Below are 54293 nucleotides of genomic sequence, written 5' to 3' on the forward strand. Positions count from 1 at the left end.
TAAATATTTGTAGACACGCAAAGATTATACACTCAATTACAAGACAGATTCTCATCGTTTTTAATATGAAAATGAGATATGCACTACAAACAGTGTTTATACTGCATGGTACAAAAACTTGAGCTATACGGCAATCGAACCATGCAAACTGATGTGACTGAAGAAGAGGAACAAAGATACGAATATTGGCTTAATTACATCAGCATCAACAAAATCATGATAATTAAAAATACTGATCTCTATTTAATTTGGTGGAATAAAAAAAGTTGACCTGATCGATTCTGGACCAAAGTATCCAACCAAAGAAAGACGGCCGTGACGGGCACGCAGTTGAATCCATGACCATTGATGCATATTGGGCTTCATTGTTTCGGTTGACAATCTACAACACTTCAACATGTGACTGATTACATTGGTATATTTTTACAATAGAATCTGTGTTACCGATGTACGTTTATATATGATTGAAAATCTAATGCGTGTCTATAGAGTGAGTATTCAGTATGATTGTCGTACTATGATTGAAAATATACTGCATGTTAATGAAGTGAGTATTCAATGTGATTGTTGCACTATGATAACAGACATAGAGTGACAGCTTACCGTGAATAACCATAACATTTATCTTTTTTGGAACAATGAAATATATGGATAATGATCATGAGATACATGATCAACGTTCTCAACCACTAAATCACATATTCCAAACACACAAAATTTTCTATCTTACATTCCTATCATGTTAATGAGTTGTATTTAACAAACACCGATTTAACCAAATTGGCTAGAATAGTGTGCTTCATCTTTTGTACTAAATTTCAAATTCTCTTCTTCGGCGTTTAGCCTTTAGATAAATTTAATGTAGTTATCTTATAATTTTTTTTTATTTAAATTTTACCCACAATGCCTTAAATTGAAAAAAATTGGGCCTAGAAGTCTCTAACTTTGTTTCCCACTTCATATTTTCCCAAATTGGGCCCTTTTTTGCAAATCACTTGATTGGTCAGGGTTTAAGCTCCTGGAAGCGACGAGCTTCGCTTCACTTCCAATCTTCCCGTTTAAACCCTAGATTGCTCAGGGTTTAAGCTCCCACAGAAAATCTGAGAATTTTCAGTTTATACGCGCCCATGAATTCTCGACCTTGAAGAAAAATCCGATCAAATCTCCAACCTTTAGCGATGGTTGCTGCCTCGAAGCTATCTTCGTGCATAGCAATGGCGGTTGCGGCGGTCTCCATGCCCGCGCTCTCCAACCGCGCCTACGCCGATTCTCCCTTCCGATTTAATCCGTTCTCGTACTCTTCTCCTTCTCCTCCTCCGCCTTCCGCTGCTCCTGCGGACCAGAGCCCCAATGCGAAATCGGAACCGCAACCTGAAGAGCCCAGAGGGTCGGGGTTCGATCCCGAGGCTCTCGAACGAGGTGCCAAAGCTCTCCGGGAAATCAATTCCTCTAAATTATCCAAGCAGGTCGTTTTTCTGTTCTTAATTTGATTTTTCTTTCTTTGTTAGTGGTTTTTTTCGTAGAAAAAGATTGGAAAATTGTAGAAAACTTCAAATTTTTGTTTCTTTTTAGTCTTAGAGATTTATTGCATCTTTAAGGTTGGAAATGAGGCACGAAAATCGGAGTTCTTTAGTCTCGATTATTCCTTTAATTTTGTTCCGATACTTTCATTTCGAATGTTTTGATGATGCGTTTGAATAGAAATTTAATAGGACTTTGATTTTTATTTCTATGTGCTTCTATATTACTATGCCTGCGGTTTTGCTGCCTGCCCCGGTTTAAGCTTAAGTACCGACCTTTGTTATTGTTGGAACCGAAGTGGCTTGAAGCATATTAATTGAAATGTGTTTTCTTCTTTTATTATGCTGAGGTTACAATGCAGCTGAATTAAAGGTGTTAATTCGGTCAACTGGTATTGTTTTCCAGGTTTTTAGTCTGATGAGGAGCCAGGAAAAAAGTCGCCTCACTGAGTTGGAAGCGGAGAAGGCTCATTTTGAAGCAATACAGGCTCAAAATGATCTTGTATGTTACAAATTTACAATCCATGTTAAAACTGCAGTCATTTGTAAAATGTGGTTTTCTACGGTCCACTTGTCAAACAAATGAAACGACTCATCTCAATCGTTTGGCACCTACAATTTTCTTTTCCAAACTGCCTTATCACAATTTTTTTCTTTCTAATAAGGTTTATTTGGTATTCTCACTGCGTAGAGTTTCACAGAAAATGCTTTGCATACATGAGGCATTTTCTTCGAATGTGCAATAATGACGTTTAATTTTGGTTCCTGGTCATTTACTTTTTTATGGCATGGGTTATGTTCTTTTTTTTTTGTCAGTGGCGAAACAGATAATGGTCTAGGTTTGTGGCATCTAGGTTTAGCAAATTGCAGATTTGTTTTGTTCTCTTTTATCTGCCTCAATACATTTTAACTTATACTGTGTAAATCTTTTGATGACAGGAAAGGAGTAAGAACATGGCTGAGGAACAACTAAATATACTGCAACAAGAAGCACAGGCAAAGGCTCAAATGCTTCGTATGGAAGATGAACACGCTAGGAATAGAATGAAGGTGCAAGCAGTAGAATAAATTATGTGTTCTTTTTCTAAAAAATTTATGGGCCTGTTTGATTTTCTTCTTGGATCCAATTTCTTGTTTTGAAAAACAAAAAGTTGGATCCAAGTACCAAACAACCTCTATGTTAAATAGGACTTAGAGTTTGTATGTGCCTCAAGTTTTAATGCACTCTAAATCCTGGATTATTGAAACCTTGGTCAAGTCTAACATTTTATTGTTTATTTGAGTGCAGATGGATCATGAAAAGCAGAGGCAGAATAATGCTGAAATGCTTAGGATGCAAGAGGAGTCAAATATCCGAAAAGAGAGAGCAAGACTTGCTACTGAGGCACAGAAGCAAGAGCAGCAGCGCCAAACTGAAAGAGAGAAACATGAATTAGAACTAAAAAACATAGAAGCAGAAGCCATTGCAAACGCTAAAGGTCGGGCCCATGAAGCGAAACTGAATGCGGAACTTAACAGGAATATGCTTCTAGATCAGATGAATGGTGAAAAAGAAAAATGGCTTGCTGCAATCAATACAACTTTTAGTCACATTGAAGGTATCCAGAACTGAGTAGATGCGTTTAAGTTATAAGAAGAAATATTGATACTCATAGTACATACATGAATAAGCAACTATTGTATAAGATAGATTTTCCTGGGTTCTTTCTGTCCAATCAGATTCCTTTTATTATTTCTTTTATGTTTTTTGCATAACTGTCCCTGACTGGTGCAATTGTCACCTGCCAAAGTTGTTCCCAATATCCCCTTTGCTGGGCTACTGCCCCTGGTCATGTAGGGTTAGGGTTACTGGATTTTAAAATGTGGGTGGTTAAGGGGTGAGTAAAATATTGTCTCTTTTAATTTCTCTGGTGGATGGCAATAGTGCCAATTTTAGCTTGAGGTCAATGGAACAGAATATTTGTTTGATCTCTTTATTTTGATTTTTGTGAAATGCTGATGATATAACTGTTTCTCATCTGCTATCTGCAGGGGGCATTAGAACTTTGCTGACTGATAGGAATAAGTTGGTTATGACCGTTGGAGGTGCTACAGCAGTGGCTGCAGGTGTTTATACAACTAGGTTTGTGTGCTCTTCTTTTCGTTGCAATTTCACCTATTTTGAGTTTCTTAGACAAGGATGCTTCAGGTTACGATTCCTTATGTACGCAATATTATTTTGTTGCCCTATTATTCTTGGCATATTTCAACTTTATTAGGATGCAAATGGGTTTAATATTGAAGGAAGGGAGAACAGAGTGTATAAGTCAGTACGCTACTTCCATAACCTCCCCCACTTGAACTGAAAATGTAAAAAAGTGGATAGCATGGAAAGTGCTACCCTTTTTATTTGGTGTATTGAAGACGTGTAGAAGTCAGTACGCTACTTCCATAACCTCCCCTCTTGTTGTACACTACCAAACTAAACAGTTGGCACCTTCCGAACATGCTACTGTATTTCTACTTATGTGATCTTCATTACATAGGTTGATTGATAATAAGTTTTAGTCTCTCTTAATTCTGATGTCAAGTTGGTCATAATGGCTTTTACTTTATTGATCTGATGAGCTTTTGGTGGAATTGTGATATTAAGTTCTTTCATCCATTTTAGTGATGATTGTATTGCTTAATGATGTGCCAACTAATTGCTTTTTAACTTAATTTTTTACAGAGAAGGTTCTAGAGTTATATGGGGATATGTCAACCGCCTGCTAGGGCAGCCATCTCTGATTCGAGAATCATCCATTGCAAGATTTCCAGGTTCAGAGATGCTTTCTCTAGCAAAGAATAAAGTTTTAAATTACAGTACTGGATCTTCACAAGGTAAGAATGGTCTTGCAAATATCATTCTCCATCCTTCGTTGCAGAGCAGAATAGAGCACCTTGCTCGAGCTACAGCAAACACTAAGGCTCACCAGGCCCCCTTTCGCAACATGATGTTTTATGGCCCCCCTGGCACTGGTAAAACCATGGTTGCAAGAGAAATAGCTCGAAAATCGGTATTACACTGATCCATAGACTTCTCTTTACCATCGTGCTCATTTCTGTCTTACTCAAACCTTTTATATGGTCTACCACCTAGCTGTACTCCACCTGTGTCTTAGTGACAACTTATCGGGACCATTAGTTTTTTGATGGGGAGATCTTTGTAGGTCAAATGAATGGAACTTGGTTCAGTTTATTATCTGTTAAAAAGGGATGTTTATTCTCATCAATTTTTTGTTTTTGTTTTAGAAGTTGAATTTCTTGATACTAGGATCCAAGTTCTTGCCAATTACAAATTACTATATGTTTGTACCCGTATATATATAGGGAAGTGTTATTGGCACTCCAAAAATCTCATTCTACACTCCTCACAAGTGTATTTTTCTTTCCAAATATAGAAAGTTTGGAGTGTAGAATGAGATTTTTGGAGTGCCAATCACAATTCCCTATATTATATATATATATATATATATAGGAGTTATTCTGAAAAAATTGTAAGTTCTCAAGATGACAGTTTTTGATCCTTTTGAATGCAGGGTTTGGATTATGCTATGATGACTGGAGGAGATGTTGCACCCTTGGGTGCACAGGCTGTTACTAAGATTCATCAGATATTTGATTGGGCTAAAAATTCAAAAAAAGGTCTACTGCTTTTTATTGACGAGGCAGATGCTTTCCTATGCGAGTAAGTTCAGTTTTTCCTTCGTTGGTTAACGGTTATATTTATGTTCTACATATTATTGTTACAGAGACAGTTTTCCCGTCTAAAACTTTTCTTTGACAAAACTTGGGAGTTAACTTCCATTAGTTTATATTTTTGGAGGTTACTGTCATCTTCACTCATATGTATATGTATATATATTATATATAAGCTCAGCCTCTTGTGAATTGTTTGATCCCATGCCAGGAGAAACAGTACACACATGAGCGAAGCTCAACGTAGTGCTCTGAATGCATTGCTCTTCCGAACTGGAGACCAGTCAAGAGACATCGTTCTAGTACTTGCCACAAACAGGCCAGGAGATCTTGACAGCGCTATCACTGACAGGATGGATGAAGTGATTGAGTTCCCACTTCCTGGAGAGGAGGAAAGATTCAAACTTTTGAAGCTATATTTGAACAAATATCTTGGCGATGAAGGCAAAAGCTCCAAGTCGGGCGTTTTCCTCAAGAAGAAACCTCAAAAGATTGTGATAAAGGATGTGTCTGATGATCTGATCCGAGAGGCTGCACGAAAGACAGAAGGGTTCTCTGGCCGTGAGATAGCTAAACTCATGGCCAGTGTCCAAGCAGCCGTGTATGGACGCGAAGACTGTGTACTGGATTCGCAATTGTTTGAGGAAATTGTAGAGTATAAAGTTACAGAGCACCACCAAAGAATGAAACTAGCAGCTGAAGGTGGTCATCCGGCTTAGCTATGGAATTTTATACCCCGGCTCAGTTGATAGAGAAGTAGGAATCCGGCATCTATCAAAGCCCCAGATGGTAGAAATTCGTAGTGTGAATTTATATTTTGCATTCGATGTATTGAAATAAGTTATTCTTTCAGTCTTTTGTTAAATTAGTTGATGAAGCATGTTTCCTAACATAGTTGGTGCTCGTTTAAAAGTGCTTTTAAAATTACTGAAAGCGGTTGAAAATGTTTTTGAAACTAATTTTTAATAAAAATCTATGTGCATTCACCAAAAGTGCTTTCAGTCATTTTAAAAAACACTCGTAAATGAGCCCTTAATTTCCGTAGTTCACTTTCTCATTTTTGTTCAAATCGATATGATTCATCCTTCAATAAGAAAAAAATAAGAAAAATGAGTATACTGTCATACTATGTCTCTTTCTCAATTTCTTATGATATGCCTGGTCTTAAGAAACTACTTTTGTATTGTTCGGACAATCAAAATGTCGAGGGGTTGTAGCTTAAGTAGTTAAAAGTTTATTGTAAATTATCATTCATACTTTATTGGCAATGCTATTTGCACAAGTAAAAGTGAAATAGTAGTTGACACTCTAATACAAATGGGTCACACATACAATAGTAGGATTGACTTCTATTAAAGAGTCTAAGAGTGTCAACATTACGTGTCATGCGAATTACTTTCCTTACAAACACGGGACTTGGCATCGTGACAACTTGTTATTGAATAATCACACAAACCTTACAACATGGTGCCCCTACAAAGGAAATTTTCTTATGTGGGCCCATGGTTGTAGTGTAATAGGGGTGAGATACAAAATGAGAAGTATGATCTCTTCGTTTCTATTCTCATTCATTTTCATCTCCTCATCTCACATTTTGCTTTTTGTCTTATTGTTTCTATAAAAAAATCAATATAAAATATTAACGTGGTTTAACTGTAATCGCTCAAGTAGGAGGGGAGGGAACGAGAGGAAAGGAAAGAGAATCCTCCTCCACAAAATGGGGCCGAATTGAAATATTTTTGTGTCTAAGTCCGCACGAACACGTAACCTTGAAGCAAAATCCAAATAATTTTTAACCCTTTCTAGCCTTTCGTCTTTGTATTCGCACGAGGACACCTTTCTCCTTCGCAGACTGCAAATAAGGACAATGCGAGGAGGATGCGGGGGGCCTCGGCGTATGACAAAAGCAACAGGTGGAGGGAAGGCAGCGAATTCCAATACCTTCGCGCCCTATTCTACCGGTATGAATAACTGCCACCGTGATCCGATACCTATATATATTCACGCGGAGTCGAAGACATTTCATCAAACACATCGTGTGCGCCACAAAAAAGCGAGTTTTCCAGACAGAAGGAGGGCAAAAGAGAAACTGAGAGATGGGGAAGGGAGCGGCGTTGCTTCTGGTACTATGGCTGGCTATGTCGGTGGGGACTTTCGGGGAAGAGAAACAGGAAGGGTAAGTTTCATACATTTTTTTCAAAAAAGTTCTTCCTTTTCTGAATCTCCTGCTCCTTTAATTTCCCGAAATATTAATCCGTCATGCACTTTCGTTTATGTGAAATATTGTTCGGTAAGGAAGAGTACTCAATCTACAGAATTTGATACATTGTCTATGTTTTGTTCAATGCTGTGATGATGGGTACATAAGTATCGTAGATTGGTACGTAAGGAATCACTTGTGTTTGTTTCTAGGAAATCTTAATCGAAAACCAATATACTGAATCCGGTGCAGTGTTGATGTTAAATATGTCAATTCTGTGCTTGCGTGGTAGCATCAACCAAACATCGACAATGTACTAGTATTGTAGATTGGTACGTACGGAATCACTTTTGTTTGTTTCTAGGAAATCTTAATTGAAAACAACGAAACCAATATACAGAATCTGGTGCAATGTTGATGTTAAATATGTCGATTCTGTGTTCGTGTGGTACCATCAACCAAATATGGACAATGTACTAGTATTGTAGATTGGTACACGTCTCTGCCTATAACTGTTGCGTATTTATCTGTGTATATTAGCGTCCTCTATGTGTTTGATTTCTTTCGTTGTTTATACGTACTTCTTACTATTGCACATCCCATGGCACTAATAGCATAATAGTTGAAGATATGCTATTTTTAACCACTTATCTTTGCTTTTCAATTCACTACATCTTAGAATTTACAGCTTACAAAAATATTGGTTGTTTCATTTTGTTCTTTTGTATTGTGTTTGTGTGTATTAGTGCATTTGCAAATGTGAATAATTATAGATCATTTACGTTGTGCATGTAGGGGACATGAACTCAAAGATGGGGATGCAGCCTCTAAGCCTACGGAGAGAGTGAAAAAAGTAGCCTTAGTTCAGAAGTTTATGGACGGGGCTTTATACTCTCTCGCAAAACATCAAACGGACAAAGCTGAAGAGCTGATGAAAGGAGCTATCGAGTACCTTTATCATGACAACACAATAAAAGACAAAGCAGCCAAACTTGAAGAGTTCATGAAGAAGCTATCAAGTTTCTTGAACAAGATATGATAGAAAAATCTGAAGAGATGATGAAAGGAGCTATTGTGTATCTTGAAAGCGACGACGAAGTCAAAGATGAACAGAGCGGCAAAAGAGTGAAGCATCTTGAAAATAATGAAGTGCAAGCAAGAGTAAATATAGTGCTCCTGGTCGATGACTTTCTTAACGAAGCTTTGACGTATCTTGGTGCAGAAGAAATAGCCAAAGCTAAGAATGTGATTGAAGGAATGAAACTGTTTGTTTCTCAATGTGACGAAATAAAAGATAAAGCAGCCACATTCGAGGAGATGATCCAACGAGCTTTGACATTGAACATGACAGTTTAGAGAACGCTAAGGAGGTGATCAATGAAGCAATGACGTATCTTGGCAACGATGATGATGTCAAAGAATTATGAAAAGCAGGAGCAGGTCATGCGGAAGGAGTGAAGTTATCTTGAGCAAGATAAAGCGGAAAGAGGAATACAAAAAGCAATTTTTGTTACTGAGGTTTTGAAAGTAGCTCTAACTTTTATTGACAAGAAACAACTAGAGCAAGCAAAAGAGGTTGTTGAAGGAGTGGTAATGTACGTTGCTCTAGATGACACAGTGAAAGACAAAGTGGGCTCAACTAAGGTGATTCTGGATGGAATTTGACGCTTTTTCAACTAGACCGTGTGGAGAAAGCTAAAGAGGCGATCCAAGGCACTATGACGTACCTTTTAGGGGATGAAGATGTCCAAGAAGCAGATAAGCTACTCAAAAGCATGGGTGTCGAAGAACAAAATAAGCTAGTCAAAGACGTGGAAGATAAGACTGCAACGAAATTGAAAAGAATGAAATTTCTTGAAAATAATAAAGTGCAAGCAAGAGTAAATATAGTGCTCCTGGTTGATGACTTTCTTAACGAAGCTTTGACGTATCTTGGTGGAGAAGAAATAGCCAAAGCTAAGAATGTGATTGAAGGAATGAAACTGTTTGTTTCTCAATGTGACGAAATAAAAGATAAAGCAGCCGCATTCGAGGAGATGATCCAACGAGCTTTGACATTTATTGAACAAGACAGTTTAGAGAAAGCTAAAGAGGTGATCAATGAAGCAATGACGTATCTTGGCAACGATGATGATGTCAAAGAATTACGGAAAGCAGGAGCGGGTCATGCGAAAGAAGTGAAGTATCTTGAGCAAGATAAAGCAGAAAGAGGAATACAAAAGGCAATTTTTGTTGCTGAGGTTTTGAAAGTAGCTCTGACTTTTATTGAAAAGAAACAAGTAGAGCAAATAAAAGAGGTTGTTGAAGGAGTGGTAATGTACGTTGCTCTAGATTCTGGATGGAATTATGACGCTTTTTCAACTAGACCGTATGGAGAAAGCTAAAGAGGCAATCCAAGGCACTATGACGTATCTTTTAGGGGATGAAGATGTCCAAGAAGCAGATAAGCTACTCAAAAGCATGGGTGTCGAAGAACAAAATAAGCTAGTCAAAGACGTGAAAGATAAGACTGCAGTGAAACTGAAAAGAATGAAATTTCTTGAAAATGGTGGCGATGGAGTTGGCAAACTAGAGTTAGTCGACGATTTTGTTCAAGGAGCTCTCATTTTTCTTGAGAAATCTAAAACAGAAAAGGCTAAAGAGATGATTGATGGAGCTGTAATGTGTTTTCACCAAGATGACACGGGTAAAGATAAAGAAGCAAAATTTGAAGAGTTCATGAAAGAAGCTTTGACGTATCTTGAACAAGAAAACAAAGCACAAGCTGAAGATACGTTGAAAAGAGCCCGTGACTATCTGGTAACTGAGGATGCAGCTAATGACAAGGGTTCAGAGCTCTAAGTTATTTACAGCTTGTGGATTATACGTTCCATCTGCTATCAACTTTTGTTTACTTTTTGTTTTCTCACTTATACCATATGCTTTAAGGCATTACTTTCCACAATTTTGGATCCTGTATTTCTTGGATGACAAGTTTTTGTGCTTCGTTATGTATTCTTTTATTCACAGCTTGAATAAAGTGATTTGCTTTCTTTGTATTCAACTTCTGTTGGACATCAATGAAGCCTAGGGCTCATTTTTCGTTTTATTTTTTGTCTTAACTTGCAAGTGTTGTAGATCGAAACTCATTTATTCTTGATGCATAAGTAGCGTTTTATTTGTATGCTAGTTTTTTATTTACCTGTCTTGTTGCGAGACTTTTTGTTTTATTATCTCTAAACAAAATTAATATAAAATATTAATGTAATTTAATAGTGACCGCACAAAATAAAAGAAGGGGATAAAAAAAGTACCGACCTAATCGGATAAATGGTCCTCGTGGTCATAAGGTATTCGGATGATAGCCCCTGTGGTAAAAAAATTCGAATTTAAACCCCTGTGGTCTAAATCTGTTAGGATTTATGCCCTTCTGTTAAATAATACTGACGTGGCTGCCACATATATGCCACGTGGCTGGCAAATGTCTGCCACGTGGTAAAAATAATAAATTTTAATTTTTTTTAAAAAAAACCTGAATTTTTACCAAAAAAAAAAAAAAAAAACCAGATCTGCAAGAAGAAGAAGAAGAAGAAGGAAAAGAGAGAGGGAGGAGGGTCGCGCGAGGAGAGGGCTCCGGCGAGGGGGGAGCTGGTCTCCGGCGGGAAGAAGAAGAAGAAGAAGAAGAAGAAGAAGAAGAAGAAGAAGAAGAAGAAGGAAGAGGGAGAGGGAGGAGTCGTGCGGGGAGACCGGCGGGAAGAAGAAGAAGAAGGAAGAAGGAGAGGGAGGAGGGTCACGTGGGGAGAGGGCTCCGACGGGAAGAAGAAGTCCGGCCGGGGGGGGGGGGGAACGGGCGGAGGGCGGGGGGAGCTTCTGGGTTTTTTTTTTTTTTTTTTTTTTTGTAAAAATTCAGGTTTAAAAAAAAAATATTATTTTTGCCACGTGGCAGACATTTGGCAGTCACGTGGCATATATGTGGCAGCCACGTCAACATTATTTAACAGAAGGGCATAAATCCTAACAGACTTAGACCACATGTGTTTAAATCCTAACAGACTTAGACCACAGGGGTTTAAATCCGAATTTTTTTACCACAGGGACTATCATCCGAATACCTTATGACCACGGGGACCATTTATCCGATTAGGCCCCAATAAAAAGTCCCTCACAAATTATTATTTGAAAACACTTAGAATCCTTTTCCTGGGGATCCTAAGGATCCCGTGATAAAGATCGTCTATCATACATCGTGCGATTAGAAATCATTTTAAAATTTAAAATTAAATGTAAATAGTACATAACGAAAACTGATCACATGATTTACGATTGACGGTCCCGATCACGGAATCTCTAGGATTCCCAGGAAAAGGATCTGACAACTTAACAAAAAAAGTCGCACTTCATGACGATTTTGAATTAAACAAAATGTCCTTAATAATAATAAAAAGGTACCCTTAATAATAAACAAAGTTGTTTAAATAAAAAGTTTTCTGATTATCAAGAGCGGAGTTAGGAAAATATTAACATAGTGGCAGAAAAATTAAATTCACATGTGGAGGGTGTGCATTGTGGATCTAGATATGAAATGAAAATACTTTAGAATTGGGGAAACAAGATTGTACATTACCAAGCTTACTGGTCTGTAAATGATTTGATTGAGAAGGAATTTTATTAGAGACGAAACATTATTCAAATTCTCGTTAAAGTTGTTTACTAAAAAGTATTTAGAATAGAAGGAAGAATGACATCGATTCATTTAAGCTGTTTACAATTCATCTAATCAAAACTGAAACGTGTTTTATTGCCATATATTGTTCTAAATAAATTGTTTGGGCTAATTAGATATTACTCCATCCATATTTAGTGTACACTAGAAAGTTCTACCCACGCGTTGCTACGAGATTAAAAATTGTGTAAAAAAAAATTATGTTTCCGAGGTATAAACCTGTCAACTTGTATCACATCTAATTAAACGACAACAACATATTGACGCACTTAATATGAAAATTCATAAACTATTTGACAATATGAAATCAAGCAATCATTGAAAATCAGAAATAGAGCTTAGAAAGTAAAAAATCCTACCTCATTATATTAAAACAATTATCAAATTCTCAGGGAATGATCACAAAAAAGTATAGAAAAGTAATTCAATTTCTTAAATTCAAAAAACGGTAAAGATAAAAAAAAAATAAAAAAAAACAAAAAAGAAAGGTTCTCAGTTCTCACCATAAGAAAATTATGACATTGTTTTAACATGAACTCGGGTTCATTTCAGTCACCAGCATTAATAAAACCAGTGACTTCAACATGTGCAAGGAAACAACTGAATTAGACGCAAGCCAACCAACTTCGAATCTAACCAAATAAAAAGAGCAATCACAATCGAACTAACCTCTTCTTCCCAATGAAGTAGAAGATGTCCCCTGTTTTGCCTTTGTGAACAGTGTACTCTACCTCTCAACACACAAAAAGAACACACTCAAAATGCTGAGCAATATTATAAAAACTACACATATACATCATTGTATATATATTTGGACATAAAGTATAAAGATCTGCTGACAATATCAAGCTTAAATTTAACAAAAGAAGTAATTACGAATTGAAATCAAACGATATTATAATTGTTAAAAAAAATTAACTAAATTTTACAAATAGCATCATAAATGTTAAAAAAAAAAAAAAAACCACCATTGAAAAAACTCATTACTCAAATTTGTAATTCTATAAAAACACATCACTAAAAACTTCAATTTTATCAAAAGATGTCAACTTATATCACATCCAAAACCCATTAATAATCCCTTCTTGTGTATAGCTCATCCTCAGAATTTGCAGCTGGAAATGAAATGTAAGTTCAAAGTATGATGAAAAAGAAGAAATGAAAGCGTTGTGTCAATGAAAAAAAATGAGAGAGCAGGTATCAGAACAATCTACAAAGAATAAGAAATTGAGATGAATAAGTGGATAAATTGCTTACAGGAAGAGCTGATTTCAAATCGATGATCCATTTCTCACCCTAATAATATTTAATAATTGCAATTCGTAAAATTTTCTTGATAAGAGGAAATCTAGGAGGATAAGTAATAAGCATTAGAAATAGAAAAGCCTTAAACAGTGATTAAGGCCCTTGAATTAACTTGCGAAGCTTGAAAACTCATTCTCTTCACGTGATTAATTTGGAAGTTATCCAATGTATGTAAAAACATGAATTAGAAGAAAATTGATGAAATCGAAGGGAAAAAATGTTGCTTAGTAATTGTATATGTTATGAAAGCATTGAATAAAGTCCTGATAAAATACCTGCATCTTTATATTAACCACTTTACATATAAATTATAAATGATTATCAAACAACCTTAAACAAATTTTGTTGATGCATAAAATCCGAAAGATCTTGGACCAACGTAAATCCGACCGTGAATCACACAAACGCACAAGAACACAAAGATATATCATGGTTTACCTCAAGTTGGGCTACGTCCACACTGATGTCGATTAATGTTGATGAAGGTTACAGTATGCATGGAGGCTATAGAGACTTAGTATTTGCTCTCTGTATTATTCTCTGCCTCTCTGTATGTTTTTCTCTATTTTCTTCCCTCCTCCAAGTGAAGGTGAGGATGATCCCTTTTATAGAGTAAGGGTTCCTTCCCCTCTTACATAGATCATGGGCTTAGTGATGAAGCCCAAATATCGAGGCCCAATATATGGTATAACAAGAGTCCCCCAAGTTTTAAGTCAAGATAGTCTTTTGGCTGGGGACTTTTAAATTCAATCTATGTGTGAGCCGAAATGACTAGATGTCGTTCAGAACTAGTACTCGGAATGAGACAATGCTTAACGTGAAGCAATACTCAGCTAGAGGTAGCACACGTTGCGAGGCTGCTCGGCTAGAGGCGATGCTCTCGGCGAGACGGTTGCTCGGCTGAAGGCTGTGCTCGTTGCGAGGCGACTCGGCTTATATCGTTCTTCTCTGTGAGTATGCATTCGACGTTAACGTGTGTTCATATTGAGTTGATTCTTGACATGACTCGGGTCCGCTCGTCGGGTTCGCATATTGGGTCTATGTGTTGGGTCCACAAGTTCGATATTTGAGTCGGGGCCATACGTAGGGTCATCGAGTCGGGACCATCTGTAGGGTCATCGAGTTGGGTCCATGAGTCGAGGTTCAAACTCAAGGGTGTCCAATTTTGTAGGTGCCCAAAAGAGTGGGTATCCAAGCTTGCGGGTGTCTAGGCACATAGGTGTCCAAATAAGCGAATGTCCGAGCAAGTGGGTGTCTGGTCAGACAAGAGATCACCGTTCGAACTAAATCTTTGTCACCATAAGCATGTGGCTCAGTGATCCATAGGCTGATCCATAGTGTTGACCACCATAATTTTGGACCCTGGTTAATCAATAAATTGTATGAGTATCGTATACAAGCAATCAATCATTAAAGTGTGCATATTACGGGTAATGTCACATATAGATCATATAAACATACAATAATGTAATATGCCTTGTGAAATGTGTATGTGACAATATAATTTAATGAAATTTAATAATGTAACATAGAATGCGTGTGGTGTGGTTGCCATGGATTAATCTCCTTAGTGGGTTTTCCCAAACCGATAGTGAGACAGTGGGTAATCAAATAAAGGCTAGCCCAAAGTTTTATTCTAATATTTAAATAATGGATATAGTGGTACTGTCACTCAAATAATTGGTTAGGAATTATTAAGGATAGCATTTAGTTAGACAAGTTGTCATGTGCCAAACATTAAATAATAATAAAATAAATGGTGTACAGACTTTACCGTATTTTTAGGGTAGTGATCATGTGATATCACATATAAAGGAATAATCATATTATTTAAATAATATGCCATCATGTTAGTAGGACATAAATGATAATAATGAAATAACTAAAGATAAACATCATATCTCCTTTTTCTTCCGAGGGGTTGTCAGTGGGATAGTGGGTTGTATTCGTCCCCTTCATGATGAAAATTTCATCATAACATTTAAATAATAAAGGTAATGGTCAAGAATGATTAAAGATACAATAATAAAATATTAAATAATAATATAAAATATTAATAGGAATTAGATTTAGATGATGTCTTATCTTTCTCCTATGTTGGTGGTCGACACCCTCCTGCTAGCGCCATGCTATCATGCTCATGTTGCACACTGCCTGTTGTACCATATATTGGGCCTCGATATTTGACCTTATATTTGGGCTTCATCACTAAGCCCATGATCTATGTAAGAGGGGAATGAACCTTTACTCTATAAAAGGGATCCTCCCCACCTTCACTTGAAGGAAGGAAGAACAGAGAGAAAAACATACAAAGAGGCAGAGAATAATACAGAGAGCGAATACTAAGCCTCTATAACCTCCATGCATACTGTAACCTTCATCAACATTTACCGACATCAGTGTGGACGTAGCCCAACTTGAGGTGAACCACAATATATCTTTGTGTTCTTGTGCGTTTGTGTGATTCAAGGTCAGATTTATGTTGGTCCAATATCTGCCGGATTTTGTGCATCAACATTTGGCGCCGTGGGAAATCGACACGAAAAGCTATGTTGGTTCTCTTTCATTTTTTCATCTCACCACTGTGAAACCCTCACAATTGTCCACAATGAATCTGCAGAAACCCAAGAACCAAAAAAACCTCACTCTTTGGCTTTTCCAGAAAACCTTCGCAGGTTCTCTCTCCCTCTCCCTTTCTCTTTCCTAACTGCATGTTCCAATGGTTCACCTTCTTAACACCTCATTCATCCCCAGCTCCCAATCCCTCCGTCGGAACGCCACTTCCTCTGCGCCACCCCTTATTTCCGGGTGTCGAAACATGGCACAAGTCTAGGCCAAGATCCGGGAGATCTTCATGCCGGCTCTCAGCTCCACCATGACTGAGGGCAAGATCGTCTCTTGGGTCAAGTCTGAGGGCGACAAGCTTTCCAAAAACGAGAGCGTCGTCGACGTTGAGTCCGATAAGGCCGACTTGGATGTCGAGACTTTCTCCGACGGTTACTTGGCTTCGATTATGGTGGAAGAGGGCGGCGTCGCCGCTGTCGGTTCAGCTATTGCTATATTGGCCAAGACCGATGACGAGATTGCCAAAGCCAGTTCTTCATCAACAGCTCCAATGGCACCAGCACCGGCTGCAGCTGCTCCGGAGCCACTACCGGAGAAAATTCCAAATAATATGGGTCTTGCGGTGGTCCTTAAGGCGGCGGCTACTGTGGCAGCGGTGGCTTCCACCCACCCGGCATCAGAGGGAGGGAAGAGAATCGTGGCATTGTCGTATGCAAAGAAGCTTGCAAAGGATTTGAAGGTGGATTTGGCAGTGGTGGGAAATGGACCATTAGGGAGGATTGTGGCCAAGGATGTTGAAGCTTTTGCTGCTCAGCCGATGGTGGCGGCTGTTGCTGAACTAAGTGTTTGGAAGTCAGATGCTGCGGTGGCGGAGGAGTCGGGAATTCAGTTGGGATCGATGGTGCCTTTTACGACAATGCATGGGGCTGTGAGTAGAAACATGCTTGGCAGTCTCTCAGTGCCAACCTTCAGAGTAGGATACACTATCACCACTGATGCGCTGGATGCTCTGTACAAAAAGATCTCGACTGAACTAGAGACAGCTGTTCTCCGGCGAAAAAGAGCATGAGAGGACCGAGGTCACGGAGCTCTGAGTACAGAGGAGTCACATTCTATAGGAGAACATGCAAAAGATAAGAACTTTATCTTTTTTATTTAATATGTTATGATCATCCACTATCCCACTGAAAAACCCACGGGAGAACATGCAAAAAGGTGTCGGCCACTTCCTTTCGGATTGTGTGCGTACTATGGTGCAGTGTGCAACATGAGCATGACAGCATGACGCTAGCAGAAGGGTGTCGACCACCAACATAGGAGAAAGATAAGACATCATCTAAATCTAATTCCTATTAATATTTTATATTATTATTTAATATTTGATTATTGTATCTTTAATCATTCTTGACCACTACCTATATTATTTAAATATTATGATGAAATTTTCATCATGAAGGGGACGAATACAACCCACTATCCCACTGACAACCCCTTGGAGGAAAAATGAGATAGGATGTTTATCTTTTGTTATTTCATTATTATCATTTATGTTGACATATTATTTAAATAATATGATTATTCTTGTATATGTGATATCACATGATCACTAACTACCCTAAAAACACGATAAAGTCTATACACCATTTATTTTATTATTATTTAATGTTTGGCACATGACAACTTTACTGACTAAATGCTATCTTTAATAATTCCTAACCAATTATTTGAGTGACAGTACCACTATATCCATTATTTAAATATTAGAATAAAACTTTGGGCTAGCCTTTATTTGATTACCCACTGTCGGTTTGGGAAAACCCACTAAGAAGATTAATCCATGGCAACCACACCACACACATTCTATGTTACATTATTAAGTTTCATTAAATTATATTGTCACATACACATTTCACAAGGCATACTGCATTATTGTATGTTTATATGATCTATGTGTGACATTACCGGCAATATGCACACTTTAATGATTGATTGCTTGTATACGATACTCATACAATTTATTGATTAACCAGGGACCAAAATTATGGTGGTCAACACTATGGATCAACCTATGGATCACTGAGCCACATGCTTATAGTGACAAAGATTTAGTTCGAACGGTGAGCTCTTGTCTGACCAGACACCCACTTGCTTGGACACTAGCTTATTTGGACACTTATGTGCCTGGACACCCGCGAGCTTGGATACCTATTCTTTTGGGCACCTACGAAATTGGACACCCTTGAGTTCGAACCTCAACTCACGGACCCAACTCGATGACCCTACAGATGGCCCCGACTCGATGACCCTACGTATGGCCCCGACTCAAAGACCTAACTTGTGGACCCAATCCGCGGACCTGACACATAGACCCAATATGCGAACCCAACGAGCAGACCCGAGTCATGTCAAGAATCAACTCATAATGAGCACACGCTGACGTCGAATGCATGCTTGCAAAAAAGAACGCCACAAGACGAGCCGCCTCGCAATGAGCACAGCCTCCAGCCGAGCAACCGTCTCACCACGAGCATCGTCTCTAGTTGAGCAGCCTCGCAACGTGTGCTACCTCCAGCTGAGTATTGCTTCACGTTAAGCACCGTCTCATGCCGAGTATTAGTTCTGAACGACATCTAGTTATTTCGGCCCACACATAGATTGAATTTGAAGTATCCAGCCAAAAGACTCTCTTGACTGAAAACTTGGGGGACTCTTATTGTACCATATATTGGGCCTCAATATTTGGCCTTATGTTTGGGCTTCATCACTAAGCCCATGATCTATGTAAGAGGGGAGGGAACCCTTAATCTATAAAAGGGATCCTCCTCACCTTCAGTTTGAGGAGGGAAGAGACAAAGAAAACAACATACAGAGAGGTAGAGAATAACACAGAGAGCAAATACTAAGTCTCTATAGCCTCCATGCATACTGTAACCTTCATCAACATTTAACGACATCAGTGTGGACGTAGCCCAACTTAAGATGAACCACGATATATCTTTGTGTTCTTGTGCGTTTGTGCGATTCACGGTCGGATTTACGTTGGTCCAAGATCCACCGGATTTTGTGCATCAACAAATTTCATTTAGGGAATGGGGATATACGACTCACAAACAACTGTGACCGTCCTTCTTTTTTTTTCATATCAACAAACACAAATTCTTTTATTTTCGAAAGCACCTGCATCCCAATATAAAAACTTAAACAATACATGAATCATCTATGTTTTGCTTTGCAAACAGCCAAGGGGATAGGAACTAAAATAAATTTCGTGACCAAGAACCTCTTAAAAACCAAGCTTGAAAGCATAAAAACAAAGCTTTCAATCTTTCTGTGCAAATAAATATCACAATCAATTCAACCCCATTTCTGCAATCCAAAGCATCAAACTTCATACAAAAATACAATAATTTTTAGAATTTCACCCAAACATAAAGAGAATAATATTGTTAGGGGCAGAGAAGAAAAAACCAGGGAAAAATGGAATATGGGTTTTACCTGAGGACTCTAGATGGGTTTGTGATTTCTCAAGAAGATCATGTGGTTTCTGATAGAGAATTGACTAAATAAAAACCCTGAATGAAATATATATTGAGAACAATGAATTATTTTTTTTATTATAAGAAAAAATTGAACTGAGAAAGGGTGAAAGCGAACATTCCCAATTGCAATCCGATGATTTTAGCCAGGAAAAACATTTCACAGCAACAAAAAAAGTGAAATCAAAAGCACAGTTGATGTATAACTTGACTGATAAAGTGGAAACTTGAGGCTTCAAACTCTCCAACTGGAGAAGAAATAACAGTGAAAACGCATAAAATAAAAAGCCTAATTTCCAAATCATTTAAAGAGAAATTAAAATATTTAATTTGGGTAAGGGATTTGAACAAAATACTCTTTTGTTAACCTTCCATTCCCACTTCCTTAAGATTCATCCTTATTTCCTCCTTTTTTTCCACCCACTCCTTTGGACGACAATTCTCTACTCTTCTTTTATTTGAATCAAAACATGGAATTACATTTTCTCAGCTACCAAACAAAAACTTACAAACTAAAATCACAGAAACACCAAAACTAAAACATGAGATCACATTTTCTCAGTCAATAAACAAAAATTACAAATCCAAAACTAAAAAGAATCAGAAACAAACTAAAACATGGGATTGGTGGAGGCCATACCTCCGAAAGCATATGCACATACAGCTCTTCGAGAGCGGGCCCAACTCCGGGGTCAGAGACGGAAACAGAGGCCAATATCCTCAAGATTTTGCATTGACGATTGTGAGAGCGGGATAAACCGGTCGAAACGAAATTTGCACGTTTTGGAAAAAATACGTTAAGGAATCGGTATTTTGTGAGAGAAAAAAAGCAAGATTCGAGAGCGAGTTCAACAGCGACAGAAGCGCAGATTTGTGAGAGAGAAGAAACCGAAGAAAAAATGGAGAAGATGCAAGAGCGGCTTGGGCGATGATCGACCGTGGCAAGCATGGACAAATAGGTAATCACGTTTTTCCACCAGGTGGAAGGCAAGGGCCTATCCTGACCTTGAAAAAAAAATATATATATATATATATGTGTGTGTGTGTGTGTGTGTCTATTATACCTATATCCTTGCTCTAAAACCCTCATATTGTTTCTCTTAAAAAAAAAATCCCTTCTGGTATGATCAACTCTAACCCTGGGCTATTTGCCGAATTTCCTCCCAAAATTCCCCCCCAAACACCACCCAACCCAAGCTAAAACATTGGGCTAAAAGCCAAATGCTAAAGCTGGGCCAAATTCCCCCCCCCAACAAATCCCCCCCCCCCCAAATTCCCCCCAAACATGCGTGGACTCGTATGATTTTGGGCCAGTCTCTCCCCGGTCACTCACGGACGGGCCCCACGCGGGCTGCTTGCCATCACGTCCCGACAACATAGGACCCCAGCGTCAGGGCCATGTCGGCCACTTGCCCGAGCCCAATGGCTCTTTTCTGCATCTGACGGCCATCGTTTAAGGACTGTTGGTTGATCCAACGGTTTAGATTCAAATTTCATTTTTAAATCTAACAGTAAAAAAAAGATCTAACGGCTCAAATTAAAATTCAATGGCTAAAATAATTAAATAAATTTATTTAATACAAAATTTACCCAAAAACTCTATAAATACCTATGTATTTGTTTAAACATCCACACAAAACTCAATTTTCTTCTACAATTCTTCCAATTTATCTTTCTACCATTTCTTTCCATTTCCAAATTGTTCAACATGGCAAGAGAGCATGTTGGAGGTCGTAATTGGACCTATGAGGAAGATGTTTCTTTATGCTTGGCATGGGTTTCTGTTAGCGAAGATGGTGCACTTGGCACAAATCAAAATAAAAAGGTTTTGTGGGATAAAATCATTGTAAAGTTTCAAGAAAACTGTAACGGCGGCGGGCGGGACGGTGGTGGTGTTTATGATCGGTGGAAGACTATCAACAAAGCATGCACTTTATGGAAGGGAAGCTTGGAGGGAGCCATGGTTGGCATGCCTAGTGGAAGGAGCGCCATAGAAACTGTGAGTTTTTTTCTTGATATTTTATTTGTCATGTACATAATATTATTTTGCAACTAATTATTTTTATGTATTTTTTGCATAGGGTGACAAAGCAATGGAAATTTACAAGACAAGAGTAACACACAAAAATCAAGTTTTTAAGTTGCAACATGCTTGGGACGTCCTCAAGGATTGTTCAAGGTGGGCAACCAATGTAGACCAACAATGGGGAAAATTATTTCAACGTGAAGCCGCACCGAGAAATGAAGGTGTCAATGAAATGACCCCATCTCCTTCTTTAGCAAGGCCCCCAGGAAGAGATAAGCAAAATGAAGCAAAGAGAAAAGGGAAGTCCCAAGATTCGACGAGTGGAGACTTTGCTACCGGAATTGCAAAAATGCACGAAACTCATAGCGCTCGCCAAGAAGAAGCGGCCCGAATGCGTTTTACAAATGAAGGAAATCTCGGATAGGGAGGAAAATAGGTTTGAAATTGAATTCATGATGAAGGACCTCAACAAATACACTCCAGAGAGGAAGAAGTTCTTACGTGATAAGTAAAAGGAAATTATGCGAAAGTCTGCCTCAAGGAGTATGTTTCAAGATGATGAATCCTCTGAACCTTATATCCCAACATTTCAACGAAGTCCATCACCAAGTGAAGATGGTGGATATGATTGTTAAGTTTATGTAGTGTATGAATTATGTGCTTTATTAATTGTCGTTTGTATTAAGTTTATGTGGTTTATGTACTTTATTAAATTTATGTCTTATTAATTATTGTTTCTATTTAATCTAGATGTCTTCAATAATTATTGTACTTATTATTCCACACTTTGATGTAGAATATATGGCTTCAATAATTCAACCTCCATTCAATAAATTATCCAATGTAGTAGACAAATAACAACATAGTACACTTAAAATTATTACATAAATGCTCAACCAACATCATCAACGTTCACCTTCTCGGCGCTATACATGCTCAACCAAATCCTTGCGAAGTGTGTCATGAATTTGAGGAGCATGAATTCTATTTAAACGTCTTATATACTCACCCAAGGTGACCCTATCATGTTGCGTCTCGTATGTGGTTGGAGCGAAATATTCAACACCTCTTGCAATAGCTCTCACATGTGTTGGTTGGTCATCATCCACATCTTCGTCTGAATCTTCTTCAACTTTGATGTACTCATCTTTCACAATCATATTGTGCAAAATTATGCACGTCATCATGATTGAATAGAGGTCTTCGGGTTGCCAAAATCATACAGGCCCTCTAACAATGGCTCATCGAGTTTGTAAGATCCCGAACGCTCTCTCCACATCCTTCCTGTAAAACTCTTGCCTCTGCAAAAATAATATCTTCTTTGCACTATCGGGATGAGAAAAACTTTTGACAAAGGTAGACCAACTAGAATAAATACCATCAATTAGGTAGTAACCTAGCTCATACCTATTACCATTTACCTTGTATCGAAATTCTGGTGCCCATCCATTCACAACTTCATTGAACAGAGGAGAAGACCAAAGAACGTTGATATCGTTGTTTGATCCGGAAGAGCCGAAGAGTGCATGCCAAATCCATGTGTCGTAAGATGCCACAGCCTCCAGCACGATGGTTGGCTTGTTATGACGGCCCTTGAATTGGCCAGCCCAACCAGTAGGACAATTTTTCCACTCCCAATGCATACAATCGAAACTTCCTATCATGCCAGGGAAGCCTCTTTTGTCTGCCTTACGTAGAAGCCTTTTCAAGTCTTCACGAGTTGGCTTGAAGAGGTATATGGCTCCATAGATAGCTTAAATTGCTTGACATAAGCGCTTCAGGTTCTCAATAGCAGTACTCCGCAAGTTGGCAATATTCGTCAGTTGAGTCAGCAGAGCACCCATTAGCTAGCATTCGAAATGCAGATGTGAGCTTCTGATGAAGTGATAGACTTTGTCGGCCTACAACATCTATCTTCCTTGCAAAGTAGTGGTCATGATTGACAACTGCGTTCAAGATGCCTTCAAAAAGCTCTCTCCTCATCCGAAACCGCCTCCGAAAATCATGAGCAGGAAATCTCGGCCGCTCAATGAAATAATCTTTCATCATTTGGTCATGACACTCTTCTCTATCACACTGCACAAATGAACGCCTTGTGACAAAACCACGATGGCTAGATTCGCCATGGTGCTCATATTGCATAAATGAGTTTACAAGTTCAGCTTCGGCGTTGATCAGTTCTAAATCCTCAATGTCAAGCCTTGCTTGGTATTGTGTCATCTCTATTGCCCTACTACGCCTTCTTCTATCACTCATTGATGAGATATTGAGAATTTTTAGGAAACAAAAACTCTTTGAAAGTTGAAAGATTGGTGAATATAGAGGATGATTGAAGGTTGAAAGATTGTGTGATCAACTAATATTGGACATGTGTTTATATAGAGGATGATTGATGAACGGTTGGTGAAAGTTGAAAGTTTGGTGTTGAACGGTTGGTGAAAGTTGAAAGCTTGCGTTGTGAAAAATTTAATGATTTTTCAATATTTATCGGAATTTAAATTTTTTTAGATTAAAATGTTCATAAAATTAATTTACAATAGTCTACATATTTATTTTGTTTAAAATTGATTTAAGAAAAAAATTAGCCTAAGTTCATTCTTTAATAATTACAGGCTAAAATTTTAGGTCAGAAGGGTTGGAGCAGAAAAGATGTTTCTGGGCTAAAAGCCAAAATTTTTGGGCTAAAAAATTTGGCTTTTAGCCCAAGGGTTGGAGATTGTCTAAACACTTCAAATAAATTCAATCATTATCCCAAAACACTTCAAATAAATTCAATCATTATCTCTTGTTACGGTCCTTTATCACAAATCAAACCTTTAAAACTAATGACACGCTCCAACCTCGATATCCCACATACTAGGGTAGGCACGTGCTCACAAACACTTGAGGGTGACGAAGCCATTTTTGACATGTATGCAATTAAAAGATATGTAATTTGAACAATTATACCAAAGATGGAACGTGTTGAGAGCATACAACTAACTAAGAATCATATGAAAGAATTACTAGGTAAAGATATGATTAAAGGAATGATACCTACACTGAGAAGACTTGAGGATACTTAAGCCAAAGTGCCCTGATACAGGGATCATGTGCCTCGATCCTAACTCAGATTTTTCATTGCCCGGGAGCCGCTCAAACTAGCAAGGATGGAGTCGCTTCCCACCGATGCACTTATCTCATGGCCTGACATGGCCGGAATTTGTCGAAAAACGGTCGGCAGGTCTCGGGTTCTCTCGCTGGAATTTGGGCACGACATCTCCGCATTATAACTTCGCCGGAGACGGCGAGAACTCGCCAAGAAACTCAGTGTACCATGTAATATCATCGTGCAATGGGAGAGATGGAGGAGGAGGAGCCTCAATCGATATGGGGTCAAGATGGTGGTGGGGTCGTGAGAGGGTGAGCTACGGTGGTGAGGTCATTATTGTTATATATGTGTGCATGCCAGTATATGTGTGTGATGCAAGGGTATGTGTGTGAGGGCTTGGGAAGGAGAAGAGAGAGGTGGCTGAGAGATAAGAGATGGGAGCTGAGGGAGGATGGTGTGTCCCCGGAGAAAAAAGAGAGGAAGAGGGTTTTAGAAAGAGAAATGGAGAGAAAATTATAGAGAGAGAATGAGAACTTGGGGAAAAAAGGGCTCCCCAGAAATGGGGAGGAAACCTGCCACGTGTTAGCACCAAAGTGGTTCATGATGGAGAAATATCTCCAATTGTAAAATTACCAAAATTCCCTTATTGTTTCGAGTCCCGTAAAATCTTCGTTTTAACTCCAATTTCAATTCCGCTCGTGCCCACGTGTTTGTAACAACGAGTACTACAAAGATATGCCAAGGAAACAAGTCTTACATGTCACGACACAACGATCAACAAAAGTCAACACTTTGCCTCAAGGGGTATTTTCGTAAATTCACTCATTAAAATTATAAAAACCGTAAAATTGGGAATGGATAGTTACAACTAAACCCATCATTCATCTTTTATTTATAAAAATAAAAAATCTTGCCCCACACTCTAATCTAATCTCTCTCATGGTATAACCTAGAGATTTGAGAGCTATTACTTATCTCATTCTCGAAATTTCATATTTTTTGTCATTCCAAATTCTAAATCCATTCAACTTATCAACAAAAAATTACAAATTCATTCAATGAGTAACAATAAGATTTGTAAATCTTCATTATTGTCTATAATTTTTATTTGTTTCTACTCTATTCTACCTCTTACATTATTTTATCAACAACGAAATTTATTAAAGATGAAAACCACTAGTACACAATCAAATCTGAAAGCCTCCATAGCCGAACTAGGGAGGCAACAGTCCCAGATGCAATGATTAACTAAAGAAAGCCCCACATGGGCTAAAGTATCAGCAACAAAATTCGCCTATCTGAAAATGTGGTTCCAATTTAACTTGAAAATATGAGGCCAATCGTTTGATATCATTGATAATCTAGCTAAGGTGCCAAGGAGGAGTCCACTTACCTCGAGCCATCTGGATAACTAACTTTAAGTCCTTTTCAAGCATCAATTTTTGGATAACCTTCATCCTTGCAAGCAGCAATCCTTCCTTCAAGGCAGTAGCTTCCACAATAGTGATAGTGGCACAGTAAGGCCTAAAATGCCACCTCCCCGGAGTGATAGCAATATACATCCACTCCACAGGGTTAGACCCAGAGTGAATATAAGGCCAAGCTCTCCCCCACGAGGGAAGGATCTAATCAGGTGGTTCTCGGATCGATCGCATTAACTAATCCTGTATCCGTAGTCAAAGCACTCCAAGTGGAGTCGGTTCACTCCTGGAGTACGGATTGGGCCATGTATCCTTGCTCAAGTGCTAGCCTATCTTGCCTAGATTGCGCGGTACCTCCTCGCCTATGTGAAATGTCAGACTGCGCCTACTAACGCGGCTGCGCATGCGCCTTCAAGCCACGATGTGGAAGAGATAAATGGTCTTTCCCTGATGTGGCGTACGTACGTCAGAATGGTCCCCTTGATGCCCACATCTCTGATGACTCTGGGGAATGTCGGATGACATGGACCGACTTTGCAACGCTTATAAATACGACTGATGGCTCCTAAAAAAGGTTAGACATTCAAAACCCCTAAAAAGGTACCACACCAGCATCCTCCCCTACCTTGCTGACTTAACCATCGGAGCCTCCATGCCAAAACCACCCCCCAACGCTTGGACTCAGAATATGTGCTTGTTTTTTACCTATGCAGGTTCCTTACTTAGCAGTCACAAAAAAATGACTACAACAGACACCATCCAAATTTAACGCCCCTGCACCAATAGGTCTCCCCTACTGATCCTACCTCTTACTTGACTGTTAAGGTTTGTAATTATTCATTGGTTCTCCCTATTGAGTCTAATAATTCTTTCAGTAGTATAGATGAAGAGGTTATTGTGCTATTGTTTCAAAATATGACAACTCGTTGAGGATAAATATTATTATTTTGGATACGTATTATGATTTTTTTGGTTAGTGATTTTATATATACTACTCTTTTTTTCTTTTACATTGTGAGAGGCTCCTTCTCACAAGAAATCCTGGCTCCACCACTGTCCAGTATGCTACTATACTCCTTAAAATGAGTACTCAAATATCAAAAGCTTATTAGGTGTCATTTGTACACTTTTTTTTTGTGGAGTTTTTTTTTGCATTTATGGTCAAATGATCGTCACCTGAAATTATTTCTCATTTTGACAAATGAGCACACTAAGGCCTCGTTTGGCAGTTCGAACTGTATTGACTATTTCAGTCAGATAGGATAATTTGTCATTGGATAGTATTGACTATTTAATTGGGGGTTTGGTGCAGTACCGGATTAAAAACTCAATTCATCAAAGATTATTATGTTCATTTACTTCCTCAAAATGAGGTTGAAGAACATTTATAGCACTGAGTTTCACAATTTAAAACTAGCAAGAGAAATGGAAAAAGAGTCAGCTTGATTTTGTTTTCAGCGACCCGACTAATTATATAAGTTATCTGGTGTACGTCGTATAAAATAGGTCGGACCGCATAAAAAATCTGGTGCTAATTTAATACGGAATGACACCAAACACCGGATAGTATTAAATAGTACTATCCAGTGTGTTATCCGGCATGCCAAACATGCCCTAAATATGCTACTAAATCTCTAAATTAAAATGAGTACTCAAAAGATTAAATGCTTATTAGGTGTTATTTATACACCTTTTTTTTTTGGAGTGTTTTTGCATTTATGGAGTCAAAAGATCGTCACCCAAACATATCCAATATGGCAACTAGACCCTTAAAAATGAGTACTGAAATTCTTATTGGTGTAGAAAGTTGCTTAAAGTAAATTTATCCACATTGCTTGCAAATTTTCATTAAGAACAAATTATTTTACAAAGTTTCAATATTACATCGATGCATTATTTGTAGAAATTTCAAAACTAAGCACTTAGCCTGATATCGATAATTCTCTAATTTGGTCCACAAATATACCTACCGAAATACAATATATACCAAGAAAAGAAGGAAAATCAAACGAACTCAAATAAAGTAACGCAAGAAAAAAAAATTCAATGAAAAAAAAAAGAAGATAAAAGTAAAAAACAAAATTGGATTAGGGGACTATAAATACAAAGATATCGATATTTCTCTATTTATTTTAGATATTTTTGTTTTATATTAAAATATATTTTGAAAAATAATGAATTCACTAACCAGCTTACATGTTTTTGTAATCTTTTTTTTTTTTTTTTTTTTTTTTGAAATTCTAATGAGAGAAGGGCAATTTGGATATTATGAAAGCTTCACCCTTTTTTATTTCTCCTTTTACATACTAGCATATGGGCACACACAAAGTGTATATGAAATTTTTTTAATTTTGTTTTTGAAGTAGAAGGAGAGAGGAAGAGAGCGATAGGGAATGTGGGGATGGGGAAAGGCTTTATTTTTTATTTTTTTATTTATATTTATGTTTTTAGTTTTTAATTAGAGATATGTTAAAATTACATGTAGGTGAGACTTTGAAGAAAAAAAAAGAAAAATTTGGTTGTGTGAAATTACATTTCTGCCCATATTTCTTATTCATGTTCAGTTTTAATTAGATGGTTAAACTGATAATTTCATAGGATTTTGGTTGACAATGAATGTTTTATTAATATGTAGTTTAGATATAGATAAATTATATATATATCTGTACATTAGACTCAATCTGAGAATTTTGGTAAAGTTTTGATGTAATATGTGATCAACTTGAAAGATTTTAGATATATTTCGATTAAAATTTTGGTGCAATTACGATCATAAAATTCCTTATGGTTGCTAGTCAATATATCAATAGTATAATTTGAAATTGAAAGGCAATAAAACAAAAATTGTCTTAACATCTAAAGTGCCTATTAATAGAACTTTGTTTGTCAATCAAAATTCTATAAAATTACCATTTTAACCCCCTCATCAAAACTGACAAAAATAATAAACATTGGCAATTTAGAATTGCATGCAACATAAATTTTATGAGTAAACAGTCGATTTACTCTCTGAACTTTCACTTAACTTTCGATTTCCCTCATGAACTTTTTTATTGGAAAATTAAGGACTCAAACTAATTTTTTTAGCCGATTTGCCTCCTACCGTTAGTTTTTCATATATTTCATCCATATTTCTGTTAAGTGAGACCATGTGCACAACATGTGAGGGTAGTTAAGTCATTTCACTCATAAAAATGATTAAAAAAATTAAAAATAAATAAAAAACAAAACTTTCCCTTTATTTTTTCCTTCTAATTCCTATCCTCAATTTAATTTTTCCCTCTCATTCATTTGCATGAGAAATGGCATATGGTGTTATTGTCTTTATAAGTAGCTAAGTTAGTCTTTTTCTTGAAGCATGTACTACCATTTTTATTTTCTCTAACAAATTAATAATTTGACAAATGCTCATGGTGTTATTGTCTCTAAAGCAGTGCATTAATATAAGAAACATGTTCATAATACTCATAAAAAATGCTCAAGATAATTACATACTTTTCATAATGTCATAATAATCCCAATACAATTCCACAAAATGATCCTTAAGAAGTTGGAAAACATAAGAGATTTTACCATCCATAAGGTATATAACCCATAGAATCTCGATTACAAAATATGGTCATTCCACTTAACCAAACACAAGCAAAATAAGGTTTTAGTTATCAAAACAAGAGCACAAACATTCTGCTCGAAACGCACATGACACATGGAGATCAACTACACTTTTCATGGCCTTCCTCGTTTGGTTGGAATTTTGTACCTAAACCTATTTTCATTTCTGATGGTTGAGTAAGGTTAAGGGTGTTATGTTTTCCAACTTATGGTATTGGGATATATATCTGTACATTAGACTCAATCTGAGAATTTTGGTAAAGTTTTGATGTAATATGTGATCAATTTGAGAGATTTTAGATATATTTCAATTAAAATTTTGGTGCAATTGCGATCATAAAATTCCTTATAGTTGCTAGTCAATATATCAATAGTATAATTTGAAATTGAAAGGCAATAAAAAAAAATTGTCTTAACATCTAAAGTGCCTATTAATAGAAATTTGTTTGTCAATCAAAATTCTATAAAAGTACCATTTTAACCCCCTCATCAAAATTGACAAAAATAAAAAACATTGGCAATTTAGAATTGCATGCAACATAAATTTTTTGCTTTTTACACCAACCTCACACCCATGTAAACATAACATATCCTATTGAAAAATAAAAAATAAAAAATAAGTCAATGTTAAAAAAAACTGCTCCATCATTGTCCCATTTTTCCTACTGATTTTTTTAACTTTAAAAACTAATCACGCTTCTCAATTAAAAAAATGAAATGAAATAAAATTATTCACACACATACTAGGTATCTGCTATTATCAATAGTATAATTTGAAATTGAATATTTTTGTATAGATAAAATTAAACAAATAAATGAATAACTCGATTAAAATGTAGGAATTGGTCATAGTACCCTTTTCCTAAATTGAGATTTAAGGAGCGTGAAATGCGGCCGACACAGGCTTGACAAAGCAACACGTGTAGGGAAGGCAGCGGCACGACCTCCTTCTACCTTCCATAACGGTCTGAATAACTGCCACGTTGATCCGAAACGCGTCACGTTGAAAACCTGTCTGATCGATGGACGCCCAAACTTCTCTCTCCGACTTAATTTCTCCAACAGTCGAAGAAGAAGCAGCAATTCTCAGACGCATATTTACATACAAATGCAATGAGCTCGCTCTTCAAAACTCTCATGCTTCCAGTAGCATTTCGAAATATTCTTACCAACCCGACATATATCCAGTGCTCAGGAGTGAAAATCCGATAAAAAAGAAAGAAAAAAGATTGATCATGGGGAGGAAGACAGTGTTTTTAATGGCGGCGGTGCTGTGGCTGAGTATGGCGGCCGGAAGTTGGAGCGAGGATTCTGCTGTGGACAATGCCAGGGACAACTTGAACTTGGCAGCTGGAAATGCTAAGGAAACCACCGAATCGTGGTTTGATCGGGCCTTCAACAAAATCGCAGAGTAATCATTTTCTATTTTTGTTTTCAACTTTTAATTCCCTTCCTCGTGCCATTTATTTAGCCAGACATACACAATTGAAAATGGTCACAAACTATTAAGAAGAAATGAAACTCGAAGGATATTAACACGTGAAGAAGACTCTTCAAAGAAATCATTACTCTCTGTCACGATGTTGCATCATTTTAACGTTCAAAAGATATGATCATAACTGTTTATGCTCTTTAATATTATCAAAATATTAGCAATTTATTTGATTTACAGACCGTTTAGTCATAATTCCTATGAATGCAACAAATTGAGAACGTTAATTGTTGGTATAATTCGTTCCATCCCTACCAATGAGAGTAAACAGTCTTCAAATCAAGATGATTTTTAGATGATAAGGAGAATGAATCATTTTTGTTACTACGTTTGTGCGGTAAAATGTAGTTATTATTTTATGAGGAATTACTCAACTCACAAGTGTTATCCTTAAAGGAATACCAAAGTGATGTATGTTCAGTGTTGTTCTACTTTTTTTATTGAAAGTTTGCAAAGATTTGCATTGGGTATAACCCTTTTATTTATGCACCATTCCCTTTGTGTTTGCACGTTTTACTTTTGAACACCCTTTTACATCAATTAATCTGCTTATTTTTCTATGCTAATACAGTCTTACTAATTACAAAAAATTGGATTATAATCCTTAAATAAGGCCAATTTTTCATTAAAGTTGGGTGTGAGATTAGATATTGACTTTGGTCCTTGACTTTATATCCATCTCATCATTTTTCTACATTCCACTTAAATCTAGCTAATAGTTATTGACTTTTGTTTTGTTTTGTTTTGTTTTTGAGTATTTTTAGGGTATTGGGTTTCCACCCATGCGTCCCACGTTCGAAACGTCGCCCTTCCCTTTAATGATAATAAAATTTTAAGAAAAACTTTAATACCTGTAAACATTTACAATGTGCTATTAGATATCATGCTTCTATAAAAACAAACCTCAAACAAAGTTGAGAGAGACCCTTCAAACAGAAGTAGGAGAAACAATCTTATACATATGAATCTATACATGAACATATATATTTTATGTACCGATACAAATGCACCTATGTATAGGGGCATTTAGACTTACCTAAGTAAGATATATAGGTGCATACATATAGGTTCATATGTATAGGTACACAAATATACAGATATAGGTGCATGTATACACACTTCGACAATGTTAAGTTTTATACAAAACTACCTCAAGGGCTCAATTGATTTGTGAAATTCTTATGTTGCCTTTCCCCCATACAAAACCGGTTTTTATCTTTTTGTTCTTTCCCTGTGGTGTTGATCAGTTTGAAGGGTTTTCAAAATGTGATGTTTCAAAAGCCCTTGTTTTTATATTGCTGTTCAGATATGGTGACATATGTATACGAGAATTTACTTCCCCAAATGCATGAGGTTGGTCTATCAGTCCGTTTTGATGGTTCTTAGGATAAGTGTTTAGTATATATGTAAGACTAAAAAGGGCGACCCCAAGCCAACAAGGCTCCCCGCTTTGTGAGGGTCCCGGGGGAGGGGAGGGGGGTTGGGGAACGTTTGTCTTATGCAGCCTGACTCTTGCTTTGTAAAGAGATTGTTTTCACGATTTGAACCCGTAACCTTTCAGTCACAAAAAATCAACATTTTCATTGCCCTAGACTGTATGTCTTAAATTTATGCCAAGTGTGTATAATATAACAGGTATATTGATCCATTAGGCCTCTTTGCTAACAGCTCAAGCTCTGAGATTTTGGGTTCGATGCTCTATAGTATGCTGCATAAACGTGTTAATGGTTGTTGATCATTGATAAGTTGTGTGGTATGGTGCTGTCCAGGGGTCTTGGATTTAGCCAGGATAATGCAAAAGATGCTGCTAACAATGCGATGGAGAAAGCTGGAGATGCAGCGTCTACGGCCACAGATAGATTAAAAACAAGCACATTTGGAACACGTAATTATCAATTTACCTTAATTCTTTTTCAGATGAAGTGCTTAATAAGTAAATAATTAGGTCTTCAAAAAAGTATAATTGATTTCATGCTTCTGGGTTTATTTTCTGTTCTCCCTAAATGGATCATCATACTGTTCTGTTCCTGATTCCCAAATGGCAGCGGATGCAGGCAAGTTTGGTCATGACAGCTTTGATTCGTCTATAAGAATGCCTACCGATAAGGTTGACAATGCCAAAGAGATGGTGAGAGGGACAATGGATTGTGGAATGGAGAGAGCAGCAAATGCCTATGGTGAAGCAAAGGATACAGTGAATAATGTTGTGGGTGCGGCTTCTGATAAGGCTCGTGATGCAGTGGAGTATGGAAAAGAAACAGCTGCCAATGCATATAATACCGATAAAGTTCACAATGCGAAAGAGACGGTAAAAGGGGCAGTGGGTTCCGGAATAGACAGAGCAGAGAATGCCTATGGTGATGCAAAAAATAAAATGAATAGCGCTATGGGTGCGGTTTCTGATAAGGTTAATGATGCAATGGAGTATGGAAAAGTAAGTGCCTCCGATGCTTATAACACCGATAGAGTTGAGAAAGCCAAAGAGACAGTGAGAGGGTTTGTAGGTTCGGGAATGGACAAAGCCACGGATGCCTATGGCGAAGCAAAGAATACAATGAATAGGGCTAGGGACGCGGCTTCTGATAAGGCTAATGATGCCGTGGAGTATGGAAAAGAAACAGCTTCCAATGCATATAATAGCGACAGACTTGACAATGCCAAAGAGACTGTGAAAGGGGCAATGGGTTCCGGAGTGGAAAAAGCAGCGAATGCCTATGGTGAAGCAAAGAATACAGTGAATCGGGCAGTGGATATGACGTCTGACAAGGCTAATGATGCAGTGGAATATGGTAAACAAAAAACTGCCAATGCATATGATGGAGCCAAAGAGACAATGAACATGGCCTCGGATAAGGCCTACGATGCCAAAGAAAAGGTGGCGGGAGGAGTTGATTATGGAAGGGAAAGAGCAACGAATTCATATGATGAAGCGAAACAAAAGGTTGGGGAGTCGTACGCGTCTGCTAAGGCCTACGATGCCAAAGAAAAGGTGGCAGGAGGAATTGGTTACGGAAGGGAAAGAGCAGCGAATTCATATGATGAAGCTAAACAAAAGGTTGGGGAGTCGTACGCGTCTGTTAAGGATAGTATGACTTCGCATGCCAAAGATAACTATGAGGCTGCCAAGGGAGGAATCGATTACGGAAGGGAAAGAGCAGCGGATGCATATGGTGAAGCCAAACAAAAGGTTGGGGATTCATACGCGTCGGCTAAGGATAGTATGACTTCAAGTGCAAGGCATAACTATGAGGCCGCCAAGGAGTCCGCCTCACAAGCTGCTGGTGATCTCGGGGCTACAATGAGCAATGCAGGTTCGGGCCAGTAAGGAATTAATTAATTTTCCGCTGGCTGAGTGCATGTTAGGTCCATAATCTGTGATCAATATATATGTTTTTTCTCAGTAGCTAGGAAAATGCTGGGAGTTTTGTGGTGTATTATGTATATGTTTCTTGTTTTCTCATACTCTGCCTTGTAGAGTACGTGTAAACTTCTAAAATCAATTTTTAATCCTGTACGTATACAAGGAACTTGAGTTTTGTGTTTTTATATATCATGTATCCTTGTAAACATGCAATGCCCTCTCTCTCTTGAATGTAGGAATATTCATACTCTCAACATAGATTCTTCTAAGTCACGGATGTGACGCAATTGGTTAGATCGGTGTGTGTTTCCATCTGTTCACTCAAGTTTAAGTTTGAATATTGCTCCCCGTAGTTACTGACTTGGAATGAATATAGTTTATAGTAAACATGCATGTACATATTTTTGCGTAACAGCAATATCGAATAAGGTTCTTTTTCTTTATACAAATGATGCGGAGGGAAGTTTCGAGCGCATGATTACAGATGTTAAAATAAATACTCTAATCAGATGAGCGATAAGTCTTTTATACTCTGAGGATGGTTTGAGTCTTTCTAGGGAAGGTTTTGTGAGTATATAAATTTTGTATTACCAAGTGATGTATTGTAATTCTAATGGACAACGGGTTAGCTTATATCTTTGGTTGCAAACTTGCGGTCGAAGTATAAGAAAGATACTAGGAGATGTGTGACGATATGATAAGAAAAACACTAGGGAGATCAAAATTTTTGTACCATGTACAATGCTAAATCACCTGATGTGGCAGCCCATGTGGACATGTCACCTAGTTTAATATAAATTTAAGTTTCTGAAAAAACTTAATCTAAAATAAAGTTTGCTATATAAATACAATTTATGTTGAATAATAATCTTTGCCTAGCAGTAGATGTAATCGTTCCAAGAAAAACCCTTCCTCCTCGCCATGTCACTTAATCTTCACCATGTTTGATAAAAACATAAGAGATTTAAGAGCTTGTTTGATAATCCTTTCGTTTATAATTTTTAGCTTTTTTTTTTTTTTTTTTTTTTTAGTACGTGTTATAGATGGAGATACATTGAAAAAAAGTGAGTGATACACAGAAGTTCATGAAAAGAAAAAGATTATTGAAACATAGAAGTAGATGACGGATGTCCGGATAGATGTAGAAGAAACTTGTAGGGAAAAACAAACAAAAATGAAAGCTACGACAAAAATAACTATTTGAAATTGTTTTCACTTTAGAGATTTTGTTTTGATTCGTTCTTTGGCATCATCCTTTTTTTCCTTATATCTCTGGCACAAAAGTGAAAACTAAAAACATAAAACGAAATAATTATCAAATAGGTACGAGAATATTAGCACCACGACAAAAAACTGGTTTCTCATTCCCCATTTCCTCTCTTTTTTTTCTTCCTTTTACAGCTTACCCTAGTGAAAAGCTCAAGCTATTGATGAAAATAAAAAAGAAAAGTTGCATGCGAGAGCATTTCTGAGCACAAGAAAATTTGTTGGTATTATTTACGATGTTTCTGAAAGCGACCAAACAGCACATCCAACAAGATAAATGAAGAAATAAAAAATAGCTAGATGGAAGTGAGATTATTATCTACCTCCTCCATATCTCTAGTATATATATATGCAAATATTCCTGATCTAATTAGTCACTAAAATTATCTATTAATTCCCAGTTACAAACCAATTAATTATATCTCAAGGACTTCTTTCCAATTAAACATCAATTATTGTGAAGTTTTAATTGACTTACATTTGCTTCTTCTTCATGGCTTTTTTGTTATTGTGCATCCATACCTTGAACACCTGCCTCTTTATACCCACTTCAGAACACAACTTCTGCACTTCTTGCTCATCATGCTTCTGGATCCTCCACCCCAACTTCTCCGCCACCTCCGTCATCTTCTCCTTCTGCTCTTGACTGAACTTCGTCCTAAACCGCTTCTTCGAACCTTGTGCCTCCTCCGCATAATTTGCACCGCGAAACAATTTATTGTTCATGTTGAGATCCTCACTCGATGACTCCGCAACCACCCCACCACCGCCGCCAAAGGTCATCATCATCGGTGGACTGGGCCCTCCAGCCATAGAATGATAAACAGGAAGCCCCCGTGGTGAGGAGGCTAGCACCGGCAATCTTGTAAGCGCCGAGTCTCTTCGGCTGTTGTGTTGTTGGTGGTTTATGACATAGTAATTATTTGACACATATTCGCCATCGATCTCTTTTCTGTGAAAATTTCTATGACACTCGCAAGCTGCGCATTTTAGTGCTCCCGGAGTGTCTTCATCTCCGCTCGGCATGAACTCTCCGCACCCATCGAGCACGTGGCCGCCGCTGTTGGCAGCGTAGTTTTTCAAACACTCCCTATACCTAATTCTTGATGCTGCTGCACTTGGCGGCGGTGGCGGTGGAGCTGCTGGTGCTTTGAAATTTGTTCCACTAGCAATTGTTGTTGTTGCACTTGGGGTGACAACAAGTGGAGATGGAACTAGATCTGGGTTTGGGTCAGGATCTCTTCTTGATCTATCTAGGGTTTGATGAGGTGGGTGGGTGAAGAGTATGGTGTTATTACCATGATGTCCCGCTGAGGAGAAAGCCGGAGAAGAAGAAAGCTTGGAGGAAGAAGAATCCCTATGGGGAGGAGGAGGAGTATAGGTCAGGGTGCTTGGCATCCTCCCTATGACCTTATTATCTCGCCCTCTCTGTTCCATTAAAATCTGATATCTTATAGCTATTATATACTTGGCCGTGATCTGAGCCTCCGTTTTTTAAAGGGTACTGTAAATTTTCCCAAAACATAAATGAGAAGTGCGTTTACATTACCTATCTTCATGTTCTAATTTATAGTTGTCCCTAATTATATGGATCTTTTTGTAATTTTCTCAGCCCTAATTCACTGTACAGTACCTAGCTAATCCAAGAGCAAAACTTAATAAAAATATAATCACTAACTTAATATTAATATTCTTTATTTTTTTATATTTTTTGTATGATTTTGATATTTTTGGGTGCTTAACACACCAACCCATCTCACAAAATTCAACCAAAGAGGTAAGAAGGTGAGTGATGAGAGAAGAAGGTCCAAAAAAAAAATGAAAAAAACAATATCTTGGAACTCAAACAGGAAAAGAAAAAAGAGGGGGCCCTACTAAATTAGAGCTTAAATTAACCTTACATCTTACAAATTAGACTGTAAAAAGTGGAGAAAGATTGTTGAACTTGCACCAACATCGAAAGCAAGTATTAAGAAGCTGGTTCTGGAATTTGGTTAAATAGAATATAAACCTCGCTAAGCTAAAGCTAATTAGTCTAAGATTAATATCAGAAAGTATAGAGAGATAGAGGGGGGACTCTTTCTCTTTGGAAGTGAGAAAGTGGTTTGTGTTTCCTACCACCCATCCAAACCCCTGAAATCCATTTGAGAAACAGGAACAGGTGGTTTGGTTTGTACTCAAAATATGAGTGATGAATACACTCAGAGAGAGAGAGAGAGAGAGAGAGTACTCCTTTTGCAGAAGAGCCGACAGGCACACGTTAGTCCTCTCCCACGGCCTGCACACCCTGGTCCAGTTCCTAATTATTGCTCTCTGAAACCCTAAACCACCACCAAATTAATGTGTTTTATGTGTAAGACAGAGAGAGGGAGAGAGAAAAGGAGGGAGAAAAGAAATGTTAGACTTGACGGTGCACTGTCTGCCTGGAATCTTCCTGCAACCTCAAGTTCTCAGCTTAAATCCCCAAAAACAGTTCGAGATTTGATTAGCCGACTCAAAGACCCGATTAGACAGGCTCTAAAACAAGGGTTTAGCTAAAGGGTAATCAGAGTTTAAAAGGGTTTTGCTAAAGATAATTAAAAGAAAGAAAAGATAAAAAGAGCTTGTATGTCAAGTGGTTAAGATTTTGTGTTGGTTGTACCATGTTTGATTTTCTTCTCTTTTGATTCTATAAAAACAAAACGAGAAGAAACAAAAATATGAATATTTTGAAACAAGGTTGGTTGAGAACATTTACTCATTCACTTTTACACCGGGGTTCTAAGATTTATTCCCTTCCTTCAATATAATAGTTGTGTTTATAATTTCAACGGGTAAATAGCCGTTTGACCCTTTAAACTACTTTTTTGCTAAATTAACTCTTTAAACTATTTGAAATTAGTTAATTAACCTTTCATCGTCAAATTCGATGAAATTTATCCACTTTGCTATCAATTGATGGCACGACTTTACCCTCAAGAGTACATCACGTATGGGTCACATGCCAGTGTTTGACGTCAAATTAAGTAGATGAATTTTATTGTATCTAACTGTGAAGAGTTAATTGGTTAATTTCAAATAATTTAAAAAGTTAATTAACCTAAAAATAATTTGTAGAATCAATTTCAACTAGAGTAATAGTTCTGAGAGTCAAACAACAGTTTACTCTTACTCAAATATGTGTTAATAGTTTTCACCGAATACTTTCTACAATACATAATATATAACTTGAATTACATAAGAGGCTATACATAATATATTTTCCGTTTCTTTTGTTCTTCTGCTTTCTTGTGGGTGGGTGTGTGTGAGCCACGAGAACTAAAGTGAGAGAGAATGGTATGCTGGTCCACTTAACAGCATTTATTTTGTTTTGTTAGTGAGTGTGTGTGTCAGAGGTTGTAGTGTTGGTGCGCCTGATACAGTCTCTCGTTCTTTCCCTTTGTAATTTGATGCTGTATCTGCTGCCATTGCATGTGTTTGCGCTATTCCTGCTTGTTTTGTGCTACTGTTCGTGTCTACAACAATGTCGGGGGTTAAATACTGTTTGCTAGTCGACTTCCTTAGTTATGACCTGCTCAGTACATGAGAAAAACTTGGGATAGGATACCGATCACGTCATTTTAACGAAAGAATGATACCCTCTTGTATTTTGATTGTACCGAGTCATTATATAAGATATCTATTTAGTGAGTGAGTTACTCTAATTATGTAATCCTACAGAATCTTTTCTCTTAGTCGATGCGATAATTCACTAGTTATTCTAGACTAACCTTTAGAAACGAGGTGAAAAGGATCATAACATTTTCTAACCACATTAGCCTATTACATGGCATTATTATCTATGTATATTATCCCATGTTTGATATATATTGCTTCGTACATTTGTTGATGATGTAAATTTTGAGGTTGATAGTTGTCTAATATGGTTTCGTCATAACTTTCGCTTTCGGTTGCATGGAGGAAAAGGCCAATTAACTAAGCAACATTTATCCCGTAAAACTGAAAGAATATCAGGAGGAAAGTTGAAAACTAAAACAGCTTCCTAATTAACATAATGTTGTTAGAAGATATGACCCCCTTAACATTTTTTTTTTTAACATCTTATGCTTGCTAATGAAATGTGATCAAATGTGATGAAGGAACTCACCTTCGTACCACCAACCAAGTGATGAAAGCAACTCACCATTCATTCCACCTACCAGAAGACGAGTGGTACAACTTGTACATGTGAACTCCTAGCATTCACAAACAATCAAAAACCCTCAAGCTTGACAACTCAACTAGGGGAGCACTTATGCCTAACAAGAGTTATAGTCACCAACAAAGTCTTATTGCAAGCCAACAACAACTTTAGTGCATGGCATATGAAGATCAAGCTATTCAGCCCTCTTGCATCTGCTTCAAACATTTCCCCTCTGTAACAATGCAAACACTAAAACTTGTAGAAAGCTTCACACACTCTTGATCAAGACAGTGGGAAGCAAAACCAATTTATGGTGTCAACAAGAGCTTCATCAAAGGAGTTCAACCACAATTCTCAAAAGCTTCACACACTCTTGATCAAAACAGTGTGAAGCAAAACCAATTTATGGTGCCAACAAAAGCTTCATCAATGATGGGCAACTACAATTCTCAAACATTCGAAGCAAATTCAATTTATATGGTTCATCCAAACCTTCGACTACTACAAAGTGTGGCTTGCATCACAATCTCTTACTCAACAGTATGGAAGCAAAATTTTTATATGTTGTCTCTCCCACATTTTCAAATTTCTAGTTTCCCAAGAAAAAAAAAGGGAAATTCAACAAAACTTCATCAATGGAGAACAACTACAAATTCTCAAAAGCTTAACACTATCTTGATCAAGATAGTGTGAAGCAAAATCAATTCGTGGTACCTAACAATGCTTCATCAATGGAAGACAACTACAAATTCTCAAAAGTTTCACACTATCTTGATCAAGATAGTGTGAATCAAAATCAATTCATGGTAGCCAACAAAAGCTTCACCCATAAAAGCTTCACCAACAAAAGCTTCAACTCCAAAGCTTCACCAACAAAAGCTTCATCAATGGAGGACAACTACAAATTCTCAAAAGCTTCACACTATCTTGATCAAGATAGTGTGAAGCAAAATCAGTTCATGGTACCCAACAAAAGCTTCAACTCCAAAGCTTCAACTCCAAAGCTTCACCTACAAAGTTTCAACTCCAAAACTTCACCTACAAAAGCTTTATCCACAATAGCTTTACCTACAAAAGCTTCACCCATAAAAGCTTCACCAACAACAGCTTCACCCACCACAAAAGCTTCACCCACCACAAAAGCTTCCCCCACCACAAAAGCTTCACCCTCAAAAGTTTCACCAACAAAAGCTTCCCCCACCACAAAAGCTTCACCCATAAAAGTTTCACCTACAAAAGCTTCACACTATCTTGATTAAGATAGTGTGAAGCAAAATTAATTCATGGTACCCAACAAAGCTTCAACCTCAAAGCTTCACCTACAAAGTTTCAACACCAAATCTTTAAAAAAAAAAAATATATATATATATATATATATATATTTGGAAATTTGAAAATTCAAAATTTTGGAAATTCGAAAAAAAAAAAAAAAAAAAAAAAACCTAGGTCTCCTCTTCTTTGGACCTAACAACTTTCATAACAAATATATATAAATAAGGAGTTTTGGGCTACCACTTAGAAAGGAAATGCCTCATTCGTCAACTCTCTCGACCGGAGACTTGGGGGACTCCTACCATATGCTACTGCACCTTGATACTCGGAAGTCTCACGACCACTTAGTGACTTGGATTTTTCAAGTTTCCAAACAAGAAGTTTTCTTCAGTCGGGAAATTAAGGGAGTACTACCTTAACCTACATGCTTCACTCACAAAGCTTCAACATACAAGCTTCAACAAAAGGAAAAATTCAAGGAACTTAGTGAAGAAAGCATTGGTGTATTTAACACAATATGTTGAAATGAAGCAAATCTTGTTTATTGACATCTCCGATAAGTTACAAATATGTACATATACATGAATCAAAATAAACAAACAAGAGGGAGCATTCACAAAGGTTGCTCAAGAGAAGTCTCAGCAGTCGGCAGAACCTCAGAAAGAGGTGGCACCAGATGGTGATTATTCATAGCCTCAGTATTAGGCAGAACCCCAGAAGGAGGAGGCACCGAAGGTTGATCATTTGGAGCTTCATTACGCGGTACAGCCCCAGAAGACGAAGGCAATAAATGTCTTTGGAACAAACTCACAAACCTCTGATGATTAAGTAAAATCTGACCATCAGATTCCTACAACTGGTTGAGCTTCCTCTTCATGTTTGTAGCATAGTCATGTGCGAGCTTGTGCAACTGTTATTCTCATGCTTGAGCCCTCTGATCTCCTGTTTAAGACTTATCACTTCAGCCGCCAATGATTCAACTTGGCGGGTTCGAGCAAATAGGTGTTTGGCCATATTAGACACAGAACTTGCACACTGAACATTGAGAGCCAGAGAATCCTTAACAGCCAACTCATCAGACCGTTTGGAAAGTAGTCTGTTATCTTTGGGAGTGAGAAGGTTCTTTGCCACCACCGCAGCGGTCATATCATTCTTCATCACAGAATCCCCAACGGTAAGAGGACCAATAGGGGATTAGAATGATGGGTGCCATATGTTGTCTTGAGAAGGCATGGCTGCCTCTTCACCAAAGTTCAAGTCAAAACGACGGTCGGATGGGCCAGACATTCTCAGAAATGATGAATGAGAAATGAGGTGCAATAAATCTCTAAAGTAAAGGGAAAATTCCTACAAGCAATAATTTTCTAAATGTACTTCTTGCACACAATTGGTGCCCTTATAAAAGAAAGGGCAACAGGGCCATTGGTTCAAAAATCTAAGAGGCACCACTCTCCGGATTCCAAAGAGGCACCACTTTCCACACGCAACATCAGCTCCTCGGGTACCACAGATAACTTTGTCAAAAATCTCTAACAAAGTTTAGACATATAAATTTTGAAGGTCCAGCTACCCTACTATTACCCACAAGGGTAAAGGAACAGCACCACTGCTTGATAACTAGAAAGTCTCAATGTGTGTCAACCTCATTGCTCCGTGGCAAGGCAAACTGGCAAAAATGCCTAACCTTTACTCACATTCGAGAAAACACTACCAACAAGATTGCTTAATCAAAAATCGAAGAGGCATCGTCCTCCGAATCTCAAGAGCCAGACTCCCAACATGATTACTTTCTCAAAAATCGAAGAGACATTGCTTTTCGAATCTCAAGAGTCAGACTCTCAACAGGATTGCTTTCTCAAAAATCGAAGAGGCACCGCTCCTCGAATCTCGAAAGCCAGACTCCCAACAGGCTTACGTGCTCAAAAATCGAAGAGGCACCGCCCTCCGAATCTCGAAAGCCAGACTTCCAACAGGATTACTTTCTAAAAAATTGAAGAGACACTGTTCTCCGAATCTCAAGAGTTAGACTCCCAACAGGATTGCTTTCTCAAAAATCGAAGAGGCACCATTCTCTGAATCTCGAGAGCCAGATCTCCGACAGGATTACTTGTTTCGAAAACCGAAGAGGCACCGCTCTCCGAACTTCGAGAGCCAGATTTTCTCGGATAAAGCTTGTCTGCAATCTTCACATGCAACATTAGCTTTCCAGATACCACATACCATTTTTTCAAAGTGCTCTGACAAAGTTAAAACACGTGAAGCTTGCAGTTCCCACTACATTGCTATGACCAAAAAGGGTACAGGAATAGCACTACTACTTGTTGTTAGGGAGACACATATATATGTCAACTTCCATCCTCCGCAACCAGGCAGACCTGCAAATAAAAAAAATGCTCAACTGTTCTTCACATTCGAGAAGGCACTCTCAGCAGAGTCTCTCGAAATACTCAGCTTCTTTTCCTCCCAATAATACCTCTGCAAACAAGCCACACCAGAGCAAGAGTATCTCATATCATCAGGGTTAAAAGTAAGAATATCCCATATCATGTTTTTTCCCTGTCTTTTCCTTTGGAATTGTTCATACGTGCAAGACAAGGAAAAAAAGAGCAATCAGTCAACACTTGGAATCAAGCTTCCAGTCAGGAACTGACTGCCTGGAACCCATTGCCTGATTACTTACCTGGCATTGCTCTCAAGTACTCATCTTCAACATCTTATACTTCAAGAGAAGATACCACATCTGTTTAAGGAATAGATAGAGCAAGTGAGAATGATACAAGGAAGCATGTGGAGACAAGCGTAACAGAACACGTGTCGATACATCCACTACTTTGTCAACAGCAAAAATATATCATATCATCAATGTCGAACGTACTCTAGATTTGATGGACTTGTTTTGACCCTCAAATTCTTGAGTCGGCCTTATACTCTGGAGCAAACCAAAAAACCCTCAAGCCCAGTTCAAGAATAAGCATGTGGAAAGTTACTTCTTCAAAAGCAAAAGTATCTCATATCATCTCTTCTCCATTTGCTTCTCCTTAGCCTTGTTGCTGTTTACGACACAAGAAGAAAGAGAACAATCAACCGGAAGCCGAAGTCGAACCTCCGATCCAGGTTGCTTGCTTGGAAGTCTGATTGCTTACCTTATTTGTTACCTCATTCGACAAATCTCCTAGCTCGGTGACTTGGGAGACTCCTACTATAGGGGTTGTATCGCACTTGACCAAGCTTGAAACTACAAGTAAGCTTCAAGTGAAATTAATACATTACCTTGTGCATCTTCATCAGTTAAAGATACCACCCCTAAATGGAGGAAAAGTACTTCCAGAGAAGATGCCACATCTACATATGAGACAGATAAGGCAAGTGAAAATGATACCACACTTCGGTACTTAGAAGTTTCGTGATTACTCAATGGCTTGGATCTTACAAGTCCCCAACCGATGAGCTTCCCTCATTCGGGAACTTAGGGGAGCACTGTTTGTACCATACTTGACCAATCCCGAAACTACTGAGCATCGGTCAACGTTATACCGTCAAAGACCCAGAAGAGTTTCCCTCAAACTAGGAGGCCAATCACAGTGCGACACGTGTCGACATCAGAAGCCAATCATAGCGTGACACGTGTCAACATAAGAAGTCAATCACAACACGACATATGTCAATGTCAGAATGAAACTAGAAACTCTCTTCTATAAATATAGATCATTCTCTCACAATATTTCCTAATGTCATTTGTACTAAATCATTCACTAGTACTCACTAAAGGAGAGCTTGAACCTATGTACTTGTGTAAACCCTTCACAATTAATGAGAACTCCTCTACTCCGTGGACGTAGCAATCTGGGTGAACCACGTACATCTTGTGTTTGCTTCCCTGTCCCTATGCATTTACATACTTATCCACACTAGTGATCGGAACAATCTAGCAAAGGTCACAAACTTAACATTTTCTGTTGTACCAAAGTCCTCACTGATTTTGTGCATCAACAAACGATATTATATATTTACACTAGAGGTGGAGGAGTAGGCTAGCAATCCTATGGTTCAAATTTGTCTTTAGCAATAATTGAACCTAAGACCTCTCATTTACAGCTGAAGATAAATATCATTATATCATAGTACTAAATGATCCCATTAGCATATTCTTAAGCGTAAGACAAAAAATTTCCACACTTGAACAGTACGCCTTAATTAGGAAATCATCACTACAACTTATCCAACAGTTTCTTAAATTGTACAACTACCATGTTAATTAATTAAATCAATTGATTATTATTTATAATTATCTATATCTATCTCACTAACTTGTTAGGTTTCCACACTTACGAGATCTTGGGATGCAGTTAAATCAACTAATAAAAAAAATCCTGTTGAATTTCCAATTCGAATTATCTTTGTCAAATTTATGTGGCATTTAGCACATACACTTCATTAAAAATGATAATATTATGGTCACAAGTTTGTTGTCCTTATCTCTTTTATGTTTTCTCTATAATTACTTGACACGTGTTTATTTACTTAACTTAATAATTAACGCAGTTAACTTTTAATATATAATATAAAATATAAAATCAACATTTTAGTACAACAGAACAAACCCAGCAAACTCGTGAGTCGTGACCTTCCCCATCCCCCACGCCACTCCATGGTCTCCTTCCTTAGCCACGATCCACAGCATCAGCCGCAACAACCACCCTACTCGCCATCACCAAGCATTATTTCCTCCTGCACCAGATCAAGTCGCTGACAAGAATACACATTGATTCCTTTTCTTTTAGTAATTAATGGTCACTTAATCGAATTGATCCGGAGGAGAAGAATCTAATCAAGCTGAATGGGAATCGACAAATTGAGTCAATCATACTAAATCGGAGTCAACAAATCGAATCAATCGTAATAAATCGAAGCCCACGAATCGAATTGTCTCCTATTCAAATAGTCCACGATTGGAATCCAATTGAATAATAGCTACTCGGACAAGGATTATCTGCCCTTCTATTTTTTTGTGCCCTTTCGTGTCCTCCTGTTTTATGTGGTCACGATTAAATCACGTCAATATTTATATTTTTTATAGAGATAATAAGACAAAAATAAATAGTAATATAAAATGTTGACGTGGTTTAACCGTGACCACACAAACAGAAGGGCACGAGAGGGTACCGGAAGTGGGAGGGCAGACAATCCTTATCCTAGCTACTCTTGGAGGCAGATTGTATGCCTTCCTTTTACCATACCCTTCTCATCCCCTTCTAGTTGTGCGGTCACGGTTAAGTCACGTTAACATTTTATATTGATTTTTTTATAGAGATAATAAGACATGTTAACGTGACTTAATCGTGACCGCACAATATAAGAGGGGATGAGAATGGTATGGTAATGGGAGGGCAGACAATTTGCCTTCATTTTTTTTTCATTGACAAGGTTGGATAAACAGGGACAAGGATTGTCTGTCCTCCCACTTCCAGTGCCCTCTTATTTTGTATGGTCACAGTTAAGCCACGTCAACATTTTATATTTTTTTTATAGAGATAATAAGACAAAAATAAATAGTAATATAAAATATTGACGTGACTTAACGGTAATCACACAAACAAAAATGAACAAATGGCACCGAAAGTGAAATGGCAGACAATCCTTGTCTTGTCTGATAAACAGAGGAGAGAGAGGAGACTTGTCAATGGCGAGGACTAGAAGTGTAGTTATTGCGGCTGAGTTGGTGGTGGGGAACTTTGACATGTTCAGTTTATTTTTTTCAGACTTATATATTTGGGAGGCAGATGGTGTCTTTCACATCTTTTTCTATTTATGTGATTATGATTAAGTCACGTTAATATTTATATTCTTATTATTTTTTATTTTATTATATTAATATAAAATATTGATGTTATTTAACCGTAACTGTACAAAATAAAAAAGAATGAGAAAAACACCAAAACGGAGGGCACACAATCTACATCCATATATTTATTGCAATGCCTCTTGAAACTCAACTCCAGTCTCACTCAGTCAACGTAATTTATGTCAATTTTTGAGCCACTTCACTATTTTTCGTCAGTACGGTCAAAAAAGTTGTCTCTGACTTGGTATGAATGGGACAAACCTAATGTTGATACGTCATTTCCAAGTATCTAATATTTGAATAGATTACTGTTGTAAGGTTATTCACAATTTCTTTTTCATATAGATAATATTTTTTTGTTTAAATAATTATTAAATGCATTACTAATCAATTTCAAGAAATTTAAAACAAAAAATAAGCCTTAAAAATCCAAACTCCTCCTCCTGGCTTCTTCCCCTACAGTAACCCCACCCATCGCACCCCACCTCCCTTCTTCCTCAAACCAATAATCCACCCAAATCCTGGCACCTATCTCACCAAACCAAATCAAATTTCCATGAAAGCTTCAAAATTCCCAATTCGGTCAGTCAAGTTTTGTGTGGTTTCGATCCTCTAATTCAGGTCAGAAACGACCCGGGAGAGGAACGATTATGGGTGGCCGGAGTGCAATGTGATCAAGGATGAAGGTGATTACAGAGGATTGGGCGGATGGGCCTAGGGAGTGGTGGTTGGATTAGGGCAGTGGGGTCGCTGGGTTGGTAGGGCGGGGTAAGGGTGACGGAAGGTCAAAGATGGGAACAAATTGGAATTCTTTTAATTTATTTTTCTATTTTTCGTTGGAAATGTTTTATTTTGCTTTAAAGTGAATTCTAATACTTTACTCCTTATTTCTGGTGATATTACTCTTCACTTATAAGTGCAAGGTTTTAAATTTGATTATTACCTAAAAATGAATTTTAACCATATTATTGTTATCACATTGTAAAGCTAAGCATACTCCTCTCTTTCTTAATGCAGATAATATTGTTTGTTCAAAAAAAAAAACTTTAAAATAGTTTGTACATTGATGGTGCTTTATCACAGTGGTGAAAAGCAATAATACCTATGTATGCTAGTGTGGGTTTGACCAGACTTAACGGATTATTTGACGAAGTTGCCGAAAAATGTAAAAATGACCAGTTAGAGACTTAACGGATATACGGAATTGCCGAAAATGAGAAAGTAACTCAAAAATTGAGTTTTAAAGGGATAAAATAAGATTGAAGTTGAGTCCTAATGAGCACTGCAAAAAATAAGCTTTTTTTTCAAACTCAAAATAATAAAATTTAATAGTGTTTAGTTGAAACACAATAGTTTAAAAAATATTAAGGAAACATATAGTTAGGAACAATAAATCTGTGGCCATAATTATATTGCTAAAGCTATATTTTTGAGAATAGTATTCGTGGAAGTCTCTAACAGCTGCCTCATTTTTAACATCTGTGACTTAAAATAATTAAAAAAATCTTCTGGATCTAGTATATCATATGATTACTTATCATCCAAGCATCTAATCTAATCAAGTGCTTTGTTTTTTACTTGATTAAGTATACAATTTAGGAAACAAGAGAGCCTCTGCAATCTGCATTACCATATTTGGACAACTAAAGGGTTTAGGGTTTAGTTTTATATTAGAAGAAGAGTATCTATTGATCTATCTAAGTCATTATTTTAAGCAACCATCTTTGGTGTGCTTGAGGGAGCAATTTCCAAGTTGGTAAGCCTCGTGAATTAAAGGGATAAGAGCTATGATTCAAATAATCAGATCAGCTTTTCTATCCTAATCAGTGCGTGCACGTGTAAACTGCTAGGGTTTACGAGACGTGGCAGAAACTAGACCAGGTGTCAAATAATGTTATTTTATCTGTTGGACAAGGATTGTCTGCACTCCTAGTTGTGGTGCCCTTATATGCCCTTCTATTTTGTACGGTCACGATTAAGCCACGTCAATATTTTATATTTTTATTATTTTTTGTCTTATTATCTCATTAAAAAATTAATATAAAATATTGACGTGGCTTAACCGTGACCGCACAAAATAGGAGGGCATGGAAGGGCACCACAACTAGGAGGGCAGACAATCCTTATCCTTATCTGTTCCTTTCCTGTCTCCCTCTCTCGCACTTTTTTCTTTTTTGTTCAGGTGATATTTTTTCTCTACACGTCAAGTGATGGTGATATTTACTATCTTATTTATTATTATTTAATGAGTTTGAATTTTAAAATCTATGTAATAGATAGATAATAATCTCAAATTTTAAGTTCATCTAGTGGTAATAACTAATAAGTAGGGTTATAAGTATCATTACCTCTTAACGACGGTGAGCAAAAATGTGTCATTTTGTTTATTCAGTCTAGTATCTCATAGGTGAGAGGCCAAGGTTGAGCGAAGTCTTGAAATTCATAATAAATTCAATTGTCTATGTGCGCATGAGTATACATTTGGTATGAATTTCGCATGGCACGAATGATAATAGTTATTCACGTTTACGTAAATGATTGTTAGCATTCCTGTATTTTAAGTGGCCAAAGAGATTTCGATGGTTTCTGTTTTGAGGTTATATTGTTGTTTGTGAGGTCAAACATTTTTCTGAGGTACAGTCTGTTACGCTGCTGATTAACTTCATCCCTAATCAACCAATTTCTCAGCTGGGTTTGTCTAAAATATTTGACATTAGCCAAAATTAGATTCTGAAGTAACATTACAGATAGGAAATAATAGAGCCAGGAAAAAGAATAGGCTCTTCTTCGGCTTGCTCACGAGCAAATTCAATCACGTACGCATGTAATTATACATAGCAATGTCAGTCGCGTATGCATGCGTACGTTGATTTCGGTAATTGATGCTTATGAAATCCTTGATATGAATCAGCGATCAACTCTAACTTAAGCATGAACAACTGACTATATCATCTCATGATTGTACGAAGTTCAAATGATTACATCATTTTGCTTTATGGTTATTGGTCGATTCTTGTAATTGCTTTATGGTTTTGGAAGGTGAGCTCGGGGAGGGTCCTATGCAATTTGGACGGACACGGGACTCCAAAGGTGCCAAGAATAAAGATAGCAAATTGTACGGAGGGGGGATTTTTTTGCAAGCTTAATAAAGTAGTAGAATTTAAATTGGTCGAGACAAGCAAATCTATTTTAATAATAATAATAATAATAATAATATTGGATTTACGGATTTCAATTAGTCTTGTCAATTTTGCACATGCACATTTTATCGTGTGAATGTAGTATTGAACGAGAAAATTTTCAGGATTTCGGACACAAATGCCAGCTGGTGTTCCGGGCCTATCAAAATTAGACAGCTGGATCTCTTTTTCTTTTCTTATTAAAAAATGAACTGCAACACAATGGAGAGCTTCAACGTTTCGTTTAATTTGTTGACCGGTTGGATTTTCCCAAATCTCCATCTGACGTCGTTAGGGGGAATAACCCAGGTTCTGATTTTTGGGGTTGTGAGGTGATGAGGAGTTTGGGAAGAGGTTACGGTTGCGGGAGTTGACGAATGGAAATTGGTTTCTAGAGAAGAGGAGAAGGTAAAAATTGAAGAGAGTGAGGGGTTTAGGAGAATTAGGGCTCTTGAAATGCTCCTTCAAGTTTCAACGTCTCCACCTTCATTTTTTATTTTTTTAATATTTATGTGGGCCCCTATGACATGTGGTGTCTAATCATTGTTTACGTGAACGTCATGTCACCAGTTAACAGTTGACTTAACAACAAACTTAACGTGTGTATGAAAGTGTCCCAAAATTATGACCTTATGTACCACTATGGGATGAAAAAAAATTCATGTATTAAATGTTGAAAACCAAGAAACTTCAGGGTAATAATCTGAGATTAACCCAAATTTAAATTTGAGATTGAAGGTTTCAAATTCTATTTTTTTTTTTTCACGCAAAAATCATTAATTTTTATATTTATTAATCCAAACAAAAATATTGATGCCGACTTTTATCAAAATTTTAAGTTTAATTTTCTCCTCCAAATATAATAATGATACAGTTTTGGTCTGTGGTGGTGCTTCGCGGCTGGGAATCTACTTACAAAAGGTGTTGACGGGTTCGTGCGAAGGCCACCAATCACCTCCAATCCCCACCCCCACGCCCTAACTTTTCTCCTTCATTCATATTAACAAGGCATTTATACCGGTCAACTATATGCTCATTTTTTTTTTCCAAAGGAAAGAATATATTAAAGACGAATCTTAAGGTTTAGATCTTGAGCAAGAGCATTAAACAAAAAAGCTGGGCCAACACAATCCCAAATAAAGTCTCGACCTTCCTTAAACACATGCTTAGCCACCAAGTGAGCAGCATGATTGCTCTCCCTAGGCACAAACGCGAACGTCACCGACGTCAACTTTCGCGCTAGAATCTCGATGTCGCCAAGAACACAATCCAAGCTAAAGTCAGCAGACACTTCCTTCCTGATCATTTGAATAATCAACTTAGCATCGGATTCAACAAAAACATGATTGAATCTATGGGTAATGCAAACCGCCATAGCAGTACGGATCGCAATAGCTTCGGCCGCAGCTGCGCTGTGACAAAGCACAGTACCCGAGCCACCCGCAGCTTGGAGCACCCCGGCAAAGTCACGCCCCACCCAACCCACACCAGCACAATGAGTTTCCTTACATCAGGCCACATCCGTGTTGATCTTGATGGTCCCGTACTTTGGTCTTTGCCAATAAGGGATTGGACGGGCAGCAGCAGCAAAGGATCCTACTTCCTTGGCCCAATCGTCACCTTCCACACTAGCTAAAGCATCCCTAAATTCATTGATGTTCTTCCTCTATAAATCTACAACTTCTAGAGGTTGGCGATGCAGCCCATTAAAGACAGCATCGTTTCTGTTTTTCCAAAGTCTCCATAAACCAAAAGCAAATTCTTGGCATATCTCATCTGCGTTTTCCCTACCCTTGACACACTCATGGAACTTTCCCCAGCTTTCAAGAAAATCAACTCCTTCCAATTCGTGGGAATTCAGATGGAGAGGAGAGCAAAACCAAAAAAGATGACTGAATTTACATCGGAAAAATAGGTGGTTCTCCGTTTCATCCAGCGCATTGCACACACCACACACATTATCAACCCTCATGTGTCGTCTCTGAAGGTTGCTTCGCACAGCCAAGGCATTACTGCAACATCTCCAAATGAAAAACTTAATTTTATTAAGGACCTGCAGGCGCCATATCCTGGACCAAACTTGGTTTAGCTGCTGCTGTTCACTAGGGGCACCTCGGCCCTTCTTACCCAAAACACCATTTACCAACAAGTCCATTGCCACCCCATAGCCGGATTTCACGGAATAAACCCCATTCGTAGAATGATGCTACACCAATCTGTCTTCATAACCAAACTGACTTAACCGAATACTAAGAATAGTAACAGCATCCTCACGGTGGAAGCTGGCAGAAATGATGTTAGCCTTCCAAGAGTTAGAGCCCGGATATATTAGATCGCTAACCATGGTGGCATCAAGGTCCTCTCTAGGTCGAATTCGAAAGGTTGAGGGTTTAGGGAACCACGGGTCTTCCCTAATATTGATGCACTCTCCATTTCCCACCCTCCATCTAATCCCATTCTGCAGAACCTTGCGGGCTTTAAAAATGCATTTCCATCCCCAGGAAGTATTCTTTCCTCTCCCTGCTTCATTAAAGGATCTTCCAGGATGGTATTTGTCTCTAAAAACAGAAGCTAAAAGGGACGACGGATTGAGGGACAATCGCCATCCAATTTTAGCCAGAAACGCCAAGTTAAAGCACTGAATATCCTTGAAACCCAAGCCTCCTGACTTCTTTTGTTTCGTTACCCTCTCCCAGGATACCCAGTGAACCCCTTTACGTTGATCGTTGCCTTTCCACCAGAAGTTCCGAATGGCTTTCTCAACATCCCTGCAAACACCAATAGGAAGCTTAAAACAGCTCATGGCATAATTCGGTAAAGCCATGGCCACAGCTTTAATCAAGACTTCCTTTCCAGCTTGAGATAAAAATTGTTCAGTCCATCCAGCCAGCCGAGCTTCCACCTTGTCACGAACCTCCGCAAAAACAACTTTTTTGGAGAGTCCGAAATCAGCCTGCAACCCTAAATACTTTCCAAACCCCTGCTTGCATTGGATCCCCAACGTTTCCTCAATTTCCATCTTAATTCGATTTGAGGTTTTAGGGCTAAAGAACACCGAACTCTTAGTCAAATTGATTTCTTGACCAGAACCGCGAGCATACACCTTCAGAACCTCAACAACAGCTTTCGCTTCGTCCACTGTGGCGTTGCCAAACACTACAAAATCATCAGCAAAGAGAAGATGGGTCAGCGGGATCCCATTCGGCGTAAACCTGAAACCATGTAGAGCACCTTGTTCTAGCCCTTTCCTGAGCAACATCGAAAGACCTTCAGTACAGAGGAGAAATAAGAAGGGAGAGAGTGGGTCTCCCTGTCTCAACCCCATCTGCGGCAGGATGTAACCAGTCGGGGTTCCGTTGATCAGAATGCTGAAAGAGACAGTGGAAATACATTCCTTTATCCACTTACAAAAGAGCGGCGCAAACCCCATCTTAGCCATCATGGTAATGAGGAAGTCCCATTCAACCCGATCGTAGGCTTTAGCCATGTCCAGTTTGATAGCCATACCAGCCTGATCCTCCCTCCTTTGATGAAGCAGGGAATGAAGGACTTCGTGAACCATAAGAATATTGTCCTGGATTTGCTTTCCAGCTACAAAGGCAGATTGATTATCACCAATCACTTTAGGCATCACCAATTTTAGCCTGTTGGTGAGAACCTTAGCAAGGATCTTATATATTACATTGCACAGCGCAATGGGTCCATATTGCGCCATGTTCTTGGGGCATTTCACTTTTGGAATAAGCACCAAATTGGTATGGTTTAGCTTTCACAGCAGAGTACCAGAGTGCCAAAATGCTTGAACAATCTTTACAACATCCTCCCCCACAATATCCCAGTGATCTTGATAAAAACATCCAGAGAAGCCATCCGGTCCCAGGGCCCTAGAAGGAGGGATTTGAGATACTGCCAACAAAATTTTCCCCACTAGACACCGGGGCATTAGCCTTCCCTATTTGCAGCAGTGGTGCAGTACCAACTTCACACCTAAACCAAGAGGAGGCAAATTGTCTGCCCTCCT

General features: G+C 37.9%; 6 protein-coding genes, 1 long non-coding RNA gene and 1 pseudogene across 8 annotated transcripts; 5 read left to right on the forward strand and 3 right to left on the reverse strand.

Moving 5' to 3' along the window:
- The first annotated feature begins 969 nt into the window (after positions 1-969).
- On the forward strand, positions 970-6130 carry LOC103401452 (uncharacterized). Its single transcript, XM_029091053.2, has 8 exons — positions 970-1466; positions 1927-2022; positions 2460-2570; positions 2809-3118; positions 3552-3642; positions 4231-4558; positions 5081-5229; positions 5452-6130. The coding sequence occupies exons 1-8, from the start codon at positions 1179-1181 to the stop codon at positions 5957-5959; spliced, it is 1881 nt and encodes a 626-aa protein (XP_028946886.1). The 5' UTR covers positions 970-1178; the 3' UTR covers positions 5960-6130.
- Positions 6131-16166: 10036 nt separating this feature from the next.
- On the forward strand, positions 16167-17081 carry LOC103426822 (dihydrolipoyllysine-residue acetyltransferase component 5 of pyruvate dehydrogenase complex, chloroplastic-like; annotated as a pseudogene).
- A 4175-nt stretch (positions 17082-21256) lies between these two features.
- On the forward strand, positions 21257-21998 carry LOC139191096 (glutathione S-transferase T2-like). The gene is made up of 2 exons (XM_070811600.1): positions 21257-21547; positions 21630-21998. The coding sequence occupies exons 1-2, from the start codon at positions 21257-21259 to the stop codon at positions 21996-21998; spliced, it is 660 nt and encodes a 219-aa protein (XP_070667701.1).
- A 1361-nt stretch (positions 21999-23359) lies between these two features.
- LOC139191097 (uncharacterized) lies at positions 23360-23830 on the reverse strand. Its single transcript, XM_070811602.1, has one exon. The coding sequence runs from the start codon at positions 23828-23830 to the stop codon at positions 23360-23362; it is 471 nt and encodes a 156-aa protein (XP_070667703.1).
- A 2330-nt stretch (positions 23831-26160) lies between these two features.
- On the forward strand, positions 26161-27040 carry LOC108169897 (uncharacterized). Its single transcript, XR_001786211.3, has 2 exons — positions 26161-26660; positions 26800-27040. It is a non-coding gene; the product is annotated as an uncharacterized lncRNA (long non-coding RNA).
- Positions 27041-30688: 3648 nt separating this feature from the next.
- Positions 30689-34736, forward strand: LOC103407118 (embryonic protein DC-8-like). 2 transcript variants are annotated; one of them, XM_029091065.2, is made up of 3 exons: positions 30689-31109; positions 32960-33075; positions 33245-34736. In XM_029091065.2, the coding sequence occupies exons 1-3, from the start codon at positions 30721-30723 to the stop codon at positions 34513-34515; spliced, it is 1776 nt and encodes a 591-aa protein (XP_028946898.1). In that variant the 5' UTR covers positions 30689-30720; the 3' UTR covers positions 34516-34736. The 2 variants fall into 2 exon arrangements, with proteins under 2 accessions (XP_028946898.1, XP_008344290.2); XM_008346068.4 differs by having other exon boundaries at positions 30692-31109; positions 33236-34736.
- A 1280-nt stretch (positions 34737-36016) lies between these two features.
- On the reverse strand, positions 36017-38355 carry LOC103407097 (zinc-finger homeodomain protein 6). Its single transcript, XM_008346048.4, has one exon. It carries the CDS (start codon positions 37252-37254, stop codon positions 36292-36294), a length of 963 nt encoding a protein of 320 aa, XP_008344270.1. The 5' UTR covers positions 37255-38355; the 3' UTR covers positions 36017-36291.
- A 13583-nt stretch (positions 38356-51938) lies between these two features.
- LOC139191098 (uncharacterized) lies at positions 51939-52427 on the reverse strand. Its single transcript, XM_070811604.1, has one exon. The coding sequence runs from the start codon at positions 52425-52427 to the stop codon at positions 51939-51941; it is 489 nt and encodes a 162-aa protein (XP_070667705.1).
- Between the last annotated feature and the right edge of the window lie 1866 nt (positions 52428-54293).

Source organism: Malus domestica, chromosome 02 (genome assembly GCF_042453785.1).
Source record: "Malus domestica chromosome 02, GDT2T_hap1".
NCBI classification, from domain to species: domain Eukaryota; kingdom Viridiplantae; phylum Streptophyta; class Magnoliopsida; order Rosales; family Rosaceae; genus Malus; species Malus domestica.

Coding starts and splice junctions, on each gene's coding strand:
- LOC103401452 (XM_029091053.2), top strand. CDS start 1,179: ATGGTTGCTGCCTCGAAGCTATCTTCGTGCATAGCAATGGCGGTTGCG. Junction 2,571..2,808: donor ACGCTAGGAATAGAATGAAG/GTGCAAGCAGTA, acceptor ATTTGAGTGCAG/ATGGATCATGAAAAGCAGAG. Junction 3,643..4,230: donor GCAGGTGTTTATACAACTAG/GTTTGTGTGCTC, acceptor AATTTTTTACAG/AGAAGGTTCTAGAGTTATAT.
- LOC103407097 (XM_008346048.4), bottom strand. CDS start 37,254: ATGGAACAGAGAGGGCGAGATAATAAGGTCATAGGGAGGATGCCAAGC.
- LOC139191098 (XM_070811604.1), bottom strand. CDS start 52,427: ATGGACTTGTTGGTAAATGGTGTTTTGGGTAAGAAGGGCCGAGGTGCC.
- LOC103407118 (XM_008346068.4), top strand. CDS start 30,721: ATGGACGCCCAAACTTCTCTCTCCGACTTAATTTCTCCAACAGTCGAA. Junction 31,110..32,959: donor GCCTTCAACAAAATCGCAGA/GTAATCATTTTC, acceptor GGTGCTGTCCAG/GGGTCTTGGATTTAGCCAGG. Junction 33,076..33,235: donor AACAAGCACATTTGGAACAC/GTAATTATCAAT, acceptor CCCAAATGGCAG/CGGATGCAGGCAAGTTTGGT.
- LOC139191096 (XM_070811600.1), top strand. CDS start 21,257: ATGGCAAGAGAGCATGTTGGAGGTCGTAATTGGACCTATGAGGAAGAT. Junction 21,548..21,629: donor GAAGGAGCGCCATAGAAACT/GTGAGTTTTTTT, acceptor TTTTTTGCATAG/GGTGACAAAGCAATGGAAAT.
- LOC139191097 (XM_070811602.1), bottom strand. CDS start 23,830: ATGAGTGATAGAAGAAGGCGTAGTAGGGCAATAGAGATGACACAATAC.